The 52,373-nt window shown below is 35.9% G+C and overlaps 1 protein-coding gene across 1 annotated transcript; it reads right to left on the bottom strand.

Moving 5' to 3' along the window:
• Positions 1-10,192: 10,192 nt before the first annotated feature.
• RASSF9 (Ras association domain family member 9) lies at positions 10,193-40,346 on the bottom strand. The gene is made up of 2 exons (XM_045463901.1): positions 39,997-40,346; positions 10,193-13,112 (listed from the first exon to the last, which is right to left on the bottom strand). The coding sequence occupies exons 1-2, from the start codon at positions 40,041-40,043 to the stop codon at positions 11,852-11,854; spliced, it is 1,308 nt and encodes a 435-aa protein (XP_045319857.1). The 5' UTR covers positions 40,044-40,346; the 3' UTR covers positions 10,193-11,851.
• Between the last annotated feature and the right edge of the window lie 12,027 nt (positions 40,347-52,373).

Below are 52,373 nucleotides of genomic sequence, written 5' to 3' on the forward strand. Positions count from 1 at the left end.
GAGCCCCGCGTCGTGCTCTGTGCTGGCTGCTCAGAGCCTGGAGCCTGTTTCCGATTCTGTGTCTCCCTCTCTCTCTGACCCTCCCCTGTTCATGCTCTGTCTCTCTCTGTCTCAAAAATAAATAAACGTTAAAAAAAATTTTTAAATCATCATTTGATTCCTCAGTAAGCTCTTAGGAGGCTGCACCCCTGCCTTGAGTACTTCTTTTGTATCCACCATAGTACTTAACATGTATTACATTCATTGTTAGGATCATCAAATATTTGTTGAATGGATTTTGCTAAAGAAATTATGAAATCTTCTACTGAAGTACAAATCAAAATCTTGCAAGTTTAAATTGTGAAGAATCTCATGGGAACTCTTAATATGTACATTAAAAAAAAGCCACCTAACTTTTAGTATTTAAAAAGAAAACACAAAAGGAAGGAAGAAGGAAGGAAGGAAGGAAGGAAGGAAGGAAGGAAGGAAGGAAAGAGAGAGGGAGGGAAGGAAGGATTAAAATCTTATTTTTGAAAAGCAAAATATGTATACAGTTTAAGACAAGATACTGACATGAGAAGGTCAAAACTCTGGTTTTATTCTCTGCCTACAACAATGTGAGTTATGGTGATAGGACAATATCAAATACAGAGAAATTTTAAGGCTTTTGTAAAATTTCAAAGAACTACTATACATAAAATGAGATCATCATTGTATATACCATAAATATTGTATAGATGTGTTTCTTCCCAGATTTCTAATATTTGCTTGATTCTTATGGTTTCTTATTAGTCATAGTTTTATGTTTACATATCATTCATGACACATGATATGATCTACTTTCCTCCCCTGCCTCCCTTGCTGAATGTGCTACCTCAAGTTGAGGCTCAGCCAAGTTCGGCTTCTTCACCCACCCCTAGGGTTGTATGCATTAAGTTTCAGACTGTGTCTTCATTATGATTAGAGTACAGTAAACTCTCAATTATCTGTGATAATGGGCTACTTGGAGAGCCTAAATAAACAAATTGCTTTGGGGATGTCACCTTGAGTAAACTCTCCGATCCCTTGGGAGTGGCAGAAAGGGTAGGGTAGGAGAGGCAGGCCACCTGAGTCCTCACAGGGACCAGAAGCTGCAGAGGGTAGCTTCACAGGTAACTTCTGCAATGTCCCTGGGTCATTCCCTTCTCATGGATGAAAAACCTGACAAAAGTCAGAGCCTCCAGCAGCAAACATTTGTTCAGTGGATGAATAAATGAGATTTACTTGGTGAGGCTTCATGAACGTGAAATAAATAAATACATTTCACAGAAGAAAGATGGTAGTAATTCATACTCTTCACTAAGGAGACATTTATCAGAGACATTTATCATTTATCATTTATCAGAGACAATTGTCTCTGAATTTGAGACATTTATCTCAGGGGGTCTATCAAATATGGTGACTGCAATAGGGCAACAAACAACAATGAAGCATTTTAAAACCAATGCTAGGGGGGCCTGGGTGCCTCAGTCAGTTAAGCGTGGGACTTTGGCTCAGGTCATGATTTCACCATTCCCGGGTTTGAGCCCCCCCCACCCCAAAAGAAAATGACACTAAAGTAAATATTCTTAGAAAATTAGAACTGGAACGCCAAGAGCTACATTAATGCAAAGACTGTGAGCAAGTCCCTTTCCTAGAGACAATATGTGGAAGAAAAGAAAAGGACACTTGTGAGTTCAGAGGCCCGAATCTCAGTCCCAATTCCATTATTAACTATTTATAAACCTTCAGTTGTCTGGGACTCTGTTTACTCTTTTATAAGATAAGACATTTGGAGCATACAATCTCTTAAGTTTGTTTCAGACCCCAACTGTACTAAGACCATGATTAAAGAAAGATGGGATTTTTGAGAAATACATGGATGCCAGAAGGCACTGGTATTTGGAAACATTGAATATGAGGATTTAGTAGAGTGGGGAATCTAGGAGATCTTGAGGGTTCCAGTTTGGATAGCAGATACCCGGGTAACAGTTTTAGAGACATTAGATCACTGTTACCTCCCTCAAAAAGCAGGCAAAATGAGGAGAAAGCAGCAACCAAGGTGATTCACATGTTTGACAATTAAGCACTGATTGCCTGGGAGAGCTATAACCATTTTTTTTTCTGTCTCTGACTTGTGTGTTCTTGTTCCACCATTCTAGAAAACTCCCCTGGCATAATGCATAAAAACTCATTACTCACTTAGTATGGAGAAAGCATACACTCTTCAAGCCTCATTTAATCTGTATTTACAAGGAATGATGAATACTAAGCAGGGGCTTGAATTATGATTGTGAGATAGTGGGGTAAAGCATAAAGTAGTGACCACCCATGATCTCAGGTAATGGTGATATTATGTGCAATAAGGCGCAGACAAAGGCTCACACAGCCAGTTTCAGCTGAGCTTCATGGTGACAAAGGCCCACCTGAAATGCTGTAAAAGTCTACATGGAATGGCACGTGATGGCATGAAGGCTTTAATATTATCACACACTCCGATTCCATTATCTACAAAAAGCTCCTTGTTTATTTGTATGTATATGACAAGTGTGAAATATTTTAAGTGCAAAATAAGTAGATAATTTTATCTCTTAATAGCCATTTGATAATTTTTCATTCTCACTCATTGTAATTAATATTTGGTTTATATGTAATAGTCATGTGATTTTTCCCCTATGGTATTTTTTATCCCTTTTATCTCCATTACATCTAAAAAATTTTAAGATTTATTTATTTATTTATTTATTTATTTATTTATTTATTTTAAGAGAGAGAAAGAAAGAGAGCGGGGGGGGGGGATCAGAGAGAGAGGAAGACAGAGAGAATTCCAAGCAGGCTCTGTACTGTCACTGCAGAGCCCCATTTGGGGCTCCACCTCACAAACTGTGAGATCATGACCTGAGCTGAGATCAAGAACTGGATACTTAATCAACTGAGACACCCAGGTGCCCCATCTCCAACATATTAACTGCTAAAACAATATTTTTAAAAGTTTGACATCGAGAAGAAGGTCAGATTTGGTCTCTCTCCAATTATATCACACCCGCTGTGTAATTCCTTCCAGGCCAAAGTTCACTCACAAATTGTCTTTTCTCTAGCTCAACTAAAGCAAAGTAAATTTAGAGGAAGATGCTTCTTTTGGAAATGGGGATCTTGATAATGTCATTCTTGATGTTATCTGTTATAAAATATTTGTTATAAAATAAAATGTACTATACTTACAATAATGCATATTTGCTCAATGTTTTTTTAAAATTTTTTAATGTTTTATTATTTGTCTTTGAGAGACAGAGAGAAAGTGAGAGAGAGAGAATAGGGGAGGTACAGAAAGAGAGAGAGACAGAATCCAAAGCAGGATCCAGGCTCTGAGCTGTCAGCACAGAGCCTGATGCGGGGCTCGAACTCACAAGCTGTGCCTGAGCCGAAGTCAGACGCTTAACTGACTGAGTCACCCAGGCACCCCAGAAGTGTATCATTTGTAATACACAAGCCATCTTCTTGGCATTTTGGAGGGAAAGAGTATAAGTCACATCAAAAATAGTTGCCATACTCATATGACAATAGTAGTTCCACAATAGCCTAATTTCTTCTATCATTTTCACCTCCGATTAAGAACTATCTAGAAATGAAACAATAACCCTCTGTCCTTGGGCACCTACAGTCTCTAGAGCTGACTTTTAATAACTTTCCAATTTCAGATTGCCTTTGGCTTGGGACCCTAGAACCTTTTACATCTTTTTCAAAGCCAATGACCTCTCTTGGTCGTCTTGAGAATGCTTGCTCTTCACAACCTTTTATTTTAGCTTGATGAAATCTTTAGTCACCAGCTCTACTAGAATCCATAAACCACACTCAAATGGCGTTGCTTTAGAATCATTTGGGTAGCTATTTGAAAACACAACAGATGGGGCCACATTCCTGACTTCCTTGATCACATTCTCCAGGGTGAAATTCAGGAATCTGTATTTTAAATAGCACTCTTTGTGATTCTGTTGTGGAGACAGGTTTGGGAACTACCACATAGAGACTCACGGCTCAGGATGGCCTCACACATAAATAGCCAGCCTTTGTGATCTGTCCTCTTTTTAGCTGACAACTGTACATTTTACTGGAAGATAGACTCAGGAGTGGGTAGTGTTGTTGGATGCTGATATAGCCTACTTGTTCATTTTTGGGCTCTTTGTCCTTAAGGTAATTTAGTTTTTGGTCAATGATCTATACTTGAAAAGCAGAAAAATCATTAGCAATGGCTATACCAAATATCTGCACATAACCAGGGGAGAGTGACTCATGAAAATTTCACATACATAAAAGGTAATGTTGAGAAGCATTTTAAAATCTTAGTTTCAATTCTAAAAAGGTATAAAACTTTTTCCACTCTCTTGTCTGAAGTATGACAAACGCTACTTAGAGTGGGGGGAAAACTTTTAAAAATAGGACTTGGAATGGAAAAACCTTACTTTGAATAGGTACCTGTATGAATGCCAGTGTATTTGTGCTGAATGATAGACACTATAATATGCACTTTCCAAGATACTTAAATTATAATAAGGAAAGAATGGATTTGCAGGAAGGGAAAGAGGTATGTTCATTTTGGATCTAGTTTGTAAGCATATTTTTCTCAAGAATAGAAGTTTCACTGTTATTTCATTACTTACAATAATAATAGTTAACATTTATAGAACAACTCTTATGTTCCAAAATCTGTGCTAGCCCTCTTGGCAAATACTACGTGCTAATCTCTGTTAGACACTTGGGCAATATAAAAATAAAACAGGTTATTTTCCTCTCCACCTCTATTTCCAGCATAGGGTTTCTGTTGTGGAAACACAAATGGTGTTCTCTTTTTCCTGGCCGTATATTGTTTAGCTAACATAAATGTGACTTTTTTTGTCTATCAAGGTCTGTGCTAATAATGCTATAGTCCCACCCTAAATAATTTGGAAATAAATGAGATAAGAGTGAAAATGTTGGCAGAGACAGAGTTTTGAGTTTTAACTCCCTCTTTTGTCAGTGGGCTATTTCAGTTTAACCATGTGTAAGCTTTACCAGGGATAAAGAGAATAAGGCCAAGAACAATAAGCAAATATCTAGTATTTGTTATGTATGTACCAAACCATTGAATGCATTACCTTATATAATCCAAGCTGAGAAAAACTGTAAGGGTTATCTAATTTGATTTTTTAACTTTTTCTCGTCTTAAAAAAAACATATATAGTTGGGAATCTGACATTCTGGGATTCAAATGGTTTGCTTACAGCATTTAGGCTTCTTGTTCCCAGTTAGATGATCTTCTCATTACACATCACTCTCTAGCTGTTTGATGTTGTAAAAGGCTCTAAAGAGCCTTAGCAAAGATAGAAGAGGGATATCATACACAGGAAATATTTTTAATGTGTTTAAATTATAAAAGCTCTATGTAGGTTTTAAATTTTAATTCCAGTATACTTAACATACAGTGTTATATTAGTGTATAGTGTATTAGTATATAACATACAGTGTTATACAGTATAGTGATTCAACACCTTCTATACATTACTCAGTGCTCATCATGATCCCCTCTACCTGCTTCACCCATTCCCCCAACCCCGTGCCCTCCCCACCTCCCTTCTGGTAACCATCAGTTCACTTAACCTCTATAGTTAAGAGTCTAAATGTTCTATATTTTAAAATATATTTATAAAACTTTTTTTAACATTTATTTATTTTTGAGAAGAGAAAGAGAGAGGTGGGGGGAGGGACAGAGAGAGGGAGACAGAGGATCTGAAGCAGGCTCCGTGATGTGAATGCAGACCCCGATGTGGGGCTCGAGCTCGCAAACTGAGATCATGACCTGGGCAGAAATCAAGAGTTGGCTGCTTAACTGACTGAGCCACCCAGATGTCCCTAAAATATACTTATAGTGAAAAGAAATATACTAAGCCCAAATTATCACTTTAATTAAAAACTCTCAGCAAAAATTATGCACTTCCATTTTCATATGTGTTTGCTCTTTGGTATGCATGGGTTTTTTAAAACATAGTTGAAGGGCATCTGGGTGGTTAAGTTTGTTAAGCATCTGACTCTTGGTTTCGGTTTAGGTCATAATCTCAAGATTTGTGAGTTTGACTCCTGCATTGAGCTCTGTGCTGACGGTGTGGAGCCTGCTTGGGATTCTCTGTCCCTCTCCCACTTGCATATGCTCTCTCTCTCAAAATAAATAAATAAACTTAAAAAAAAAAAGGTGCTCTGTATACATTTTAATTACTTTCTTTTAAACTGGATTACATTATGGTATAGTCTCATCAACATCAATATTTACAAATTTCTCACCCAAATAATACCTCAGAACTTAACTAAATTCATGATCGTGCTTTTAATTTGCTGTTATACATAAAGCTAGATGAATACCTAAATGCATTTGTTTTCACAAATTCTGAAAGATTTTCTTTCACTTATGATGAATGATAGGAATACTAATTGAAAACTATAATAAGTGTGGATTGTTGATAGATGCCAATATTTCCAAATTATTTCTAATGATTTATAGCCATCATCATAAGCAAATTTAGGTGACTATTTCATTTATTTTATGTTCCAAGTGGAAAATTCCTCAGTAATCTGGATGGTGGAACTGGTGCCTGGTATCAGCTTGAATCCTAATGATGTCAAGAAGCATAAGAACTAAATACCAGGAACCCTGATAGAAATCAGAGTCATTATGGGTAAATTTAGTAACTGTTGGTTCTTTAATCCTCTACCTTTTTGTTTTTCTTTCTGGCCATTGTCTGGAATCTCAAATAGTAACTTCTGTAAGCAACATTCTCTTATCTCGGAAGAATAACTAGTGTTTGAACCTATTGTCAAGCATCCCTATAGATAAGGATTAAACAATACTGAAGGGAAATATGCTTCCCTCCACTGACATTTTTTTTAAACTTTGATTTCGTTGTAGCAGAAACTACAGAATAGTCATAATGAGACAGTGGTTTCAAAAACTGATAACTTGATTAGTGCTTTCTCAAGCATCAGTACCTATGGAAACATAATAACAAAGTTTTAAAATTCTTGAAATCAACTTGGGCCGGCTGAATTCCTGGCAAATGCAGATGGTGTCAATTATTACAAAAACAATCCTAAATTGAACCCCACCCTCATGTTTACATCCTTTTTTTAGTGGAATGTTCTATGCATTTGTAGTCAATATGGTTCTTCTTTTATTTTTAAAAGATAAAGGCTGTTTTCTTTTAATAATTATCAAACTCCAATATTACTACCTTGTTTGTAACTAAGGACAATATCACCCTCTCCCAGAGGGGTTAATAAGGGTATTTTTGTTTGTCCCAATGTAGGGTTGGAGGCGCGCTACTGACATCCAGCAGAAGGACACAGGGGTGCTAAATGTTCTGCAATTAATGAGTTGGATGCCAAAAACTCTGCTGCCAAAATGCCAAGAGAGCTAATGTTGAGGAATATTAACAGGTTAAGCATTTTTGAGAGAGTGCACAAGCAGGGGAGAGGCAGAGGGAGAGAGAGAGATAATCTTTTTTTTATTTTATTTTTTTATTTATTTTTGAGAGAGAGGGAGAGAGACAGAGCATAAGCAGGGGAAGGGCAGAGACAGAGGGACGCACAGAATCCAAAGCAGGCTCCAGGCTCTGAGCTGTAAACACAGAGCCTGACATGGGGCTTGAACCCATGAACCATAAGATCATGACCTGAGCGGTAGTCATACACCAATGGAACCACGAGGCGCCCAAGAGAGGGAGAATCTTAAGCAGGCTCCATGGTTGGCACAGAACCTGATGCGAAGTAAATAATAGCAGGGAAGATTTACAATCAAATATTATTACATTAAAGTGGATTTCATTCTAGAAAGCAAGATATCAGGCCATAAAACCAGCCATCCAATATATAAATGAGGACACTTTTCATGACAAATTGAAACAGAGATGTATGAAACCTAATAAAAAGTTTTATTAGGTCTCATTTGCTAGGTATTCTTATGAAATAATACCTGATCTTAACTTGTGTAAGTTAGGTCAGTAATTATAACTCCAAATAATAGAAAATTTATTTATTTATTTATTTTTTTTTTTTCCACGTTTTTTATTTATTTTTGGGACAGAGAGAGACAGAGCATGAACGGGGGAGGAGCAGAGAGAGAGGGAGACACAGAATCGGAAACAGGCTCCAGGCTCTGAGCCATCAGCCCAGAGCCTGACGCCGGGCTCGAACTCACGGACCGCGAGATCGTGACCTGGCTGAAGTCGGACGCTTAACCGACTGCGCCACCCAGGCGCCCCAGAAAATTTATTTTTAATATGTCATATAACATACTCAGAAAAAACAAACAATATCACATAAAAGGGTATAACTATTTCTTTTATTATTCTGGAGTTACATTTGAAGAAATTATATATACTTTATATTTGTCACATCAGATTTTTAAACCAATCAGGTAGTATAAAAAGAAATAGCCTAATATTTAAAAAAATCTATATCTGGATTAAAAGGTATTCCTTTTGTCACTAGAAAAATACATTCTAAACAAAATGATAATTCTACTTTGAAAAACTATAAAATGCAGCCACAGAAATATATTTTGTCATGCACAGTAGATATTTAAATAATATAAAAATAAAATTTTAATGCATTAGAATAGCTTCTACACACTGAATGGCCATTTATTTTTTATTTTTTGAATTAGAAAGAGAAAATAAAATAGATATTTCATCTAGGATATTTCAGGGTTTTTTGGTCTACTACTATATTCCGTTCTACAGAATATATTTTTGCCCTACATGCATACAATGCAGAGGAAAATACCATAATTTAACAATTTAGGGTCTTTTAAAAAGACAATAATTGCATTCCCTTAAATCAGTAACTGCAAATTAAAAATAAAGTTAAAAAAAACCTGCCAATTTATTTTTTTTCATAATAACACAAAGACTTAGTGTCTCCCCTAAAGAATCTATAAGTCGGATTACTATTAATGCTTTAAGTCTGCTATATATAAAATGCATGACCATTATTTACCATGTTTTAGAAACAATTTTTAAAATGGTTGCAGCCTTCAAAATTTAGCATTTCAATGCAAAAATTCAGTATGGGCAAGGAGGTAAAGAGGTTGATTGGAGGGAGTATGGTTAACAAGATAGAAGATAAGGTGATAAAATGATAAAAAATACATTGGTAGGGGGAAGTCAATAAATAAATATAAGCTAAGCCGTAATATATGTGCTCCTCTATGAAAAGTACATCTAAAATAGTTTTGGGCTCAGAAATCTCACAACTGATTGAACAGAATAAATGTTTCATAGAAGAAATAACATGTTAAAAAGACAAAATGGGTACGTCTCAATGACAGATGGACAGATGACAGATCGAGGGGAAAAGAGGCATTCCGAGGGGAAGGATGAACAAGGTACAGTCTATGAAAATCAAAGTTCCATGAAGGAAGAATAGTCAGCTTTGGTTTGCTACTTCTTAGCTGCATACACCAATTTCATAGTTAACCTGTCAGGTTACTCAATAATTTATGAACACTTTGTTTTAAAGATTCTTTACATGATTAAAACATTAACGTTTCTATCAAGTTCTGTACTTATAATTCAGATTCTCAATTTAATAAAGAATAGTTCCGTCTCCAGAGATGAGGGCATTATAGTTTAGTATATTTATTTGTATTATTATTCTAAATTAGAGGTGCACCATGGTGAATCAGAAGCACAGACACATTTGTATAACAAAAGAACAACTAGAAATTCTAAAGTGAATTTAAGTCAATGCTTCTGCTTTCTGACAAGAGTTTTTAACATAAATTATTGTAGAAATATAGAAGTGTAATTCTTAGAATGTATCACTGTGCTTAACTATATATAATAAAAGCAGAATTCAAAGATTCTAAAATCTAGTCTAATACTATTTCTTATCAGAACTTCTTTTGAATTCAGACAATTAATTATATTATATAGCAGATAAGTAATGTTCTTTTTATTATTTTCACACTGAACAGTAACCCAAAGAAGTGGCTTTCACTTTTGGAGAACAACATTGCAATTGGTTTATCATTGATGATGATCTTCTGAATTTAATCCCCAGTAGTGAACAATGAATATATCAGTCATTTGCCTCATTGCTGAATGATTTAATGGGATTTTTGGAAATTTCTCTTTCTCAGATGACTATTCAATGACCTGCTTTTTTTTTCCCTATTAAACCCGTATTAGCCTTATTACTTACTCTATTATCACTATATTTTCCCTGGAATGGAAATTCGTACTTTTACCAGCCAACTTCAACTAAGGTCTTTAGCATTATCTTGGTGCAAGAAATGATAACACAGATGCTCCCCAAAAGTGAAACACTAAAATATTCTATGTATCTTCCCAAAGATTGGTGAAAAGCCTGGAGGATGGAGTAATAAAAAAGTAGGCTAAGAAACTGAGTTAAACATGCACTACAGTAAGCTTGGGAATAAAAGGGAAGAAATAAGAAATACTGGATCTTCACCAATATCCACATATTCAAACTAAGTAAGATAATGTTCTTACTTACATGTGCACTGACATATAGGAAAAGTGTCAGGTAAAGAAAAAATAAACTGCAATAGTATTTAACAGTACAATAAAACAGTAAACTAATTGTTTCAATATGATTACATCATGTGTTTACTAGCAAGAAGCCAAGAAGGGAGAGAGAGAAAAAAAAAAAAAAAAATCTTCCCACCTAAAAACCAGGTGAAACCAAACCTAGTCTCGTACTATAATGAGTGTCACTGAAGGAAGGATCTAAACAAGCCATTCAATTTGTTGGACATTTACCAGCAACCTTGGGGGAGGAGTGGGGTTAGAACTAGTACTTTTTTTGTTTGTTTGCACCTTAGATGAAGTTCTACAAACATAATCTGAATTCTAGTGTACTAGAATAAAAGATTATTGTCCATGTGATCTCCTCTCTGTAGGTTCAGAGACAAAATGCTAATACTTATGGCATATAGACCTCTATTTTACCCACACAAAGGACCCCAAGTTGCCTCTCTTCGACTTTTGCAGACAGGGCATAAAGAAACAGAACTGTGACCCTGTGATTTTCTCGGTAACCCACATCATACCTCACTCACAAAACAAACCTGCACAGGTTATTTGTTTGATCAGATTTGCTTTGTCAGAGAAAGGCCATGCATATTTCAATTTTATTAATTTTAGGCTTCTTTAGAAAAACTGCTATTGTAATGCAGCACTTGGCCCTCTCTCATCCAATCCATCCATCCACTGCCAGAATTTGCACATGTCCCAAAGGCAGCCCTTCCCACCTCCTGTTGTCTAGTTCTAAACAAGTAGAGAGGTTCAGAAAGTGAACAGAGATGATGTACATTCTAAGCATCAATGAGAAAAACCAAGACTTGAATTAATACACTTACTATACAATAGCTTTCATGTACTTTACAGATTTAAAAATTCCAATGATAGCGCTCTGAAAAAATATAGTACAGCACATTTTAATTTTACTTGTTCATGTGTACAGTTTCAATATACTGACTGCACTATTAAGAATTAGTTTTGTTCGTATAAATCATTTCCTGCAGAAGCTATAAAATATTATAATTCCCATCAAATCATTTCTGCTATACACCTGCACGCTATTTGTGTTGCATTCCTAATAAACAGCTCATCGTCTAAACTTGTAATCATGAGGTCACTTTGGAAATCTTAAGTCAAAAATAAACTTACAAATTTCTCTAGCTTTTATTAACTTCCGAATACTTAACATGAATTATATCATTTTTCGGAACGTGATGTTTAAAATAAGGTTTCCTATTAAACAACCGTGAACAACATTGCAGTAGCTCAGAAAGAAGCCTTTCAAATTACGTTGACAGAAGCAGCACGTCTCCTACAGCTGTTTCTGAGTCCTGACTATGGTTAGAGCTGATACCAGTGTCTGAGTCTGTGTCATTTGTATACAAGTTAAGTGCTCTCGGAGTAAGGGAAGGACCGTCCCCACTGCTGTTGGGGACCTCAGATTCCTTCCCTCTGTTTTCCTTCAGTTGGCATCCATCTTTGTTGTTAAGATGAAGTGAACTGAACTCCTTGGCCAGGAATTCATATTCTTTTGCTTTCATCTGAAGCAATGAGTCAGTGTATTTAATCTCCTTCTGGATGCCACTCAAGTGAGAGTGGATTTTCAAACCGGCTTTCATGCTTTTCTCCAAATCACACTTAACATTTTCTAAATTAGAGCTTTCAAGTTCACTCGCAGCTGCCCCTTCTGCATCTTCATTTATCTCTGTGCAAACACTTTTTACCTCTTTCTCTATTTCAGCGGAAAGCTTATCAATGAGCATTCTGTAATATGCTAATTGCTCCTCCAGGTGTGCAATTCCATCGCTTTCGGTCAGGTCGTCCGGAATCTGGTTTTCATCCGAATGCAAGTCCAGTTTTTGCTTGACTTCGCTGAAACTGGGCATTAAATATGCATCCTGGACATAATTTTCTCCATCATTTTCTACCCTATCGAGATGGAACTTCGCTTCACACTTTTCAATTTCCAGATCCAGCTCTTTCATTCTCTTGACTTGCTGATGAATAGTATGGTCCTGGGAAATAATCAGATGAACTAATGTCTCCATACTATCTCGATCATGGGACACAGTGTCCTGCTTAATTTTAGCCAGTTTCCGGAAAGTTTTTCTGACTATTCTCTTTTGTTTATCTGGTGGTAACGTCTTCATGTAATTTGCTGGACTGAGTTCCCACACTTTTTCTGTGTTTTGCACTAATTTGGCTTCTGCTGTTCGCCACAGTGGAACTGGAAGGAAAGCATCTGCTTTAACCAAGACAAATTGCATATTGGGCTGCTCCTCTCCCCAAGCTTTCCAAAGCTTCAGGATTCTAGTGAGTGGAGGAAGAGCCCGTTCTGAGCCTCTCCACTTTTCTATGATGCAGTAATCACTGGGCTTCCCCAGCAGAAATCGTTTCTCTCCATATGTAGTCTCATGTTCCTCAAGCAAAGCCTGGATGACATCAGCAGAGGTGGTGCGTTTAGTTAGCCCACAGACAATCTTCTCTTCTTGGCAAACCCAAACCACAATTTCCTTCTCTTCTGAATCCATGTCTTTAGTGGGAGATCTGAAAGAAAAACAAAGTACATTATATTTCTGTCATCACCTGTGTAAACTCAGAAAGATGGTTTAACTTTAATACCCTTTCTAGATTTTATCCTTAATGACAGATGCATTTGAGGCTGAGACTACATAAGAATCAGAAGTTTTACTGCAAGAAAAAAAATCAAGGAAAATATCGTAACTTCCTTTTATTTCTTAGTGGGCTCTGGAAAGAGCAGTTGTCATCAAAGACAACTGAGGCCATTTTATCTATAAGCCAGAGGTGATATAACTACAATTAGAACTTCTAGAGTTAAAACAATAATCAAAGTATAAATGAATAAGGGAAGATAAAATAAGATAAGTTTTGTTGGAACGTTGGGACTAAAGACCATGGAAACATAGCATAGGAAGGAATGGTGGGATGATGCTGAGAATCACAGAGTTAAAAACAGTCCATTATTGAAGCACGTGGGTGGCTCATTCAGTTAAGCATCTGACTTTTGATATCGACTCAGGTCATGATCCCGCAGCTCATGGGTTTGAGCCCCACGTTGGGGTCTGCTCTGACAATGCAGAGCCTACTCTCTCTCTCTCTTTCTTCCCCTCCCCTACTCTCTCTCTCAAAAATAAATAAACATTTTTTTAAAAGCCCATTATTGCAAACAGTCATTTTTTCATTCAACAAATGCTTATTATATGCCAACCGTGTGCCAGACAGGTCTGAAAATAGTAAAGCAGTACACAAAGGTGAGAACGGGTATAAATGTGTGATCAGTATAACAACAGGTAGTGGTAAATACTAGAAAGAAAATCAAACAGGATGAAGATATAGGGAATCATTTGGAAGAAAGAGAAGTCAATTTTATCCAGAGTATTTGGGAGATACTTCTCTAAGAAGATGACACTCAAACAGAGGCATACATTTTGAGAAGGCAATCAGAGACCTAAGGGAAGAATTCTAGAGTGAACAGAAGTGCAAATGTCACAAGGTACATTCTAGGGACAGAAAGAACAGGAAGGTAGTTGGAGGCTGAGGGTAGTAGAGTCAGGGGTTGTTGCTGGAGGGAAGGAAAGGTCAAGTGATAGGTGATGGGATCTAGCAGAAAGGCATACCCATTATGAGGAATTTGGGTTTTGTTCCAGTTTTAGTGAGAAGCCATGGGAAAATTTTAAGTGTAGGAGGGATATGATCAAATTTATGCTTTAAGTATATCTGGATTGTTTTAGGAATGGACTGTAAAGAAAAAAAGGAACAAAAGCAGAGGCAGGAAGACTTAGTTGAAAGCCTAGTGCTGACATATAAGAAAGAGAGAATTGCCTGGACTAGGGTTTTAGCTTCAGAGGTATTAAGATGTGGTCAGAGTTGGGACATACATACAAGTAAAGACTTGCTAATAATTTCCTTGGTAGCAAAGAGGGATGGGGAAAAATCAGTTTTCTGAAGAATAAAAAAAACACACAGTAAAAGAAGCAAGAAAGTTCCGTGGTTTGTAGGCTACACCTAGTAGAGAATTTCTGCGATGATATTTGCATCATGAGTGTAAATCAAATTGACCGTGTCTTTCATTATATCTATTTAAAAGAACATTAAGAAAAGATGATATAAAGTGAGTTATCATCCAATATGATTTATGGAGACAAGATTTTTGAATAGAATTGGCTTGTTGTGAGTTATGTTACTTTATTTATGTAGCACCCTCAAAGCATATGACTCATGAGGCATGTATGGAAGAAATTTTCCCTGACTTCTAGAATCTTTTAACATTTAGAATTTACAGTATTTATGTTTTAATACCAATAGTAACTAATCCTACATTATTATCTTTATTGACTCTCCTGAGGTCATAAGATGAAGGAACAAATCACTGACACCAAATGACAAAGAGTCCCCAGTACAATTTAAATATCCAACTGTATCCAAATTATATAAACAAATATTCAAAAAATCATACTGGGCTATGATTGTTCTCTTATAAAGTATTTCACATTTAATGACCCAGCATTGAATAATGTGATATTTGATAATATCTACAACTCATTTAATAATTTGAAGCAGTCAAAAAGTAGGTAGAATTTAGGATAACAGAATTGCTTTCATATTTCAATTAGTATAAAAACAGCACACAAATGCATTCTAAGCAAAAACAAATAATTACTCAAAGTAACTTGATACTAACTACTATCTGGGTCATGGGTCTACAGCACAAATTGCCTCTACATTAATCATTACCTTCATCTGTTTTGATCGTGTATATATAATACCCAAAATTAACAAACTTTGTTTTTTTTTTACTTTATGAAGCTAGAAGTTCACTTACTAAAATGCATGATTTGAAAAGAAATAAGGCACACTCCATGCACTTACTGTATGTGAAATTATAACTATTTCAATATGTATTTTTTGTAAGTAATGGTAAAAATAACAAAATTGAGTAATTGTAATTATCTACCTTGTCAGATGACGTCAATAGCTATTACATTAAAACTAAGACCGTAGGGCATCTTTATTTTATTTTTTAGTGTTCATGGTTAAACTCTAAAAAAAATCTTACTAAAAATAAGTAGCACTAATTATAACCATCAGTCAGAAAACATTTAATAAATAAAACTGTTCTAAACTCTTTGCATTTATCGAGTTATTTAATCCTTACAAATCTGTAGGTAGGTAATAATATTGTCACAATTTTACAGATAAAGAAACTGAAGCACAGGGGTTTTTAATGACTTATTTAGTCAGTTAGTGGTGCATTGAGAATTTAAACCCAAGCAAGAAAACAAGCTCTAGAGTATAGGTCTAACCTTGATATTATAAAAACAAGTTTATTGGTTTGATGGTTTTCTTTCTAAGATTTTTTTTAAGTAATCTCTACACCCAACATGGGGATCAAATTTACAACCCTAAGATAAAGAGTCACATGCTCTACTGACTAAGCCAGCCAGGCACGTCTCGTTTGGTGATTTAGATATGTGGATTAAATTGGAAAAAAAAATCATAAAATAAACTATTGTTTAAAGAACTTTATTATATAAATTTTCCAGAATGGAATGGAACAATGGAACTCTAATTTGCCGTTAGAACACTCAGTTGATCAAGGGAGGGCTTTTCCCAATGGCCAGCTATGGAGAAAAGTGTGTAAGACTATGTTACCTTCTGCACTTTTTCCTTATTAAGCATGTTCCTACTCTGATGCAGTACTAAAGGATTTCTGACAGGTCTGGGCATCTCTGTTGGCTCACAAAACTCATATATATAAGTCCTTACTGTTGTCTTTGAATAGTCCCCATGTCCTGTTCCAGTTTTTGGATGGGAAACATAAGTTCTGGGTCTCTAAGAAAGGATGACACATGACCTATAAACTCTTCAGCCCTACACTACAGCTGTGAAGAAGACTGGGAAGCAGAGGTCAGGAAATCCTTTGGTATCCTACCAAGAATAAGAACGATGATTTACATGACAATTCCCCAATACATCCACATCCACATCTCCACATCCACATCTACTCCACATCCACATCTACTCCAGTTGGGATCTTTTTTTTTTCTTTTGGAAGGATGGAATGTTTCTCTATTGTGGCCTCCCCTAGATATCTGCTAATTTTCAGCTCATGTGGATAACGTAACCCTTATGGTCATTTTGCACAATCAAAAATGATCACATTACTTCCACATTATTAATTCCATATTATTAATTCCGCATTATTTCCACATATGAGAAAATTAGTGCCTTTGTGATAACCTCACATTCTGACTGGTTCCAAACCTTGCTTTTTTGTCGTTTAATATTTATTTCTTTATTTGAGAGAGAGAGCAAGCAGGGTAGGGGCAGAGAGAGAGGAAGAGAGAGAATCTCAAGCAGGCTCTGTGCTGTCAGCACAGAGCCCAATGTGGGGCTCACTCTTATGACCATGAGCTCATGACCTGAGCTGAGATTAAGAGTCAGACACTTAACCAATTGGGCCACCCAGATAGTTATCTCTAAATATTTTGAGGAATTTTTACAACCATTATTCAAACTTGATAATATTAAAAATTCTGCCTCTTGATTGAACACGTTTAAAAGTAATGACCAGTGAATTTCAGTAATAAACCTTCCATACCTAGTAGAAGATTCATCATGTTTAAATTCTACTTTTTAGCAGGCTTAAAGTATTTAAAAGTACTGTATTTATTTTATAGTACAGCTCCAATTGAATTTCTATCCATTTATTTGACAAATATTAGCTGACACCTCCTCTGTGGTTAACACAATCATGGAAATGCAGATGACAAAAGACATGTATAATTTCAAAGGCAGTATTCCTGGCTTATTGCGGGAAACAATGCTAGGGTTGGGAAGGGAATACTTGTCAGTTGTAGTTTTAAGATTATTATTTCATCAGTGGTTTCTAAATGCTAGCCTGATGGCACCCAGCATCAGGCCAATGTAATTTGCCAAAATATTTATAAAATAGATATTAATCAAAATTACACCAATTTAGGAGTCTTAAATAATCACTACCTTGTAGAAATAATTGTTTTCATTTGATCACACACTCAACAGACATAGTCATGTGATATAAAGAATTTAATACTAGGACTAGAACTCTTAAAATATTCCCTTCCCAACTTTTGTGATTTCACCATCTAGTATAAGTAATGACATCTGCAAATACATATGCAACAAAAGGTTAAAAATACAAACTTAGACTAGAAAAACTGGTTTGTTAGCAATATAATGTCACAAACAGTTCTCACCTAGTGATTCAAATCTAGTAGTTGAGACATAATCTCCGGTTTTAATGCAAAAGAAATACACAAGTAGCATGCCTAAGAGTGTTGTTTATTTGGTTTTACTTTGTTTCGTTTTTAAAAAAAATTTTTTTTTTTTAACATTTATTTATTACTGAGAGACAGAGCATGAGCATGAGCATGGGAGGGGCAGAGAGAGGCGGAGACACAGAATCCAAAGCAGGCTCCAGGCTCTGAGCTGTCAACACAGAGCCCGATGCAGGGCTCGAACCCACAAACCATGAGATCATGACCTGAGCTGAAGTCGGACACTCAACTGACTGAGCCACCCAGGTGCCCCTGTATTGCTTTTATATATGTTTATTGGGGAAATAAGGGATAAAAATTTTACTGGACCTGAAACTTTACAGAGAACATACTATAACCACACAAAAAGTGAAAGGTAATAGAGCTTTAATTTATAAATGCCTTATCTCAATAATTCATTTCTATTTTCTATTTTTATCGCAGTGCTTTAGTTTCACTTATAAATAGACACATTGTCAATCTGATTAACAATATTTTTTTTTCTTTTTCTTCTCAGCTCTCTATACTTTGCCCTTGCTCACTCAAAATTACTTAAGAGCAAAAATTATTTTTTTTTCCTGTATATTGGAATTGTGTTTGTTAATATTTGGTATTTTTAAACCAACAAAGTTACTTTTACTTTAGGCATTTCTTGACTTGCAGCACCCTTGATTTTTAAGAACTCATGTGTACTGTAGACAGTAATATCATCCAAATCCTACAGATGAGGGAACTGAGACAAAGAGAAGTTAAGTTACTTGCCAAAACTCACAAAACTAGAAGGTAGAAGTGTTCTTTCCAACTCTGGCTTTTGATATTAACGTACGACTAATCCCTGAAAATAAATTATAATAGCCATTATGAATACCTACTCACAAATATTTCCCTATTTATGAACTGCTTACATTCTTAAAATTATTTTTAAATTAATTGCTTAAAGCTCAATGCATTTTTCATATAAAATTAATTTCCCACCTAGTATAATCAAACTCCTGGCTTTATTATAAATATACATTTATAAATATAAATTTGCCTTCCTTCAAATCTGCTATTATTTCATTGACTTTCTAGGATAAAAGCAAGTATTGAGAGAGTCTTATGTATCTAAGTGTATAATATGAAAGGAGTAGTGACAAAGGGATTAATGGCAGATGGTAAGGTTAACATGGATGGAGGCTGCAGGAATGATTCTCTCTAGATAGTCTAGGAGGGAGTAACCAACAGGTGGACATCCAGATAAGAGGTTATATAAAAATACCATAACTGCAAGTGTATATTATTCATGTAGTTCAAATGGTTATAAACTGGGGTTTGCTTGGGTTATAGGATTTAAAATTTATAACTTTTAGATTACGTTGTAAAGTAAAAACATTTACTCAAAAATTGTACATGTATAAGAATAAAATAACTACTATGCTCACATTTAATTGACACCGATCTAAATTTTCCATTATTTTGATAAATGTTCACTCATACAAACTGTAAGAAGATATGAAATTCTATAAACCAGAATTTAGTCAGATCATGGCTTCACAGTACAGTACTCAGTGGGGCATCTGGCTGGCCCAGTCAGAAGAGCATGTGACTCTTGACTCTTGATCTTGGGGTCATGAGTTCGAACCCCATGTTGGATGTAGAGATTACTAAAAAATATATAAATAAACTTCAAAGTATAGTACTAAACATTCCTCATATCTTATTTTCAATGAAATTTCCTGAATAAATAATATAACCAGGAAGATGTAAATCAGTTATCATATTGTCACATGTATCAAGGTTATTTACGTTATGGTATCCACTTTAAGGAAGCAAAACCGGGGCGCCTGGATGGCGCAGTCGGTTAAGCGTCCGACTTCAGCCAGGTCACGATCTCGCTGTCTGTGAGTTTGAGCCCCGCGTCGGGCTCTGGGCTGATGGCTCAGAGCCTGGAGCCTGTTTCCGATTCTGTGTCTCCCTCTCTCTCTGCCCCTCCCCCGTTCATGCTCTGTCTCTCTCTGTCCCCCCAAAAATAAATAAACGTTGAAAAAAAAAATTAAAAAAAAAAAGGAAGCAAAACCAATGAATAAAAAAAAATTTAAATGCCTTACATAAAGTAGTAAACCTCAAATTTTGCTTCTAATTAAAAACAGAAAGATCAATAAAAATTAAGGAATTGTACAATGAAATATGTTTGAAAAATTGAATAAGATTATATTGTGTTTTGACTTGAACTCATTAGTCTATTTCAAGAATGATTAATGAGAAATAGAGGAAAATGCTATTAATATCTAAATATCTAAGGTCTGTGACTCCCATCAATACAGAACTGTTTCATACAATCATCTTTTACTATGTTGTACTCACTGGAAACTGAATTAAAACTAAATTGAAATATTCAACAGATTTTACTACATGTTCTAAATATATATTACACTATGTCTACAACTATGTAGTATACATGACATTTCTTACTCGCATACTGTTTTTAATTATGTATTTTAATACTTTATTAAATATGATAATATTGCATATACCCCAAGATTCTCATGAAAATATTCTGTTTTCTCACTTATCACACCTCTGGTTAATTTATTTTAAACTAGTTAGAAAATTAGTTATTTATACAGAAGAAAATAACATTTACAGCATTTTATCACATGCTTCAAATTTTTTCCCTCTGAAACATTAATAACATTTATTTGTGAAAATGTGCAAAAAAGTGTAGTGGGAACAAATGGACCTGAAATTTTCAATTTATGATTTCATCTTAGCTATCATTAAGTCATTGTGAATTCCGATAAATCATTTTTTTTCTAATCCTCTGTACCCTTCACTGTAATACTGTAATATCTGACTCACATTTTTCACAAGGTTGCTACAAATATCAAATAAGAGAATGAGTAAAAGAGCTTAGAGAATTGTGAAAAATGTACTGGGTAAATACAGGTTATTAAACTAATAACAAAATTACTGTTATTATTTAATGCAGAGAGGGGCGTAGTGTTTTTAGTATGCTTATTCAGCAATCTTACTGACCTTACTGTAGTAGTTAAGAATATTATTTTACAAATACTTTCCAACCTAACAATATTTTTCCACCTGGTTCCAGTTGTCAATTTTTTTTTTGCATGTGTACTTCCAATATAACTAACTGTTTGGCTAATAAGAAACACTTAAAAACATCATTAATATAATCTGTAGCTCACAGATGATCCAAGAATGCTTTTAATCTTTCTCTCATTTTATAACTCTCTGATTTTGATTAAAATTGTGCTAATGAGTTGCACTACACTAAAATATATATATTATTCTGCAAGAATTTCATTATTCAGTGTGTGCCTTTTTTGGGATATCACCAAAAAATTAAGATTTCTATGCTAAGTAAAATTCTTCAACAGCATGTATTAACTTCACTTACAGGTATTTTTCCATATTCACACTGAAATAATAATTAAAATTAAATACTGGAATTCTGAATTCACTCTACTGTCAAACAGGAAATAAAAAATATTTCTCCATTGATAATTAATATTAACATCACAAAAACAATTATACAGAATTAAGATGAGTTGGCTTGTAATTACAAATGCAATATTCACACACTCAAGTATTTCTTCAATATACTTCTATCGAGTAATTATACACAAAGCATCAGAAAATAAATTGTCTAAATCAGGAAGTTTTAAGATAAAGAATTTACTAAGATATTACAATGCCAACTTGAAGATCTCAGAAAATATATATTAACTGACAAAAAATTCAGTATGAAAGCAGAGAAAAATGAAGATAAATGGATAAACTTTGGCCATTTTTTTTAAGTTTATTTATTTTGAGAGAGAGAGAGAGAGAGAGAGAGAGACGGGGAGGAGCAGAGAAACATGAAGAGAAATAGTCCCAAGGAGACACTGTGCTGTCAGCGCAAAGCCCGATGCAGGGCTCAAGCGAAACCTAGAGTCAGACACTTAAACTCAGCCACCCAGGTGCCCCAAACTTTGGCCATCTTTATTCAGCTATCCAGAGGAAAAGGGCACTGAAGTTGAGGCACAGGAGAATAAATCAAAGAGTAACATTTATTCCTAGTACATAGTAGACATTAAACTTTAATTGAAATTTGACATCTAAAACTAATTAGGACTTGGGGCACCTCGGTGGCTCAGTTAGTGAACCTGTGCACTCTCTCTCTCTCAAAAATAAACATTTTTTAAAAATCAAAATAAACAAACAAACAAAGAAATAAATAAATAGATACATAGATAGATATCTGGTCATTTGTGCCGATTGCTGAATACAAAGCAAACATTATGAATATTCCCTTCAAATTATCTCTTAAACCTCAAAACACATTTCTAATCCTCAGAAGATAGAGGAGTTAATTTTATTATGATATCACTGTGCAGTTCCATGCCATATCAAGGAACACAACTGGTACTGATACAGTATGAATACATATGTCATTCATTTTTGTGTCCTCTATTCTGATAAATGAAATACAAATAGCAATACAGAAAAAAAAAAGTTCCTGCAAGGAGATTCTGATCCAGGAGAAAGAAGATTTTAATGCCTCATAATAGATTTTTGTTATAGGTACGATGGATGAGTATGAAGTTATAAAAACCATTGTTAGGCAGTTCTTTTGCAAAACACCATACCCAAATAAATTATAACTCTCACAGGGTATGAAGTCCCATCCTTTTAACTCTTCAACATGTAGCTCACTGTATGTGGCACTCATATTCAAAACACATCAGTAAATAACACATAGATAGAATAACCCAACAATGAAAGTTTCAGAAATGATGAATAGAAAAGAGAGCTACAAAACAATAATAAGAAAAGAAATTTGATTTCAGTATATTTATCTCAGGCTCAAGTCTGATAATACCTTGTAGGAATTCACATTTCTTTGAATTAAAGCATATAATTCATTAAAGAATAAAAATGGATGATGATAAAAAGCAAGTTTACCAAATTAAGTTCCATACCAAAGGTTATAAACTAATATTTGAGTTTACAAGCTTAACTCCATACCAGTGATAAAATTTAAAATGCTGAGGATGCCATAAATAATCAATTTGGTTGCTGAATGTTTAAATTATAAGTCACAGGCTATTTTCAAAATAAAATATCATACTTTCAAATTTAATAGCATCTTTTCCCAATAATCAAAATTATCACAGTACAACTATAACTAGTTTAGCTAATAAGTTACTTAGTTTTATCATTATTATGCTATAGAAAATTTTTATTTTGTATATGATTGGGCAGCTTTGTAATAAGAGTAAAGGAATGACCCAAACACAAACAGAAATCTAGAAACAAAATTGGGTAAAGATAAAGGCTTAAATGTATTTTTAAAAAGGGATGCTTGGGTGACTTTTGGCTCAGGTGATGGCTCCATGCTGGATGTGGAACCTGTTTAAGATTTCCTCCCCCTCTCCCCCTCTCCCCCTCCCCCTCCCCCTCTCCCCCTCCCCCTGTCCCTCTCCCCCTCCTCCTCCCTCTTCATCTCCCCCTCCCTCTCCCTCTCCTTCTCCTTCTCCCTCTCTCCTTCTTCCTGTCCCCTGCATCCCTTCTTGCACAGGCTCCTGAGTACAAAATCTCTCTCAAAAGAAAAAAAGGTATTAAAAATAAAAAAGTTCTATATAAATTAACTGAATCCATACCAAGTTAGCTATCCTCCAAATAAGCTGTCCATTCTGAATTATGGTGTATGAGTTTTTATAACTTGTTTCAACATTCATTTGTCAATGAAACAGTAGTTTTAGCTAATGTGAATAAATGGGGAGGATAAAATGCAAGATAAGATGATCCTTATGTTCAGGAATTTGTCATATAGCTCAGAAGCAGCAAAGATATGCTTACAAAGAGACATTTTGAAAATTCAAGATCATCTTAAACAATATTGAAAATCATGAGATACACTCTGAACAAATATGCTATGGAATTCCAAAACCTAAAAAAAAAATAACAAAACTTAAGTCCTATTTGATAAATAATAATAAAAACAGTAATTGACCTCAATGTTTTCAATATATTCTCCACTTCTATAACTCTTTGTAGAAAGTCCGAGTAAATAAAAGAGTTTCAAGAGCTTTAATTTGAGCAATATGTTGATTTAGATCTTGTCCATAGGGGTGTTTGGTTAGCTCAGTTGGTGGAGCTTGCAACTCTTGATCTTGGGGTCATGAGTTCAAGCCCTATTTTGGGGGTAGAGTTTACTTAAAAATAAATAAATAAAAATATTTAAGATTTCATCTGTAAAGTAGACCTCACACTTTTTTTTTTTTTTTAAGTATGTACCCAGTGTGGAGCCCAACAAGGGACTTGAAATCACAACACTGAGATCGAGAACTGAGCTGTGATTAAAAGTCAGATGTTCAACCCACTGAGCTACCTAGGTGCACCAAGAAGATCCTTTCAAATAGTGATTTCACATGATTATGTGTGGACTTGGTAATTGAAGGACAGGTACTTAAAAAATAGTAGAGTGACTGGGGAGAGGTGGGTGTGTGTGAGAGGATACATTGGACAATAGCTCACTTTGTCGAATGTCTTAGTACATGTCAAGCATTGTTGTAAGGGCTTTATATATATTAACTCAGTTAATTTTAATAACAACCCTACCATATGGGTGGTATTGTTAAATCTATTTTACAGATTAGGAAACTGAGGCACAGGAGGTTAAGGATACACGCAAACACACACACACACACACACACACACACACACAGAAAAAAATCACTAGGTTTATGTTCTAATGCTAGTTTAATTTTCTAGGAAGTAAGCCAAGCATGCGGAGTAAGAAAAGCCCTCTACATAAAATAATTGCAGGGTAGCTATAATACATAATTCCCATAAACAGACAAAAGGGAAAGGAATGTGTAAAGAATGTGTATTGGAGACAATGGGGGTTAAGTAAACCAGGTTCATGGTTCGGATTCCGGAAATTGATTTAATCAAACTATAAATATTTAACATGTAGTATTTACCAGAACAAATGTTGAGCAAATATCTAATCTCATTGGAAATTCTTATGCTTATTTCCCAGTGTTACCTGTGCCTGGCAAATAACTTAAGTTTCCTTGCTGATTTGTACTTTTCAGAGAAATATTTTATAACAAGAAAGCATATTCATTAAAGGAACATTGCTTAGCCTGAATATTTAGTTTAATGATAGTTGTGGTTCTGTCAACTTTTAACATGAGTTTTCCTGTGGGCAGCTAAGTCCATAATTGGTTTTGCCTACTTGGTGGAAGATATTTCCTGATGATCGTGACTCTTTTAGCTCGTATCTGCCGGCAGTCACCTACTCTTCCCTCTCTAAACGTATTCTGAAATGTGTCGGCATGGCACTAGAGACATGTAAGAATTTGAATTACCCAATAGGATAGCTGAAAACACAAGATGAGACCCTTTATCCCTGATTTCCACTTTCTGAACATATTCTATAATAAAAGGTAATAGCACACAGCTTCCAAATAGAAGCTTCATCTGAAATAATCAGCCCTTCACATTAGTTGCAAATAAATTACCTAAAGGGCAATAACAACTTTACAACGTGTAGAAATATGAACATACCAGGGCCGGTGATGCCATTTTGTTTTAAAAAAGGAGATACTTGAAAATATTGCTGATAAGAGAATTGTTCATCCATGTCAAAAGCATCCTGAATCCGTTTACCTTCCCCAAACCTTAAATTTTAAATATGCTCCGAATTTCGCTGCCTCCACCTCCTCTAGAACTTTGCTTCAGAATTTATCCCTTCTTAATTTTTTTTTTTTTATCTTCTACCTTTTCCTCTGGCCCTTCCGACTATCCTGTCATGTTGTAACCACCCTCATTTTGGCCACATATTCCTACCACCTATCTTTTGTTCACAAACTCAAATAGGAATCCACAGTCACTTTCTCTAGTTCTTCACTTTTCAGTAATAGCAACCCACCATAAAGTGACTTCCGCCCCACCCACCCCCAACAGACACATTTCTTCTTAGGCTTATCGGAGATCTAACTGTCAAACCCAGCAGCCATTTCCGGAACTGATCTGACTTGACCTCTTTGTAACATTATGCACCGTGACCTTTCCTTCCCCTTCTTGCAGCAGTCCATCTCTTGACTTCTGGATTCTACTCTCCAAGCTTCTTGCTTTACCTTTCTAGCTTCTTCTTCTCAGATCCTGCATGGACTTTGCTTCCTCTTCATATTCAATAAATGTAGGTATCATGCAGGGGTGGCCACAGAGTCTTTGCAGCTCCTGCCATCAAGAGATGGAATCTATTTCTTCCTCCCCGAATGGACCTTGGGACTTGCTGTGGCCAAGTAGCATGTAGTAAAAACCATGCAGGCAAGTGCTGGATTCCTGGCCTCAGGAAGTCTTGGCGCTTCTGCTTTCTTCCTCCTGGAATACCAACTGCTGCTTGTTGAAAAAGCTTGAGATGAAAGACCATATGGAGAGAGAGAGCCAGTTGTCTCATCTGAACTTAGCCCTGGGCCAACCTGCTGCTCATTGAGAAAGCCCAGGTGAAACCCGCAGAAGAACCACCCCCAGTTCACCCACAGAATCAAGACATATAAATAAATAAATAAATAAATAAATAAATAAATATTTAAAAATAACAAAAATAAAAATAAAAAATAATCCAGACAGTGGAAAAAAGGAGAGACGGAAACAAACCGCAAGAGACTCTGGATGATACAGAACAAACTCTGGGTTGACAGAGGGAGGTGGCAGGGGAGGATGGGCTAGATGGGTGATGGGTATTAGAAAGGCACTAGTGACGAGCACTGGATATTGCATGTTAGTGATGAATCACTGAGTTCTACTCCTGAAACCAATATTGCATGATATGTTAACCAAAATTTAAATTAAAAAATATCTTCAAAGAAAAAAAGAATCAAGACAAATAACAAGTTGTTTTCAGCCACTAATTTTTAGGATGTTTAATTATGCAATAGGTAATAGCTGATACAAATAAAATCTCCCAAGTTCCTGTGACTCATTTTTTGTCTCACTGTACACATTTTGTGGTTAGGTCTAATATTGTCCACAACTTTATCAGTCAATTGTATGCTAATATTCCCAAATCTAAATATTTTGCCCTTGAGCTGTGGATCCATATTCTCAACCTCCATTTTTCATGCTTACTTCATATTTATAGTGTATAATCCATAGGAAACTCAAATTTTACTGATCAAAACTAATTCATCATCCTCTCCACTCATATTACAAACTATTCACCTCCTGATTCCCCACCCTACTGACTGTAATCACCATCCCACCACCTTTTCTCTCAAGCTTAAAAACTTGGATCTTTCCAGATTCTTTTCTTTTTTTTTTAATTTTCTTTTTTTATTTTTAAAAATTTACATCCAAATTAGTTAGCATATAGTGCAACAATGACTTCAGGAGGAGATTCCTTAGTGCCCCTTACCCATTTAGCCCATCCCCCCTCCACAACCCTCAGTTCTCCATATTTATGAGTCTCTTCTGTTTTGTCCCCCTCCCTGTTTTTATATTATTTTTGTTTCCCTTCCCTTAGATTCTTTTCTCTATCTCATCCCCCTTTAACAACCAGTCACTAAGTCTGTCTTATTCATTCTCCCAAATGTCTCACATATGCACATTTATGTCAATCACCACTGCTATGATTCAGACAATTCTCAGTTTCACAACGGATTACTATAGTAAGTTATTACATATTGTCTTATTACAAACTTTTGCCCACTTCACATTTGTGCTTCACAATATTGCCAGGCTGCCCTTTTTAAACTGTAAGTCTACCAGTATACCTTCCTTCATTAAAATCTTTAAATGGTTTCTAAGTCCTTTTTCAATTTCTCTCTCTTCCTCTCCTTCTCCCCGTCTCTCCTGTCTCTGCCCTTCCCCCTCTCTCTCCTGCTTTCTCTCTCTCCTGCCTACTCCTAGGATTCCTTCAGTGATCAGATCGCCCCATATTATAGGCAAGCACTCTTTGATATGCATATTAATATGCACATAACTAGCTACCCTTAACTTCTCCCTGATCTCTCATAGTTCCAAGGGATGCCATATGTATCACCCTATGGATTTCTAGACTGGACTACATCTGCCATGGTTTTGTTTTCATTCTGAGATTTTCTATAACCTGTTTCCTTGCCTGAAGCTAACTCTTACTCTTCTTAAATGTCACTTTCACTAGGAAAATTCCCTTACCTTCTCTGAATAACCCCATTCCTGCCACCCCAGATGGAAATGGGTGCTCTTTCTTGATGCGTTCAGTAATAGCATTTTCTACCTTTCTTTTTTCTAGTTTGCCAGGTAGGTCCTGGACTGAATCATTCACCTTTGAAGCCTAAGTGCCTAACACAGTCGATGTTAAATGTTCTTTCTTTTGTTTTGGTTTGGTTTTATTTATTTATTTATTTATTTATTTTTTATTATTATTTTGCAGCAGGGAGGTAGAAGTGTGTTTGGGGGAAGTAAACAAAAAGAAATTTTCAGTCAACTAGGGCCTGGTAGTTACAGTTGTCTCACCACCTGTTTTTGTAAATAAAGTTTTGTTGGTATATAGTCATGCCCATTTAATTATATATTGTCCGTGGTTGTTTTCATACTACACTGACGGAGTTGAGTAGTTGGGATGGTGACATTATGGCCCCCAAAACCTAAAACATTGGTTATGTGGCCTTTACACAAAATGTTTGCCAACTCCTGACCTAGATGATTTACCTGCACCCAAAATCTAGATTTTATTTATCTAAATACTAAGACATTATTTAAACTCCCATATCTACATAATTCTACATATGACTCTCTAGGGGATATAAAGGTCAAAATAACCAAATCTTTAAACAGAAGAAATCTGTAATCCCTTAGAAGTGATGGCCATGCTTGGAAGTAATTTCAACTAAGGTGATAATTAAAGGATCACTAAAAGGATGGGCACTAAATGCTTCCTGGAGATTGAGTAGGTTTGACATAGGATTAGTCAGCTTGAAGGCCCTGACTGGGAAACCAATGTTTTGCCTTTCGAGCCCTGTTCCAGGTGCAGTATGCTCCATATTAATCAGTTCCATATAGATGTCAAGAGGCAGCAGAGTAGGCTGGATGAAAGGCTGCTTTCACAGTCCCAACTCAGGTGTGTTGTGTCCAAACACCAGGTGTTTGGAGGTGGAACATTTGCAAACGCACAAATTACACCTTGAATTTTTCACTCTTCATCCTGATGTTCTTCCCTTCCTAAAATTACCTTTGCCATTTTTTCCTGTTCTTTATGATCATACCACTATGTTCCCAGTTACTCGAGCCCAAAGTTATAGTTATCATTGATTCTTTGTTTTTCACCCTGATATTGTCTACTGCCCTATCCACTCAGTGTTGAATTCGTATAAATTCTGCCTCCAGGGGTGCCTGGGTGGCTCATTCGGTTAAGCATCCAGCTCTTGGTCTCAGCTCAGGTCCTGATCTAGCGGTTCGTGGGATTGAGCCCCACGTCAGGCTCTGCATTGACAACGTGGAGCCTGCTTGGGATTCTCTCTCTCCCCCTCACTCTCTGCCCCTCCCCTGCTCACTCTCTGTCTCTCAAAATAAATAAACTAATAAAAATGGTTAAAAAATTCTGCCTCCGTAGTGACTCTTTTAACAATAATCACTATCTGACATGTCTTGTTCATTTATTGTTTGTTTATTGCCTGCCTGTCCACCACTACACCATCAGTTCAAGAGCTGAGATCTTGATTATCTTTCTCACTATTTCATCCCTAACATCTAAAATAACATGTGGCACATATTATAAGGTAAATAAATATTTATCATTGAATATACTTTAAAACGCCTGCCTTGTACTTTAATAATTTATGTATGTCTGTGTACCTGCTAACCAGCAAATTCCTTAAAAGCATGATCCATATCTGATTCCTCTTTGTTCTTTCATCATGCCCCCAAAACGTGTGGTTAATTTAATATTTATGAATTTTTAAAAACCATCAAATAACCATCATCTTGAGTCATCACAAAGCAAATACATGTAAGTAGTTGCCAAATCTGACAAAGCAGGATAGTTGATGAATGTTTTGTTTTTAGAAGCTAAGGCAGATAAGTAAGTAGTCTGGTAGTATGCTCAGACTTTGTAAGGTATCATATGACACACTGTCATTTCACTTAATCCTGGAATCTATAATCACCTTAAGTTCTCCTAACTAAAGGTAGAACCAGTAAAGATGATCAACATTTTGGGGCGCCTGGGTGGCTCAGTCGGTTAAGCGGCCGACTTCGGCTCAGGTCATGATCTCTCGGTCCGTGAGTTCGAGACCTGCGTCGGGCTCTGTGCTGACAGCTCAGAGCCTGGAGCCTGTTTCAGATTCTGTGTCTCTCTCTGTCTGACTCTCCCCTGTTCATGCTCTGTCTCTCCCTGTCTCAAAAATAAATAAAACGTTAAAAAAAATTTTTTAAAAAAAGATGATTAACATTTTTTTTAAAAGTAACTTAGTCTAAATCTCATGCCTATTATTAATAGCTCTGGGAAGAAATTCTTTGACTTTCACTACTAGAATAGCCCAGGCAGTCAAGAAACCAAGGCTAATACATTGTGGCCCACTGCTAAAAAGTGCCTAACTTCCCACACTATTAAAAAGGATGGAATCTCAAACATCCACTATAGCCTCATAAGTACTTTTCCTAATTGTATACAACTATTTTCTTCATATGAGATTGTGGTTATTGTATGTCTACCCATGGATTTTCAATATCATCTTTCATGGCTTCTAGGCAAATGTAAGATCCTTACGTGCAGATCTGAGGGTGGGTATCCTCAGGCTCTACTATGAAAAACCATGGTCTCCCCAAACTAATGCTCTGCTATTGGATCTTAAGTACCCTCAGTTAACCATAGCTGCAGGGAATTTTTGGAAAGAAAAAAATCAGAGTAAATGAAGAGTAGAGTAACTAGAAGTATTTGAGGTGGCTGTAAAAATCCTAGTCATTGGTTGAGAACAAGCATGTACTGTGCAGTATATCAGGAAGGCTTGGCTACAAAACTCCTGTCAACTGTATACCATAATTAGTGAGCATAAAAACTTGCTAAAGTTGGACCACTATCGCATTAACAAAAATTTAAAATATTTACAAAGCAGAATAACTCAGTTTTATGAACTGATAAACTGACCAATGTAATATAATTATTAGATTGTAAATCTAATACTGCTATATAGACACATCCTTAAATTTTTTCTGTGCACTTCCTCAATTGTAAATGCTTTCTTTTTACCAACCCCACCAAGATTATGGATTCTTGCCAAACTGACCATATTTCTGTCTGCTTCTCGATCTTTATCTCTTGATTATCCTATCTTAGTCAGTCTTACCATTGTGTGATTCAGCCCCCTCCTACATCTTTTTACACATCTTACTGTGTTCCCTACTCTTGTCCAAGCCTGTCACCTAACTGTGGGAGTTTAATAAATGCTATCTAATTATGATGATGCTCCTTTTATTATTATTTTTTTTCCTCCATGCACTCCTCTTTTACTTACTTCTACTTAGAGGCAATCAAAAACATTTACTGAGCACCTAATGTACCAAGGAACAGCCTTCTTCCACTGCAAGCAAGTATACTCTCATCTTCTTAATTGCATCATAAAGATTGTGATTTTACCTACCCTGTCAAGGACAGTTTCCCATGGAAGGGTGATTTAAAAGAAAGTTCATGCTTGAGATATTTAACTACAGTACTGTTCTCTCAATTAGTTTAATCTCTTTGGAATTAGGTTGTGTCTTTGCATGTCTGGTACAATACCAAATGCAGAGTTTACCAATCCTAAAGAGCTAAAATAAAAAGATAGCTACTCTTAACATTCATATATTTGTTTTATTAAACTAAAACTTGTGCATATCAAATAGCAAACACTCAATAATTCTTAGGTAGTATAATTTATAAAGTAATCCCATTTTTTTATAAGTGGAAATAAACACTTTTGAGCTTTACCATAAGGCAACATTTTGTGGTAGAGGTTATGTGGCAGTGCATCATGTTTTAGGTAAAATAAAATTATACACGCACAAAAAAATCCTTCTTTTAATGCTGTTATTAAAAGTTATCTTTAAAAGGTAAAAGCAAGGCAAGAGAATTAAATTCTACTCTGCAGAGGACATTTTAAAATCATAGAAGTTTAGAAATTAAAGGGATTTAAAAATCTAACTCAATCTTTCATTTTATTAGACAAAGATAAGATAGAAATATTTAAATTATGTATCCTTTCTTTTTATGAAAACTTCTCAAAGACACATAAGGAAACATCCCTTAAACTATGGTATGTTACACCTTGCAAAATCATTAATGGTATCACAATTTGGCTCTAAAGAAGTGTGAGGATTGAACCTAAAAGCTGTTCAAATTCAAATATTACATCAAGCTCTAAAAATAGTTTTGTTTTCTTTTTTTTTTTTTTTAAGCAGGTTTCATGCCCAGCATGGGGCCCAAACTTAGGACCCTGAGATCAAGAGTCAGACTAAACATCTGACTGAGTCATCAACTGAGCTACCCAGGTGCCCCAGCAAAGATAGTTTTGTACAACTTTGGTAAACTCATTTCTAATCATATTCAGTAATTTATAATATACTTATTTGTATCTAAGGAGGAAAAAACATCAGTGGTAATACAGAAGTTCTGAGTTGAGATTTCAAGGCCCAAAATATACCATGTGTAAATATTAAAAACTTAAGAGATATAGTTCATAGCATTTCAATCCTACAGGCCTGAACAGGAGTGAATATTTACTGAGATTTCATTACTATCTTAGTACTGTGCTGTCTTTTAAATATAATCAGATTTAGTCTCACACTAGGTGGTTTAGGATTAACACTATTTTATTTATTTATTTATTTATTTATTTTTTAATTTTCATTTTATTTTTCAATTGTTTTCAATTCAGATTGATTACTTTTTCACTTTTCAGATCTAGCTTTTCTTTTTTTTTTTTTAATATGAAATTTATTGTCAAATTGGTTTCCATACAACACCCACTGCTCATCCCAACAGGTGTCCTCTTAGTGCCCATCACCCACCCTTTCCTCTCGCCTACTCCCCATCAACACTCAGTTTATTCTCAGCTTTTAAGAGTCTCTTATGGTTTGGCTCCCTCCCCTAACTTTTTTTTTTCCTTCCCCTCCCCCATGGTCTTCTGTTAAGTTTCTCAGGATCCACATAAGAGTGAAAACATATGGTATCTGTCTTTCTCTGCCTGACTTATTTCACTTAGCATCACACTCTCCAGTTCCATCCACGTTGGTACAAAAGGCCGTATTTCATTCTTTCTCATTGCCATGTAGTATTCCATTGTGTATATAAACCACAATTTCTTTATCCATTCATCAGTTGATGGCCATTTAGGTTCTTTCCATAATTTGGCTATTGTTGAGAGTGCTGCTATAAACATTGGGGTACAAGTGCCCCTCCGCATCAGCACTCCTGTATCCCTTGGGTAAATTCCTAGCAGTCCTATTGCTGGGTCATAGGGTAGGTCTATTTTTAATTTTTTGAGGAAGCTCCACACTGTTTTCCAGAGTGGCTGTACCAGTTTGCATTCCCACCAACAGTGCAAGAGGGTTCCCGTTTCTCCACATCCTTTCCAGCATCTATAGTCTCCTGATTTGTTCATTTTGGACACTCTGACTGGCGTGAGGTGGTATCTCAGTGTGGTTTTCATTTGTATTTCCCTGATGAGGAGCGACGTTGAGCATCTTTTCATGTGCCTGTTGGCCATCTGGATGTCTTCTTTAGAGAAGTGTCTATTCATGTTTTCTGCCCATTTCTTCACTGGATTATTTGTTTTTCAGGTGTGGAGTTTTGTGAGTTCTTTATAGTTTTTGGATACTAGCCCTTTGTCTGATATGTCATTTGCAAAAATCTTCTCCCATTCCGTCAGTTGCCTTTTAGTTTTGTTGATTGTTTTCTTTGCAGTGCAGAAGCTTTTTATCTTCATGAGGTCCCAATAATTCATTTTTGCTTTTAATTCCCTTGCCTTTAGAGATGTGTCAAGTAAGAAAATGCTGCGGCTGAGGTCAGAGAGGTTTTTTTCCTACTTTCTCCTCTAGGGTTTCGATGGTTTCCTGTCTCATATTCAGGTCCTTTGTCCATTTTGCATTTATTTTTATGAATGGTGTAAGAAAATAGTCTAGTTTCATTCTTATGCACATTGCTGTCCAGTTCTCCCAGTACCATTTGTTAAAGATACTGTTTTTTTTCCATTGGATATTCTTTCCTGCTTTGTCAAAGATTAGTTGGCCATACTTTTGTGGGTCCAATTCTGGAGTCTCTATTCTATTCCATTTGTCTATGAATTAACACTATTTTAGAAATGAGAAAACTAAGTCCTAAATGGGCCATACAGAATAATGGTTAGGTGCATGGATTTGAATCCTGTTTCTGCCTCTTATTATTTGTTGCACTGCTCTGTGTCTTAATTGCCTCAAATGGAAAATAGGAAAAATAATAGTACCTTCTTCACAGCATAATTTTAAGTATTATGTAAACCACTCAGAACAGTAGCACATAGTGTTATAAGAAGAGCTAGCAAAGGTGGATTTACCCTGAAGCCAGCTAATGAAGCTTAAACATAAGTGCTGCCTCATTTGCATAGCTGTTTTCCCCAGAATGATCTTAGTAATACTTTTACTCATAATTGTGTATTCTATTAAAGAGCAATCCTCCTCCATTTGTCAAACTTGGATTTTACTTTGCATGCTATCATTATTGTTGTTCTTGCATTAAAAAGATTAAATATCTGCCCTAGGGCACACAATTAGTAATGGCAAATGGGAGATATAACCCAATGCCTACTGGAATCCTTCCTTCCCTCCTTCCTTTCTTCCCTTTTTCCCTCCCTCCCTTCCTTCCTTCCCTCCTTCCTTCTTTCTTCCCTCCCTTCCCTCCTTCCTTCCTTCTTCCCTCCCTTCCCTCCTTTCTTCCTTCTTCCCTTCCCTCCCTTCCCTCCTTCCTTCCTTCTTTCCTTCCCTTCCTCCCTCCCTTCTTTCTTTCTTTCTTTTGAGAAAGCACAAGCAGGAGGAAGGGCAGAGATTCAGGGAGAGAAAATCCCAAGCAGGTTCTAGGAGCCTGATTAGGGCTTGATCTCATGAAACCGAGAAATCATGACCTGAGTCCAAATCAAGAGTCAGATATTTAACCAACTGGGCCACTCAGGTGCCCCTGCTGGAATTCTTATTTTTCTGCCTAGTTCTAGAATTTTCCGTTTGTCTCATGAACTACAATTTTCTCATACAAAGAGAATAAATCCTCATATCATGTAAGAAAACAAATAGTTCCCAATCATATTTTCCTGTTATCTCAAAAAGAGGAGGCAATGTTCCACACTTTGCAGTGATATCTATAATAGCCATTCACCATCATCTGCCAAACCTTACCCATATACATACATGGTTGCATTCAAGGAACATGAAGGGAAATAAGAGCTTTTCTTCAGAAGAATGAGTTACCCTGCCACTTGGTTTGTTTTCTATCAGAAGCCTGGTAAAGTCTATTTGTCAAATAGGGCCATTCACCATTTGAAAGAGAGGAGCTGAGCCTAGGAGCAGGTATAATGAGAGGGCAACCTTGAATTTAAGGATTCATTCTTTAAGTTATCTATGCGTCCACTCAGTGAAAATGTACTGATGTACTCTGATCCAAGCACTGTATGGGGACCAGCTGTATTTGAAGAGTATATGCTGAATTCATTTATTCAATCAACAGATATTTGAGAACCTATTCACTGATGATCTAGGTCCCTATTCTTACTGAGTATACTCAACAAGAATTTTTTATAGATCTCTTAAATCACTTTATTCATAAAAACAGAGGGCATTCTAGCCTGCAGATATAAACCATTGAGGATAATTTCCCTTGTTTGTCAGCATATTTTATCCTCATTGATCATTCTTATTCTTAAAATATGTTGCTTATCACTGCTGAACATGTACCCAAGATTCTATTCTATCTACAGGAAGTAATTACTTTGCTCTTGGGTGACCATTCACATTAATAATTTTTCTTAAATGATAATAAACAAATATGCAAATGTTGTCTAGAAGGTGTATTATTATAACAGGTTATACGGGAATGACAATCACAACCTATTTTTTTAAAAAAGGAAATGTTATATGTGTTGTGTGTCTTTTGCCAAAAACATGTCTTTAAAAACTCCTAAGAAAACATACATTAAAGAATATTAGAGCACAGAAGCATGTTGAACACTACAGATAACATATTGCCTTGTTTCAGAAACCCAATATGCTAGAGACAAAGAAATTCCCTATCAAGGACTGGTATCTGCATACACCCAGAAGAGGTAAATATATGCCCCTCCTCAACTTTATTCTATTTTCAGAACTAAAATGAAAACAAGAGAGACACACTTTTGTGAATTTTTAGAACTATTATCAGATCTCCTGGAACTGCATACCAATCAAATAACAGCAAAACTTTCTGTAATGTGGTCCAGCTAATTTTGTTCTTTAAATCAAAATGTTAACCAGCTATAATTTTAAACATTTTTCTCAATAGTCCATTTAAGAACATTTCACCTTGACATGTTTCATGAATTGATACAGTACATAATACAAGATCTTATGTAGAGGATATTTAAGTTGGCTGATAGTTGTTTGAGCAAGGATTCAAGATTTAACCTAGAGCTCAATTTCACTGCCTTCCCTGCTCTCGGTATATTTTTGCCAGGGATAAAGCATTCCAGTCATTGTTCCTAATGGGCTGTCTGTTGCCAACTAAGAACTACTTAAGTTACCAGGTATCATCAGGGGAAATCTCTTTCAGAAACTCCTGGGAACTAAAAAGATGCACATGCTCAAATATCTGGCATTTCTTAATCCAATTTCAGGAACATTTTAAGTGTTTATTTGAGGTTAGACAAAATAGTACATGATAGCTTTCCATTCTGCTGAATTCACAAATAACCATACTTCTAATTTCAGAGAAAACATCCATCTTACCAGCAACTTTTATCCTAACCGCAAAACATTTCTTCCTTCTGATGAAACATTTGTGGCATTGTTACTACAATTAGAAAATTTAAAAGGTTAATTCTGATTATTAACATCAAGATTTTCGACTGGCTCCATTTTTGTGTGCCAAAATATAATCATTTGTGATCATACATTATTCTCAAATTCCCAAGAGACTGTTGCCTCATTGTTTAAAAAAATTAAATGCTTCTTAAAATTTAGAAAAGATTATCTGGTGGGGTAGGATTAACTTGGTGTCCAAATCTATAAAATTATGTGTGTATTTATTTGGGTTTTAGATTTTACCCTTTATGAAGTATTCACTTTTATACAATACCTGCTGACCTCAGATGATGAGCACAGAATAAAATAGTAACAAGGTTTTTATAAGGTAATTTATAAAATTATATAAATAACTGTATTACAGATCCATAATAGGCCAGGCACTGTCCTACACACAACACACAATGGTGATTACACAGATACGGCACTGCCCTCTCTAAGCTTTACAGTTTATATTTTCTATAAGATTTTCTGCCTCATGCTTTGAAAAGATAGAAAGAGAACAGTTCCGGAAAAGTTCGATACAAAACTTTGCCAAAATTTCATGATCTCAAATTCCTGATATTTCTTCTAGTAATCTGTATTTTTTCCCTGCTGACAAAGATGCATTTATGGTCAAATTGTAGAAATTTTACTTGTAGAAATTTACTTGTAGAAATTATGTATCAGGAGATACACAAACACTGGAATTCTTCCTCTGCATTCTACAAGGGATTCTATACTATATATTTGAGGAATGGCTTATCAGATGAATGTTTTATCACCAATCACATTTGCTATCAAAGGATGAGTCACCTGCCATATAAGGAAAGATATTTAGTTCCTATATGTCCAAGTAAGATTATTTAAGCCATTATGGAATGCAGTAAACAAAATGATAGACTTAATCATGTAACTAAGTTTCACCTGTAGTTTCACCTTTGAAAAGGCTAAAAAAAAACAGAACAAAAAAACACACAAAAATATCTCATCTATAGCAATACTGGACACTGGAAAAATATATATATTTATTCTATCTCAAAACACCACATGGTTTATGTGCTGCTTAGTTTGAGATATCCATATTTTATCTTTCTGACCAATGCTATGGCTTAAATTTCTCTTAAGGCTTGGAAAAATACAAATTCGTAACAGGAAACACTCAATTATTAGAGCAACTTACACATATCCTCACTATTACCGCTTTCATCAAAACACGTTCACAATAAAGCATCTCCATTGGGAACACCATTCCATTTTCTCAGAGACACCTGAAATACTATTAAACTCCACATTTTTTATTGTTCTCTCCATTTTTCTCACAATTTTGTATAGAAAATATCATATTAAAAACTGTTATACACACCTCCCTGAATGAAAGCTAGTTTAATGGTAGAGGGTACAGTGGCAAAATTGAGATAGCAAAAGTGGACGCAGTTCCCTGGGCAAACTCTCAGGGGTGTACACAAGGTGATATTGAACTGTTATTTGGCCTACCATTGACAGAATTCTAGAATTAATAGTAATCAAAATCAAAAACAAAAGCACACACATGCAACAACCCTGAACTACACAGGTAGTTAGTATTCAGAAAGCATGCCAAAAACACAACTTGTTTTATAAAACCACGAACTTTTCCCCAAGTGATTTTTTATATATTTTGATCGCATTTAAACAAACATACTTCAAAAACAGTGCTACTGAATAATCACTTAAAAAGCAGGAAGACTTTCTGTTGGCAAGAGAAGCCTTCTGGAATATTTTTTAATGCACTGACAGTAGGAAAATACAAACTTATTTTTAATAGCCATTACTAATATATATATTTTTTAAATAATCAGACATATTTCTTTATTGTAACTTATAGTTTCACTAATTACCAGAAATGCCATATTTGTGACACATTACCAAATCATTAGCAAATAAAACTGGTTTAGAAAGTTTTGTAGTACTAATTATTGTGGCTTTAGTTTCTTAAGAAAACTTAATCTACTAAATCATGGATACATTTGGAATAAAAACAGGTAGATATTTAAGCTCAAAGTATGGAGCTTTACTTTAAAACTGTATCACTATATATTAACATGCAGACACCTTAAAATAATTGTATCATTTCCTACCATGTAATTGTATGCTTTTAAGTTTACCCTAAGTAAATTATGACAAGTACAAACAGGCATGATGGAAGAAGAGTTATCGAAAAGCCTTTATTCCAAAATAAATACATTTTAAAAGAGTAAAGCCCATGTCTAAAATGATCCTCAAATTGTTTTGGCATAAAAATGTAACATTTGAAGTGTTAATAAAATACTTAATAGGGCTGAAACACACATACTAACTCAATGAAAATCTGTGTGTGTGTGTGTGTGTGTGAGAGAGAGAGAGAGAGAGAGAGAGACAGAGAGACAGAGAAAAACAAAGAGAGAAATACTTTTTTTTTTACACATTTACACTATGGGCATTGCAGGCTTGAAATAGCAAAAAAATCAAACCAAAGTAAAATTCTAATAATGCAGACAAAGGAGGACAGCTGACTGAATCCTCCTTTGGTGCCTACAACCACCTAAAGTTCCCAAAGATACTTGAAAGAATCAGTTCACAAAAAGTTTCTCTACAAAGTATTTTCACTTTGGGAACTTTCCAGGTTTCAGGAATGCCCCACTCAAAGGGGAGCCAAAGCATTGTTTCCGGATTGTATCTACAGCTGTATTTTTCCTTCTAATTAGTGGCCAATAAATTCTAGTTCTATCTTCATCAAAAATTTAACCCTTCCTATAATATGCTAAAACTCTGTCTGAACCAAAATGAAACGTGCCTTCCCACTTCTCTCAAATATGCCCCGCAACACAAAGAGAGATTCTGATGATGCTAGTTGTGGAACCAGGACTGGTCAAAGGGGGAACAAAAAGAATATATATGTTTTTTTTTAATTTTCAGTGATCCTTGAGGCCACTGAGATTCCCGTTACTGGAATAAGTTGAGTATAAATACAAAACCTTATTCCCTAGAGCTTTTCCCCCTAACAGTTTTCATCATAATCTAATTGCAACAAAACATAACACTTTCACACAGAAGCCCCCGAGGACACACACGCTGAACTTTACCTGTTTTTATGCCGAGTCTTCAGCAAATTTCTTCCAAAGGGAGCCATGGTCCCCCAGGCAAGCAAAGAGCAAGGACCGTATCTCAGAGTTGTCTGGGGTGGGGGGTGGAGATATGTGGATTTCGAATTGGAGGTAGGAGGGCTGGAAGCTTCCTCTTCACCTCCTCAGACGGTCCTGGCTTTCAGCTCATGAGCAGCAGGCTCAGAGAATTGCTGGTAGTTGTGCAATTGCTGCCTGACTTTGAACTGCTGGATTGTTGTGGCTGCTGCACCTTTGGAGACCTGCCCAGCTTCAGCCTCGAAGAAGGCGTTTGGAAGCAGGAAAAGAAAGAGAGGAGAGAGAGAGAGAGAGGAAGGGAGGGGGGCTCTATTGTGTTCTGTAGTTATTTGCAGACTTGTTAAACTTTAAGAACTGCCAACCCCACGGGCATGGTAATACCCATGGAATGGGAATTTCACTCCCTTTGGAAACCCCCCTCCCCCGCTTTCCACACCCAACCACACAAGGTGAACTGAACACATATAAAAGGATTAAAAGTAAATACCCCCACCTCCCAACCAGCTCCAGTCTGTGAGAAGTAATCTGATCGTAGCATGCAAGAGTGGGGGCCAAGAACTTTCTGTCTACCGATTCGACACAAAATTCCCCTGCCCAGAGGAGGGGGGGGAGGGGGTTCAGGGCTCTAAAATGCGTGGAGGAGGAGCGAAGCCGGAGACTGGATCAAGGTGGACTCAGAGGAGCCCCCGAGTTCAAGATTCTAAGTTTCCCCCAACCCCACGCATCCACACTTTTCAAGTTCATTTTCCGAAAGTTGAAGGACCTAAAAGACCAAAGCGCTCCAGGGCTGATCACAGCACGGGCAGTCAGAACCAGACGGGATTTGGGGTGTTTACACCGACCCCTGCCGCATCTTTAACATTACTGAGATTTGGGGTCTGTGTGAGTTTGAAGGAAGAGCCAGCCAACTGTGTGCTCCTGCCTCTCAAGTAGTGAACTTGGAGGATTTCGTGGAACTTGAAGCGCGCAGTGAAGGTCTAGTGGTGAGAGGAGGCATCACCTGTTCCCACGCGAAATCGAACCCACGACCCGCGCAACCTGGCAGAGCTGGGCGAGTAGACGCGGGTGCGGGAGGCCAAGGTGCAGTGACCACCGAACTCCCTCGCGCCCGCCACGCCGCCGTGGGAAAGCGCCGTCCAGGGGCCAGGGTCCGCATAATTTCCCCAAGGACATCAACGCTGGGATTTCGGGCCCCCCACCAACTCCTTTCCTGCTGACCCTGGTCCGGCCCCATCACTTCCCCTCCTCCCACCAACGCCAGCTTGGCTTCCCAGGCTAGGGGAGGGAGCCAGGGAAAGGAAGTCTAAGGACTGTGGGTTCCCTCTGGCTCACACTTCAAGCTAGCGGATCTCTGGACCTTGGCAAAGAAGCAGGCATACACTTTCTTTGAATCCTCCTCACCCCTAACAACAGCAACCAAAAGTGATCTTAAATGTTCCTATAAGTTTTATATGCATTGATTTAGACAAGATTTCACAGAGCTCAAAAAAATCATTTCCCCCCCAATAGTTACTATCATAATTGCTCTCCAGTTCTCCATATTTTATATATTCTATTTCTACATGTATATAAACACATATGCATTTTATATGACGTTATTTTATTTTAAATTTGTTATGTATTTTTTCTAATTGAACATAAGTATTATATATAAATTCCAATTGTTATAAACTAGAAAACATTACAACAGCTAATCCCTCAATTCAATGACTTTCTCTCCTATTACTGGAAGAATGGATAATTTTAAGAAAATATACTCATCTTTTATTTTATTTTTTAAAGTGTATCCATTTTTGAGAGAGAGAGACAGAGCATGAGCAGGGGAGGGGCAGAAAGACACACACACACACACACACACACACACACACACAGAATCCAAAGCAGGCTCCAGGCTCTGAGCTATCAGCACAGAGCCCCAACTCACGAACCATGAGATCATGACCGGAGCTGAAGTTGGAGGCTTAACTGACTGAGCCACCCAGGCACCCCAAAAATATACTCACCTTTTAAATGGATCTATGGTAGTGTTACCAGAGAAAGCCTTTAAACTACTAAAAGCAGAAATGATATGTTTTGTTTTATACATATATGTTACACACACGCACACACACACACACACTTTGTATACAACATAATCTTGAGTATACGTTAGTTTCAGTTTTTTATTTTATTTTACAAACACATCACAAAAACAATGATTTTAACTATTATGGATGATTGTCCAGTTGTTCTAAATTGTTCAAAATATAATCCCCTAAAGCTATACTGTTTACTTATTAATATAATGATTAATATAGTTACTGATTAATATAATGATTGCAGTCAATTTACAAAGAATTTTGCATTTACAAATATCTCTGTTTCCTGTAGTTTCGGTTCTCCACCCTTATTAATACTACTTGTATACACAGTTTTCATTTTTCATTAAGAGAGTTTTAATGGAACAAGAGGAAACAACATTACATCTTTATTAGCATAATCTTATGTTGAGTTTCAAGTTAGCACAGATGAATCTCATTTAGGATGTTATTATTCCTCACATAAAATATTCTATTAATACTATTATGACAAACTCTTTGATGGGTAAGAATTAAACACAAAGTGTTAATGTCCTTTAGATATTAGAAGCTGAAAGGAATAGAACACATGGGCACTAATACTTAGATCGAAAAATAAGCAAGTAGCAAATTAGAAAAAATAATAAAATCATGTTCTAAAATACCAACTTTAGGGGCACTTGGGTGGCTCAGTCAGTTGAGTGTCCTGCTTCAGCTCAGGTCATGATCTCATGATCTCGTGGTTCATGGTTCATGGGTTCAAACCCACACATTCACACATGGGCTAGATGCTGTCAGCCTGTCAGTGCCCAGCCTGCTTCGGATCCTCTGTCTCCCTCTCTCTGCCCCTCCCCCACTTGTGCTCTCCCCAAAATAAATAAATATTAAAAAATAAAATAAAATATCAACTTTATAAGTAATCAGATATTATATGGATAGATTGAAATGAGGTCTTATTTTGCACCCACCAAATTGCATGATTTTTAAAATGATGAGGCCCAACTCTGTCAGTATGATGGTCAGAGTGGACTACTCCTCGTGAGTAGTGCAGGTAGCCCTATCCCTTGTAGAAATGAATTTGGCTATATGTATCAATAACCTTCAAAATATTTGAAGTCCTTTATCCAAGTTTAATATCATATGAATTTTTCCCAAGGAAATAATCATTTTCATAAAAAACCTTATGCTTATTGACATTCATTTGACAACTAAATGATATATTGTTTACAAAATGTTGACACATAGTATTAGACAAAGTACTATTTTTTGTACATGGTAGAGAATAGTGTGAAAAATTATCTCAACTTGAAAATAAGGCAAACTAATGAATGTATATCCTTTCAGTGATATAGTGGAGCATTGTCTAAGAGTTCCTCCCAAAGATTCTGCAATTCTGTGGAATAACACATTTTTTTAAACTCACTATATACTATTGATTGGGCCCAGACTCTGTGAGATTAGGTGTTAAATTGCTTTGTTTTGTTTTTAAAGGTATATTGCAAATGAATTTTGTTCAGGTTATGGTTTTATTGCCCTATAGGATATCAACCAATTTAATATTTTTTTAATGTTTATTTTTGAAAGAGAGACAAAGACAGAGCACTATCGGGGGAGGGGCAAAGAGAGAGGGAGACAGAATCTGAAGCAGGCTCCAGGCTGTGAGCTGTCAGCACAGAGCCTGACATGGGGCTCGAACTTGTGAACTGAGAGATCACAACCTGAGGCAAAGTCAGTTGCTCAACCAACTGGGCCACTCAGGTGCCTTGGACATCAACCAAATTTATACCCAACCTATTTTAATTTCAGCATATTTTTATTTTTATTCTTTAAATTTATTTACTTATTGTTGAGAGCAAGAGACCATGTGTGGAGGAGATGGGAAGAGGGAGAAAGACAGAGAATCCCAAGTAGGCTCGATGCCCAGCAAGGACCCTTAGGCAGGGCTTGATCCCATGACCCTGGGATCATGACCTAAGTAAGCTGAAACCAAGAGTCAAATGCTCAATTGACTGAGCCACCCAGGCACCTCATACATTTCAGGTTTTTTTGAAAATTATACTTTTAATAACTCTAAGCTTGCATCAGTTTTTTTTTTTTCTGAACCAATATTAGTTTTCATAGAAGAAGATGGTTACTTATCTCTGCAATCCCTACTTTTCTTAAAAGGTGTAATGTGTAAAAATGAGTTTTGATGGTAGAGAATAGAATAGTAAGAATGTCCTTGCACTCATCTATGAATATGAAGCTCAGGCAAAATAAAGAGCTATTACCTTACATATTTAGATTAACATATGAAAAATCAACAATGGAAGATGGTACATTACATGTAACGAAAGAATGAATACTCTCCAATCAAAGGAAGATTATGTACTCTGTGGCTGAGTTGATATCAATAGCTAAACAGTATGAGAATATGTATTCTGATGGAAAACCTGTTTTGAAAGAGTAAAGAAAGAAAGAAACGAAGAAACAGAAAATAAGTATGTCAATTCTTCGTCTAGTAAACCCAGCCTCTCTTTGTATTAGAAAGTTTTTTTAATTGAATTTTTCCCCAGTCGTATAGAGATAGAATTGGCATGCGTCACTGTTTAAGTTTAAGGCATACAGCGGGACGGTTGGACTTATAGATATTGTGAAATAATTACCACAATAAGTCTAGTTACCATCCATCAACTCAATAGGTACAATAAGAAGAGAAAGCAAAAAAGAAAAAAAAATATTTTTCCTTGTGATGACAAGTTTGAGGAGTTACTCCCATAACAACTTTCATGTATATTATGCGGCAATGTTAACTAAAATCATCATGCTCTACTTTATATCCCTGGTACCTATTTATCTTGTAACTGGAAGTTTGTACCTCTTGACCACCTTTTTCCAATTCCCCCTTCCTCCACTGCCCCCCACCTCATTTCTCATAACCACATTCAAGGCTTTCTGTTATTATGTGAACTTGTCTGCCTTTTAGCTCTAGCACATATGATTTCATTTAAAGAGTAGTAGATATAGGGATTTAAAGGTCATAAGTTTTGAAGCTACGTCGACAGGGATCCATGTCATAGCTCTGCCACTTTCTGGTAAAGATCATGGATAAACTAATTAACTTAAGCCTCAATTTTCTGATCTCCAAAATGAAAAAAAAATGATAATAATGCATTCTCATTTTCCATTAGATGCAAATTTAAAAGAATTTTTTTTTCAAAAATACTGTTTTGTGCCAATGTGTTGTATTCTTATTACCAGAAATTTACTCTTCACATTTTAATGATTACTTTGGCTTACTGGTATAGTTATGATACACATCGGTGCTGGTAAGAGCCAGTTTTCCCCAGGGCCTGTATAAAAAAACAAAAACACAGTAAAGCTGAGATGCTAGATCTTGGCTTATACACAGATACTTAACTCTGAGCTCATTTGTCACCACTTACATGGTAATCTGTGAGGAAATAACACACTACATGGCTTGCTATAATCAATCAGTTTATCTGATTTACTCAAAAGCCCATTCTCAATTAACGGAAAAATAGATATGGAGCCTGTTTTGTTTTTGTTTTTGTTTTTGTTTTTTTTTTTGACAACTGAAGACTCAGAAATAAGTAAAACTGCCCAGAAGAGTAAAATCAGACCTGGAATGAGAATCTCTGGACTATCAAGACATGGCAAAGGGCACTCTGCTCATTAGAGCATTGTTTATAGTGGAAGGTAGAAAACCACCCCCAAAAGTTAGTAGAGAATAAGTAGCTAAACTGAACTCCAGAGCCATTATTATTAATATAATGGTGATGGCTCCAATGAGTATCCATCTTCTGAATTTCCCTCCTGTCTTAGTTGTTCCTGATAATAGAAATCATGTTTAAAAATTGGAATGGATGTGACTTTTCTCACAGAATGTTTTGATTAATGGAGTTGGTGTTATGGGTTGTGAAATAACCTATCTAAAAGATTAGAAATAAGTATCTTGTGTAGTTTAGGAAAAGCCCAGAAGCAGAGATTCCATTTCATCCCTTGAGTTCTATATTCCTTTGCTTCTCCAGAAAAGTTTAGAATGGCACTTCTAAGCTTTTGTAGGACTTATATAATAATGCGTCTAATTAGTCATCCAGCTTCAATAGGCAGCTCCAAGCTTTTAATTAATTAAACAGTATTTGAATAGCTGACTAGTTGGGTGTTGTCCAAATACCTGTGTCCTAAATAAAAGGCCAAATTTCTTCACTTACTAGCCTTGGCTTTTATTAACTCTAATGAGATAAAGTGACAAATCTGTATAAGGGTGGTTGCTACTGGAAATTGCTCAACTTCAAAGTGTTCAAAGTGTTGTGAAACACAGATACTTTAATAAAATTAGGTAGGTGCATGTCAACGTATGAACACCCTCAAATATACATTCACTTACTACACAAAATAATAGAATCATTATATCCTGTTGTAGTGCTTTGCACAAATCACTTTTATGCCTGACATCTCATAATTATAATCTGCTCAGTAAAAAGAACATATTATTTCAATTTTATAAATAAGTAAACCAAGGTTTGAGCCATGGGATAAAATGATTTCACTATTGCTCCAAACAAAGAACAGTTAAACTGGAATCAAAGATGATTTTAGGGTAGGTAAGAAACAGATCAACTCTGTTTCAAATCTCTCATTATATAAATGAAGAATTTGAACCTCAGAAAAAATGCTCTTGCTCATGAACATGTGTTAGCATAGAGTAGAACCAAGAATAGAACTTGTGGACTATGTTAGTAACTCAGATACAGGTTTTCAGTTAACATATAAAATAGAACAAGATAAAAATCTAGGGACTCAAGCAGACCTTACAATTCATCCATGCCAGGACTCATTTTTCTACTAAGGAAAAGGTTTTTGAGTTCAGAAGAGAATAAATGAATATCCAAACTTCACACTTCACACAGTAGTAGTCTTGAAAGACAATTCTCAGTATTCTTTTTAAATTATATAACTGTATATACTCAGTCTCTTTGCAAGTATTTAAATAACATGGGTGTGAATTTCACAGGGCTAAATATCCTCTATTTCCAGTTTTACAAAGAAAGGAAATAGTTGTAATCCATTGATAAGAATTTTCATGAATTCATGAAACATTAGTACAATTAAAAAAAAAACAGTAAGTCTTATGAAGATATATGATGTGCAAACAAACTAGATATTTGTTCTTTAAATTTTAATGTGTCAAAGACTAATGATTTTAAAATTCATAACTCTCCTTTAACAAATACAGGATAGGGAAAGGAAAGGTATTACCATATGTTTCCAGTTGAGATATTAAGTTAAAATACTAGTTAAGATATTAAACCACTAGTTTAAGATATTAAACTACTTTAAGTATTAAGGCCAAGCAAAGGTTGATTCAGAGAATTGGTTACGAAGGTGTTGTAAAGAATGGAGAAACAGAAGCAGAATACCAAGAAGCTGCTGGCATATTTGCGCTGGAACCCATGAGCCAGCAATGACTTCTTAGGTGCTAGAGAAACTTCTTTGACCTTCCTGTTAGAAAGTCTGCTCTTTTCAAAAGCCCTGAAGTAGGTACTCCAACAGAGAAGGGCCAATATTTGCATGCTTCTTGGCTCCTCCTGCTTTTCAAACCTCTGCTAATATTTCTCAATGTTAGAATTTAAGGGTAAGTTGTCACTTAATCCTTTAGTTTGGCAAAGTGTCTCTGAAATACAATTTGTGGACTTCTAACCCTGTTGGCACAGGAGGAAACACAGAAGGATATGGAGCTGAGAATAATTAAATCATGCACAATTTGACATTTGGTAGTTTTGCAATATATTGCTATCTGGAAGATTACAATGACAAAAGACACACCTTGTATGTATGAACTAAGTGAGGATAAAACAATTCAGGACCGTGGTACATACTTCCAAAGGAGAGAGGCTGAATAAAGGCAAAGCTATTGGATATGTCTGATTATATGATTGATGTAAATTTAAAAATATAACAATGGGTGCTCAGAACTTGATAGTAGAAAACTTCCAGTTAATATTCCCTTCCCTCAGGAAAGGAATAAATGTACTAAGAGAATGAACTACTGCCATATGAGGTCATTCCTACTGACTTAGATCATGAGTCCTGGAATCAGACATATCTGAATTTGAATTTGGCCTCTGTTATTTAGAGGCTCTGTGATATTGGGGCATTGAGTTATTTCGACTCTCTGAACCTTATTTTCCTAACTAACCTCAAATGGATAGAATCCACACCTAATATTATTGTTGTGAAAATTGCAATAGGTTGCATACATAGTACACTTAATACTTGACCAAGTACATAGTACTTGACCAATAAAGGTTAGCTCGATCTCCTGCAGTTCCTGCCACCTTGAGTTTGTATGATTCAGTTTAAGATTATTATGTTAGAATGGATTGTTCCTACACAGAATTAGGATCACTAATTTTCTTTTCTTACCTCTTCAACTATTCACACATGAAAATGCTAGAATTATTATTTGTAAGGAATTAAAGTTGGTGATCAGTCTTCAGGTCTGACTAGGTTATAGATAGCATCAGTAAATATTAAAGATGAGTAAACATTTTTACAGGGGAAATAATTTAAATATTCTTCAATATAGAGCACTTAAATATGTTACGAAGAATAATCATTTTTTGGTTTAAGACCATGGGGTTTACTTCAAATATTATTAATTCCAAAATAAAAATCTTATATCTGGTTTTCCCCTTTGATATGCATCATGTGAGAGATTAAAATTAATTTGTGGTAATTTGAAGTGAATATTGTGTAATAACAGATGCTAATGATTTTTTAAATGTTTATTTATTTTGAGAGAGAGAGAGAGAGAGAGCACACACTGATGGGAGAGGGGCAGAGAGAGAGGGAGAGAGAGAGAGAGAGAGAGAGTGCACACTAGTGGGAGAGGGGCAGAGAGAGAGGGAGAGAGAGAATCCTAGCAGGCTTCATACTGTCAGCTCTGAGCAAGCCCGATGTGGGGGTCCATCTCAGAAACCCTGAGATCACAACCTGAGCTGAAATCAAGGGCCAACACTCAACTGACTGAGCCACCCAGGCACCCTTAGATGTTAATGGTTTTTAACAAAGGTTAAAAATAGTTAAATTATTACTGTTGAAAAGATCCAAACATAATCTTAAATTTACCACTCATTACTTCTTACCATGTATTGTTCATGTTTTAAAAAACACATTGACTTGAAGCTAATTAATTATTTGATATAATAAATATTTATTGGATAGTCACTAGAGTATTGGAAGCAACTGATATAAAACCTACTATTCAAAGATGGGAAGGCGCAGTTCCAGCTTTTAAAAAGCTTGACTAGAACAGGAAAAACAATTACAATATAAAGGATCATTGCTTGAATTGAGCTATTCAGAAAGTACAGTGGTGACATGGGAGGGAAGCAATTAAATCTATTAAGGATAGTTGAGAGAAATTTTAGGAAGTCTGAGAAGGAAGTATTAGTATTGCTATTTTATAGATTTGACAACAATAATGGTTTAAAATTATAATACAATTACTCGCCTCGCCTTCGGATTTTTTTCTTAATTGATACTTAATAAAATATGTATTAATTAGATTTAGGAATGTTTTATTTTTAAACTTATTAAAGGTTGTGTGAATTCAAGTTTAATTCACTATACCAGCAGCCACCTTTCCTCTGATATGGAGAGCATATTAGCTTCATATGTGTCAAAACACTAATACCAATTATACCATGTCCCCCCAAAATTAATATGTTGAAGCTCTGATCCCCAATGTGGCTTAATCAAACATAGGGCATTAAGGAATTATCTAAATGAGGTTAAATGAAGTCATAAGGGTGGGGCCTTAATCCTATAGGGCTAGTATCCTTATAAGAAGAGAAAGGGACACAGAGCTCTCTCTCACTGCAAGCACACACAGGAAAGGGTTATATGGACACAAAGAGAAGGTGGGAGTTTACAAGCCAGGATGAGAGTCCTCACCAGAACTGAATTTTCTGTAACATTGATTATGGACTTCTAGCCTCCAGAACCTTGAGAAAATGAATTTCTGTTGCTTGAACCACCCAGTCTGTGATATTTTGTTATGACAGTTCAACCAGACTAATATAACAATAACATGAAGCATATGAACTTGGACTAAGTTTCCTTTAGGAAGAACATCACAGTATCTTTTCCCCTTTGGGAAAAAGAAAGAAAAGCTACTTCCTGTAATGTCAAATAGTATTCTGGGAGAAGAGGTGGATGAGTTGGCATCTGGATCTGGGAGCCTCCTGGGCTGTTCAGGGTTCTTGGTTCACACCTTCTTTTTGAGACTCAATGTTATAGACTTTCTCAATGAATAAAAGTGCCATTCTGGACTGAAAGGGTACCAGAGTTGCTAAGAGTGATTCAAATCCGACTGTCAGGAAGTTTGCAGGTTGTATCCTCCTCACTAGAGTACTCTATGCAGCCTTGTAAGGGAAGACTCCTTCTGGAAAAGTTAGACACAGCTGCCATAGCTTTTCGAATTCTAGCTAAGTTTTTTAGTGTAGGTTAGGAAGAAATGTATGATTCTCAAAGTTGCCTTTTCTACATTTTCAGAGATCTGAGCTTGTTTGCAGTGGGCACAGATGTGACTTTGTGGATCCAGTCTTTGAGGCCAAAACTTTGTGAGAGCAAGAGCAACACGGGCAGGTAAGAAGAGCTGCAAGTAAGCTATTCACGTTTTCAAAATTCCCTTCCCAGTATTCTATTAGCAGGACTGCTTTGTTTTTATAGATGAAGAGGAGGGAAGTGAAGGAAAAGTAGCTGATATTAGATTTCATGGTGAATATAGGCATTTACTCAAATGATTAATAGGAGATATATTGAGATGTCGTTCCACTGCTACCCCAATCTAGTGACTTAGATCTTATAGATTTGTATGTAAGTGTAGGAGAATGTTTAAATAAATGTCACCCCAATTACAGATAACTCCATGAATATTAAAAATACAAAGTTAGATATATATACAATTTGAAGAAATGATAGCAGTAATCACTTTCCTTCCAGTTACCCTATATATCAAGGATTGCTAAGGACAATGCCTGAGGTTGTTAAGCACGTGATACTAATGAATATAGTGGCCTGGATAGCTCTAGTGGATCATCACTATGCAGAACGTGGGTCCATTATTTCTATATTTTTTTTTATTTTTTTCAAGAGAATTCATGAAAATCTCGATTTTTAAAAAAGTTTTTATCTAAATTCCAGTTAGTTAACATACATGTAATATTCATTTTGGCGTATAATACGGTGATTCAACACTTCCATACAACACCCAGTGCTCATCACAAGTGCACTCCTTAACCCCCACCACCCATTTAACCCACCCCCCCTACTCACCTCCCCTCTGGTAACTATCAGTTTGTTCTCTACAGTTAAGAGTCTGTTTCTTGGTTTGGTTCTCTCTCTCCTTTCCCCCCACCCCTTTTGCTCATTTGTTTTCTTTCTTAAATTCCACATATAAGTGAATGAATATTGTATTTGTCTTTCTCTGACTTATTTCCCTTAGCATAATACGATCTAGCTCCATCCATGTCTTTGCAAATGGAAAAATTTCATTATTTATGGCCTATATATATATATATATATATATATATATATATCAGTGGATGGACACTAGGGTTGTTTCCATAATTTGGTTATTGTAGATAATACTGCTGTAAATATCAGGGTGCATGTGTCCCTTTGAGTTACTATTTTTGTATTCTTTGTGTAAATACCTAGTAGTATAATTGCTGGATCATAGGTCATTCTATTTTTAACTTTTTGAAGAACCTCCATACTCTTTTCCATGGGGGCTGTACCAGTTTGCATTCCCATCTACAGTGTAAGAGGGTTCTTTTTTCTACACATCCTCACCAATACCTACGGTTTCTTGCACTATTGACTTCAGCCATTCTGACAAGTGGTGGGTGATAGCTCATTGTAGTTTTGGTTTGCATTTCCCTTAGGACCAGTAATGAGCGTTGTTTCATGTGTCTATTGCCATCTGTATATCTTCTTTGGAAAAATGTCTATTTATGTCTTCTGCCCATTTCTGAAGTGGAATATTTGTTTTTTGGATATTGAGTTTTGTAAGTTCTTTATATATTTTGGATACTAACCCTTTATCAGATATGTCTTTTGCAAATACCTTCTCCCATTCTCTAGGTTGCCTTTTAGTTTTGTTGATTGTTTTCTTCACTGTACAGAAATGTTTTATTTTGAGAAGTCTCAGTGGTTTATTTTTTGTTTCATTCCCCTTTCTTCAGGAGACAT

Source organism: Leopardus geoffroyi, chromosome B4 (assembly GCF_018350155.1).
Source record: "Leopardus geoffroyi isolate Oge1 chromosome B4, O.geoffroyi_Oge1_pat1.0, whole genome shotgun sequence".
Lineage (NCBI taxonomy): Eukaryota > Metazoa > Chordata > Mammalia > Carnivora > Felidae > Leopardus > Leopardus geoffroyi.

Coding starts and splice junctions, on each gene's coding strand:
- RASSF9 (XM_045463901.1), bottom strand. CDS start 40,043: ATGGCTCCCTTTGGAAGAAATTTGCTGAAGACTCGGCATAAAAACAG. Junction 13,113..39,996: donor AAGACTCGGCATAAAAACAG/GTAAAGTTCAGC, acceptor TTTTTCTTTCAG/ATCTCCCACTAAAGACATGG.